The 64,419-nt window shown below is 38.6% G+C and overlaps 10 protein-coding genes across 10 annotated transcripts; 4 read left to right on the top strand and 6 right to left on the bottom strand.

Moving 5' to 3' along the window:
* Positions 1–16,779: 16,779 nt before the first annotated feature.
* On the top strand, positions 16,780–18,339 carry K441DRAFT_606117 (uncharacterized protein; the record flags this gene model as incomplete). Its single annotated transcript, XM_067645391.1, has 1 exon — positions 16,780–18,339. A coding segment is annotated over exon 1 (1,539 nt), but the record flags the coding sequence as incomplete, so codon positions are not given.
* Positions 18,340–19,937: 1,598 nt separating this feature from the next.
* K441DRAFT_15445 (uncharacterized protein) lies at positions 19,938–20,846 on the bottom strand. Its single transcript, XM_067640216.1, has 3 exons — positions 20,567–20,846; positions 20,157–20,515; positions 19,938–20,105 (listed from the first exon to the last, which is right to left on the bottom strand). The coding sequence occupies exons 1-3, from the start codon at positions 20,715–20,717 to the stop codon at positions 20,052–20,054; spliced, it is 564 nt and encodes a 187-aa protein (XP_067506708.1). The 5' UTR covers positions 20,718–20,846; the 3' UTR covers positions 19,938–20,051.
* Positions 20,847–22,716: 1,870 nt separating this feature from the next.
* On the top strand, positions 22,717–25,404 carry K441DRAFT_704005 (dynamin family protein; the record flags this gene model as incomplete). The annotated part of the gene is made up of 3 exons (XM_067653509.1): positions 22,717–24,573; positions 24,649–24,889; positions 24,944–25,404. The coding sequence occupies 3 exons, from the start codon at positions 22,717–22,719 to the stop codon at positions 25,222–25,224; spliced, it is 2,379 nt and encodes a 792-aa protein (XP_067506707.1). The 3' UTR covers positions 25,225–25,404.
* A 1,054-nt stretch (positions 25,405–26,458) lies between these two features.
* K441DRAFT_675274 (uncharacterized protein) lies at positions 26,459–26,785 on the top strand (the record flags this gene model as incomplete). The annotated part of the gene is made up of 1 exon (XM_067650839.1): positions 26,459–26,785. One exon carries the CDS (start codon positions 26,459–26,461, stop codon positions 26,783–26,785), a length of 327 nt encoding a protein of 108 aa, XP_067506706.1.
* Positions 26,786–27,571: 786 nt separating this feature from the next.
* K441DRAFT_548896 (uncharacterized protein) lies at positions 27,572–30,665 on the bottom strand (the record flags this gene model as incomplete). Its single annotated transcript, XM_067642978.1, has 7 exons — positions 27,572–28,741; positions 28,798–28,908; positions 28,960–29,231; positions 29,279–29,309; positions 29,369–29,767; positions 29,820–29,910; positions 29,974–30,665. The coding sequence occupies 7 exons, from the start codon at positions 30,663–30,665 to the stop codon at positions 27,572–27,574; spliced, it is 2,766 nt and encodes a 921-aa protein (XP_067506705.1).
* A 572-nt stretch (positions 30,666–31,237) lies between these two features.
* On the bottom strand, positions 31,238–31,874 carry K441DRAFT_655890 (uncharacterized protein). Its single transcript, XM_067647930.1, has one exon. It carries the CDS (start codon positions 31,569–31,571, stop codon positions 31,365–31,367), a length of 207 nt encoding a protein of 68 aa, XP_067506704.1. The 5' UTR covers positions 31,572–31,874; the 3' UTR covers positions 31,238–31,364.
* A 357-nt stretch (positions 31,875–32,231) lies between these two features.
* K441DRAFT_15363 (uncharacterized protein) lies at positions 32,232–33,142 on the bottom strand. The gene is made up of 3 exons (XM_067640209.1): positions 32,838–33,142; positions 32,460–32,725; positions 32,232–32,400 (listed from the first exon to the last, which is right to left on the bottom strand). The coding sequence occupies exons 1-3, from the start codon at positions 32,929–32,931 to the stop codon at positions 32,371–32,373; spliced, it is 390 nt and encodes a 129-aa protein (XP_067506703.1). The 5' UTR covers positions 32,932–33,142; the 3' UTR covers positions 32,232–32,370.
* A 305-nt stretch (positions 33,143–33,447) lies between these two features.
* K441DRAFT_15306 (uncharacterized protein) lies at positions 33,448–35,275 on the bottom strand. The gene is made up of 4 exons (XM_067640207.1): positions 34,666–35,275; positions 34,145–34,560; positions 34,012–34,091; positions 33,448–33,913 (listed from the first exon to the last, which is right to left on the bottom strand). Exons 1-4 carry the CDS (start codon positions 34,953–34,955, stop codon positions 33,590–33,592), a joined length of 1,110 nt encoding a protein of 369 aa, XP_067506702.1. The 5' UTR covers positions 34,956–35,275; the 3' UTR covers positions 33,448–33,589.
* Positions 35,276–35,475: 200 nt separating this feature from the next.
* On the top strand, positions 35,476–43,002 carry K441DRAFT_685500 (acyl-CoA dehydrogenase NM domain-like protein; the record flags this gene model as incomplete). Its single annotated transcript, XM_067651890.1, has 5 exons — positions 35,476–35,544; positions 35,609–36,028; positions 36,142–36,219; positions 42,479–42,859; positions 42,913–43,002. 5 exons carry the CDS (start codon positions 35,476–35,478, stop codon positions 43,000–43,002), a joined length of 1,038 nt encoding a protein of 345 aa, XP_067506701.1.
* A 353-nt stretch (positions 43,003–43,355) lies between these two features.
* On the bottom strand, positions 43,356–44,156 carry K441DRAFT_548729 (mannitol dehydrogenase; the record flags this gene model as incomplete). The annotated part of the gene is made up of 1 exon (XM_067642971.1): positions 43,356–44,156. The coding sequence occupies one exon, from the start codon at positions 44,154–44,156 to the stop codon at positions 43,356–43,358; it is 801 nt and encodes a 266-aa protein (XP_067506700.1).
* Positions 44,157–64,419: the final 20,263 nt, after the last annotated feature.

Genomic DNA, 64,419 nt, shown 5'->3' with positions numbered 1-64,419 from the left:
AGAATAAGAAGAGGATCTAGGGATTTTTACTAGGTTTAAGGAACGATATACTAAAGGCTATTACGACATAGTAATAAAGAGATATTTTCTTACAGATAAGCCGTATATACTTAAGCAGCTATACTAAAAGTAGTATAGGCAACGACATAATAATAAATAGGAGGATTTCTATATATAGTTAGACGAAAAAGTTATTTAAGACCACCTAATTATAGAGAAGGCTATAACTTATATTAAGGGAGCCTTAATTATAATATTAAAGGATCTAGAGGAGTAATTAAAGGACTAGAGAAGCGAAAGGCGAATCTTAGTACCCGCGAGTAAAGTTACAACGCTTAGATTAATATAAGAAAGGTTTAAACTTAGGGATAAAGATAAACTGAGAGTTAACCTAAGACATTAAGCATATTATATACTATCGTAGATAGTATATATAGATAATGCGTATAACATATATAGAGCACTAAAGGACAAAAATTAAAAGTATTTAATAAGGATGTATTAGATAACGGATAAGGCGAAGTATTAAAACGCTAAGTATATACATAGTTGGCACCTAGTAGAAGTTTAAGAATAAGGGGACTTAATACTTTAACTAGGAAAATTCCTTATGGAAGAATGCCTAGATAAATAACAATGGTGGAAATATCTAGAGAATACCTATTTATAGTATATTAAAGATAAAAAACGAACTAAGTATTGGCCTAAGTTAGACTAAGTATAAATAGGATCTAGTAGCTAGTAGTTAGGAAAAGTAGAGGCCCATAAGACTAGAGGGAGCTAGTAGTAGAGCCTTAGACCCTTAAAGGAATTTAAAAATAACACCTAAATTTATAAGTTAAATGGCAAGATTAACAGTTTAAGGTATTGGTAGATAGTGGAGTAATAAGAAACTATATCTTACTAGCAGTAGTTAAAAGAATAGGGTTACTATATAGGTAGAAGGAACGTCCTTACCTATTAATAACAATTTTAGGAGATCTAATAGCCTATAAAGGAGGCATTATCAATCTTAAAATAGGACCTATTTAGTTAACTATTAAAGGAAGATAAATTAAGATGTCTTTTAATATATTACTATTAGGGAATAATAAGGCAGTATTAAGAATGCCTTAGTTACAAGAATATAATCTAAAGATTAATTAGGTTATAGGTTAGGTTAATATTAGGGATACTTAATACTATAAGATGTGATAATAAGCCAAATTAGTATAGTACTAAGTAGGAGCGACCTATAAAGAAATAGAAAAAGGGCTAAGCTATATACCAAAAAGATACTATAAGTATAGTAAGAAACTATAGTTACCTAAGAGTAAAAAGCTATTAAAGTATATAGTATGGGATTATAAAATAGAATTAAAACCAGGAATAAGTTTAAGGTTTTTTCCAATCTATAAGCTTACTAAAGAAGAAAGTAGAGTATTAAAAGAGTTTATCTAAGAAAACTTATAAAAGGGATATATTAGACCATCGCAGTTATTAGCGGGTTATCTAGTACTATTTGTACTAAAAAAGAATGGTAAACTAAGGCTATATATTAACTACAGATAGTTAAACAGTATTACTAGAAAGGATAGGTATCCTTTACCCTTAATTAGTGAAATCTAAGATAGGATTAGTAATGCGTAAATCTTTACAAAAATAGATCTAAGATAGGCGTACTATTAGATTAGGATTAAGGAAGGCAATAAATAGAAGGCAGCCTTTAGGTTAAAGGAAGGACTATATAAACTATTAGTTATATAATTCAGGCTTATAAACGCACTAGCAACGTTTTAAAAGCGTATTAATAATATATTAGAAGAACATTTAGATAAATTTATTATAGTATACCTTAACAATATTATTATCTACTTAATAAATAAGGAAGAATATAGAGAANACGTTAAATAGGTCTTAAAGAGACTATAGNAANAANANATACTAGTAGCAATTAAGAAATGCAAGTTCTTCACTAGAAAGACCAATTTCGTTAGATTTATTATTAAACTAGGCCAACTTAGTATAGATTTAAAGAAGATTAAGGCTATAATAAATTAGTAGGAACTAGAGAACGTTATACAGTTAAGATTATTTCTAGGGTTTTGCAATTACTACAGAAGGTTTATAGCGCAATAGTTAAAGGATATTAAACTATTTACGCAATTAACGAAAAAAGAAGAACTATAGGTATAGGGAGAGGAACAGTAAAAACTTTTTAAGAAAGTTAAAGAGTTATTTACCTAGGAGCTAGTTCTTAAAATCTATTAACTAGGACTAAAGACGGTTATAGAAATAGATACATTAGACTTTATACTAGGAGTATACTTTATATAAAAGCATCTAGATAGATGGCATTTAGTAGTATACTATAGTCGGAAGATAATACTATTAGAGTTAAACTATAGCATCTATAATAAGGAGTTGTTAGGTATAGTTACAGCACTAAAGAAATAAAGAGCATTCTTATAAGGTATAAAAAAAACTATTTATAGTTAAAACGGATTATAAGAACCTAACAGGATTTTTAATAATAAAGGAACTTAACTAAAGGCAGGTTAGATGGGTAGAGATGCTTATAAAGTACTATTTTAAGATTTAGTATATTAAGGGTATAGATAATACGCGAGCCGATGCGTTAAGTTAAAAGGCTAAACTATAAAATAATAATAAGCCATTAGGGGCTTTACTACAAAAAGATATAGATAGACTAATTAGGTATAATTATCTAAAAATTATAGTAACTTAAGAGAATAAATTAGAAAAGGTCTATAAGATACTAAAAAGCTTTTAGATATAAAGAATTCTAGAAGTATAGCTAGAAGATTTATAGTTAGATATATACGAAAATTAAAAAGTAAAGTATATCCTAAGAAGTATAGCAGAGTAGTTTATAGAGGACTTCTATAAGGGACTAACTTAAGGACATAATAGAGCTACAGGCTTAGTATTAAGACTTTAGGAGGAGTATATTATTAACGGAATCTAAAGAATAGCTAAAAGGGTTACTGTTGGTTACACAAGGGGGATATCACGTAGCTACGGTTCGTAGATAGTATAATAATTGTTCTATTTTCTTCTTTAAGAAAGGGGTAAGGAACTTAAGGTTCTTTACTACGCTAGTGCCGCGGCGGCACGTAATAGCAACTTACTATACGTAATAGCAACTTGCTATATGTGATAGCAATATACCTTATATAGTGACCATTTACCTTTATTCCCAACACTAGCAACTCTTCTTTTATAGTTGCCATCTATATATATATACCGGTAATAGAAGGCAAGGGGGCGAGCAGCAGGTGCCCCCTAGTAACTCTACAGTAGTAGAGTAAAAGTTTGTGATACTAGCGCGTCCGTAGGCTTGTTACGGCAGCAGTGGTTCCCAAGGAGGTCAAACAGTAAGGTAGTAGAGCACCACAGGCGACTCGCAGGCGCTAAAAACAGGCGAGTCCCAAAAGGCGGGGAGATGGATCACGGGGTTTTCTCATTTTTCTTAAATAGAGTTTTCTCCCCACATGTAAATAAGGAGTAGTCCGCGTGGGCCCAGTAGGGATCCGAATCGGACGTTAAGCAATGAATTATTATTATATATATATACCGCTTAACTAGCGGAATAAAAATTAATCCTCCTTACTTACTATTGCCATTATAATATAAGTCTTGCTGTCCTAAAATTTACCTCTTAACACGTAGTGCTTTTTTGCTTATAAGTTATAGGTAAATATCTTATTAGTAGGGCCGCTAAGGCGCTAGCGGTAAGCGAGCTAATAGCGATTTTTTATCCTGGGGATAGAAAATCCTAATTAGCTAGTTTAAGTTAGGGTCTATAGAATCTAACTAATTAAACAACTTTAACCGCCGGTTAAAGTTCCTGGACATCTTAAGACCTTATATGACTAAGAAATTTATAAGGACTCCCTTTTAACCCAACCTTTAACTTATATACGTAGAGTATTTATATTAATAAACGTCTCTAGTGCCTTATTTAGGTTCGCCTTTATTATCGCATTTACTGGGTTATCTTAGCCATTAATCTATTAAATCTTAAAGAGTTCTTAACGCTTATAGAATTACTAAAGTGCCATAATATTAATTATAAGGCGCTTCTCCTTTATAGTACCGAGCTTAACTAAATACTTATAGAGGGAAAATAAATCGGTGTATACGATTATAGGGATAATAGAAAGTTTAAGTCGATCTATAATTATCTTTAGGGTAGTTCCAATTGTAATTACCATATTAACTCCACTAACTATTCTATATATCTCTAATGCTAAAACACTTTAGGTAACGCGCTTGCTCTTAGTTAAGCTTTAATAAATAAGATTGCTATAGATTATAAAGTTATTCTCTCTAGTAAATTTATTTATAATAATAATCTTATATCCCAACTAGGAGCTAAAATCTTTATTATTTATAAATAATCTATTAATAAATACAAAGAGCTTAGTGGTAGGAAGATTAATAGGTATATAGAGTAGTCCCCAATCAAGATGGTTCATTTGCTAGAAAAAATATTTATTTAGGGCAAGAACGTCGTCCTTAGTTGGTTTTTAGTATTAGGCGGTAACAAAGAGATTAAATAAAGCCTTAGGTTAATAGATAGAAGTAATATAAGCTCCGCGAGCGCGTTGCTCCACATATCCTTACTTTAGGGAATTAACATTAATAACGTTAATCTTCTTACCTTAACCCTTCTAGCGTAAAGTAATGGAATCCTTATTTAGGGAGAGGATATATCCATTAAAGAGTAATAGTATTATTAAGTTAAGCTTTTCCTTTAGCTTTGCTATAAGATTTACCTTTACTAGCTTATCCTCTTTAAGAGCTAAGAATTAGTCGTCTCCTAAGATAATTATATCATTAGTTTATATACCGACAATTCTAAATAGGGTTCCCGTGGTTATAATAAGGAAGCAGGGATCAAATATAGAAGTAGTTATTAAAAGCTTCTCTTTATAGTGCTTACTATAGGTAGCCCACTAGTAAGTTCCTNCCTNTGNNATTCTATATAATAGCTTAAGCANAACTATAATTATATCTTTAGGATACTGGTAGCGAATTTACTCCGGAAGGTATGCTAATATTAAGCGCTAAAAGTGCGTCTTTAATTAGGTGTAGGCTTAAGTAATATCTTATAAATAAACTACTATTCTATTCTTTATTAAGGAGGGAGCTAATGTAATAATAACTCGCTAACTAGCTTGTTAAATTATAGGAGATTATATAAGAATTATCTCTTTACTATTATTATTATAACCTTAGATAATAAGCCTTAATTTCTTAAATAGGGCGTTAGTAGCTTTGCCCTTAATCTTGTTAACTATTCTTAACTTAAAGATATAAACTCTATCGAACTTAGTAGGGTTATATTTCTTAAATTTAAAGACTCCTCTTATAATAAGACTGTCGATCTCCTATTTATCGGATACTTAGAAAGGAGTTCCTAAGGTTATAATACGACCTTCCTTTTAGAGCTATTTTGCGAGCTTAAAGTTAGCCTTCTCTTTAGCTGTTATAAAGGCCATTAATAACTTAACTTTATTCTTAATGGCAGTAACAAATTGTTCTTTAAAATTAATAAGGTGTTAGCGATTTTATAATCCCTTTAGGCGACCTCTACCGCGTCATAGTTGTAGCGTATCTACTACAATTATATTAGGATTATAGTCGCCTTCTAGAGTATATTAATCGTGGTTCTCTTCTAGGGCATCTTCTAGGGCATCCTGTAAAGGCTTAGAATTATTATCTTTATAGTAAGGCTTAATAACAGTTAAACGGAATTAGGTGGGTCTATAAGGCATCTAAATAGTATAAGTTTAACCATTAATTATAATAAGTTAATATAGGCCTAACCATCCTCCCCTTTTATACTATACGCGTACTTTAAACTAGAGTGGCAGATTAAGCGCAGTTAAGGTATTTAGGCTATTTCTTATTCCTAGTACGTTATTAACCTGGCGTATAGCATAGAGGTATTATACCTCCTTTATTACCTTATAAATCGCCTTAGCTTATTACACAATAGAGGGAGATAGTGGAGAATTATTAGTTATTTATAGGTAGGCGCTAAAGACTAGTAACGTAGGTATAAGTCTATCTAGGCCAGCGGAATTGTTAATAGCTTTAACAGCTATTTATAAGGTAAGTTCTTCGCTAGTGTCCTTTAGTTTTAAAGAGATAATCTTATATACGCGGCGTAATGGCGCGTAATATTGCTCCACTTTTTTAATACTATTATGTGCCTTAATAGGGACTTCCTTAACCTCAATTGCTATTGCCTTTATTTGTTATTGGAACTCTATAGATAAGAAGTTCTTTTTTATATTATAAACGATTTAATTAGGGGGTCCTAGGTAAATATTAATCTAGTATAACTAAAGGGTATCCTATGCATTCCTAGCTAATATATCCTTTAAGAATCGTGCGGCTTAGAAGGAGGTTAAGAAGTTAATAACTTAGAGTACTAGCTTGCCGCTAAGGTATATAACGTTAACGATAATATAGAAGTTAAAGTCGTAATTATCTTTAAGGGTGAACTTAAATCGGCTAGGGGACCTCTAGTTTATTTAGTAGTGGTAGTAGTATTTTATAAGATACTTAATTGCCTTAACCTTAACTTCATAGCCTGCTTACTAAAGAACCCTAAGCAATTAGTAAACTAATAGGTAACCAAAATAATAGTATAGTTGGCGTAACTCTAACTTAGTTAAATAGCTCTAAGCAATACTCTTTTCTAGTTATTAAAGGAGCAGCTAAGGATAACCCTATTTGCGTATAATAGGCACCCAATTATCTCCCTACACGAGTATATTCTTAAGGTTATTAAGCTTAACGCCTAGTTTATCTATATCTTTAATACAAAATAGAAACGGGGTATTCGTGGGAATAACGTAAAAAGTAATATACCCTAAGGGGGTTTAAACCCTAATTGTGCCGAGAGAGATTATAGTACCTTTACCAAAATAAATCGTATATTAGCCTACCGTTGAATAGTTAATCTAAATAAAGCTATTAAGCTACTAAAGGGCTTGAACTTAAGGTTCTCCTACTATAGATACTCCTACGGCTCTAGTATCCGGCATAATACTATAGAAGACGTTCGCTAAGTATCTGTTATTAAAGGAAAACGCGGAGCTCTCCTTTAGCTTATTAAAGATATCTAACTTTATAATAAAATGGAGTATAGATTGGTTATTAAGAACAGCAACGGTTTATATGCTATTTACCTTACCATACTTAGTAAAGTATTGGTTAGGTAAGTAGTCCTTAATTTCTATATCTATAAGGAGCTATTTAGTCTTATTAATCTTACCCTTAAGGTTTTCTACGCCTTCGTATTAAACTAAAAAGCTTTAAAAGTAGGCCGTAGTAACCTTATAATTTCTAACGTTTCTTATACTCTAACGGAACTTATTATATACCTCTTTTTACTTATTAAGGGAGTATCTAGTTAACTAGCAATTTGGCTTCTTATAAATATAGTACTTCTTTTAGTAATTACTTTAAAATAAACCTCCATAAGGACCTCCATAATTACCTTATAGTCGACATTAATTATACCCTTTACTGTATTCCCTACTACGGCCGCCATATATTTAATTAGTCTAGTTATAATTATATTGGTTAGGAACGCTTGGTTAGGTAGGGCTTTTGGTATAGAGCTATTAAGATTCTTATATTTATATTATAGTACTTACGGCAAAGCGTAGCTTGGTATATACTCCTTTAAATATATCTATAGGTTTATATAGCGCCAAGTTACACTTAGGAACGCTACAGTATACTAAGATAACCTAGTCCCTTAGGCTATTCTTATTTTAGTAAGTTTCGGTAAGTCCGCGTTAGATTTTCTAGAGTTTATTAAAGAGTAGTTAAAGGCACTCTAGGCGAGTTATTGTTAGGTTAGAAGCAATAACTCTCTAAAATATAGTCTCCCGCCATTTAGATATATAGAGTTAGCGGTTCTTATTGGTTTTAAAGTAGGCTCTAGTAAGCTAAAGCATTATATTAAAGCTATAGTTTTTACCTATAATATAGTCGTAATAGAACGTTGCCGCTTGTCCCTTTAATATAATAGAGAAAGCATAATAGAACTAGTGGCGTTAAATTCTAATCTTATTGCAGCAGTTATAAAAGACCTATAGTTTTACTCCGAGTATATTATATAATTCTCCTCTAAACTTCTTCTCTTTATTTAAATATACCTTTATTAGATTCGTAACTTCTTAAGATAAAGGCTTATCGGTTGGCTGGGATAGAGGAGTTAAAGGTAGTAAAGGTAGAGGAAGAGCATCTCTAGGTAGGAGAGCACCTTTAGGTAGAAGAGTAGCGTTCTAGGGGTTTTATTCTAAATTAAAGTTGCCTTCTAAAGAATATAGGTTAGTTTTAGGTTTCCGTAGTTAATATATAATCTTAGCTTCCGTCTATACTAGTTCTTCTATACTAGTAAAAACGGCATAAATATTACTAGTAATTAGGTTACTATCCTTAGTAATATACACCCTATTCCTTTAGAGGGAGTCTTAAAAATCCTAAATAATATTAACATTGCTAAGTGCCTAGGTGTCAGCGGTCCATTCTATAAAATCCTCCCTAAAGTATTTCTATAACTATAAATCGGTATAGTAGCTATTTTAGTAGAATAGAATATAGTATAAGAAAAAGCCGTTAACTTATTTTACGGTATAGGTTATTATATTAAAGGTAAATACGTCCTAATCTTTATTGATGAGTTTCGCGTATATAGCTACCCCTAGTAGTAAGGAGTCTCTTCAGTTGTTTAGAGTGGCCATAGTTATATCTTTGGAGAAAGGGAATATTAGTAGTATAGGGATTATCGTTTGGTACGTATTCGTAACGTATATTTGTAATTATAGAGCTTAGGACCAGTTCTAGCCTTAAATCGCGAAAACTCGTAAAGCGTGTTATTCTATATAATAAACGCAAAAATCTATAATCTAGGGAAGGCTTAGGACTAGTTCTGGCCTTTAAATCCTTAGATTCGTAGAAGAGTTCTATTTAAGGTTTAGGACCAGTCCTAACCTTAAAAGACAGCTTCCCTTAGCACGAGTAGCACTAATACAGTAGCTTATCTCTTTTTGGTAAATACCTAGCTGTTCTATAGCATAACTGTAAAGTTAACCACTAATCAGTGTTAGTTACATAAGGGGGATATCACGTAGCTACGGTTCGTAGATAGTATAATAATTATTCTATTTTCTTCTTTAAGAAAGGGGTAAGGAACTTAAGGTTCCTTACCACGCTAGTGCCGCGGCGGCACGTGATGGCAACTTGCCGCACGTAACGGCAACTTGCTACACGTGACGGCAATATGCCTTATATGGTGACCATTTACCTTTATTCCCAATAGTTACTAAAGAGTGTCTAAATTACTAAAGGAATAAACTAACAAGGCATAAGCTGTATGGAGGGCTACAACCTATTAAAATACCAGAAAGACTATAGGAGGTCATATTATAGGACTTTATTATTAAGTTACTAAAGTTAAGAGATTCTATTACCGGACAAGATTATAATATAATTTTAGTAATAGTAGACAAGCTTACAAAGTAGGAATACTTTATAGCCTATACGGAAGAAATCTTAGCGGAAGATATCGCTAGAATCTATATTAAGGAAGTATTCGTAAGATATAGAGCACTAAGTAAAATTATATCGGATAGAGATCTAAGATTTATAGTAGCATTTTAGGAGGTATTCTTAGCGGAATAAAGAGTTTAAGCAGCAACTTCTACCGCATATTATCCGCAGATAGACGGTTAAATAGAAAGATTAAACTAGATACTAAAACAGTATCTAAAATATTATATTAATTACGTATAGAATAATTGGGTATTACTATTACCAGTTATATAGTTTATATATAATATAACACTATAAGAAGGAATAGGTACGTCACTATTTAAGGCAAATTATGGATATAAGCTAAGAACATTATTATTATTACATTAAGTAAAGAAAACAAGTAGTAAAGCTAAGCAAAAAATAGAGACTTTAATAAATCTTTATATAAACCTTATAGAAATAGCTAAGGCAGTATAGCAAAGAATAAAAAAGTACTACGATGCTAAGAGATTTAAGGGACTAGATCTTAAGGAGGGAGATAAAGTATAGCTACTACACAAAACTTTTAAAAGTTAACAACTAAGTAAGAAGTTGGACTACATTAGACTAGGACCTTTTAAAGTTATATAAAGGATTTCACCAATTACGTTTAAGTTAAACCTACCAGCTAAAATAAAGATCTACCCTATAGAGTATATCGCGATGCTAAAACTAGTATATAGGAATATTAAACTACTAGTTTACAAGGTAGATATATATAGAGATTAGGAAGAAGATAAATAGCAAGTTTTAAAGATTATTAGTTATAAGGACATTAATAACAAAATATAGTATAAGGTTAAGTAGATAAGCTACACTAAGACTACCTAGAAGCTACTAGAGAATTTAAAGAATACTATAAGAAAGGTATAGGAGTATCAGAAGAAAATAGGTTAGGTAATATTAATAAAGAAGGATTATTAAAGAATAAGTCACCTAAAAGGGACCTAAAAAGAGCGACTGCTAAACTACTTAGAGTTATTCCCCTTACTATAGGAGGAGAGTTAGTTCTCTTATTACCTAGTTCCTAAAGACCTTGTTAAATAAGTTTCTACTCCTTTAAATAAACTTTCTTACGGACATATTCTAAACGCTAAAGACGAGTATAAGCTAGACGCTAAGCTTTAAGAATATATATAGATTCTTCTAAGGTATGCTAAACCTTAGGCAGCGCAGAGGCTAGCTTACCGTTAAGCTTTATAGCGGTAGATTAAATATAAGACCCTATAACAAATTACTTAGGGAACTTAAAAACTATTAAGAATAATAGGACGCGTATACTTAATATTAGATATAGAATAAACATTATATAATAAACGCATATTAGCGCAAGTGCATTTAAAATAAGAGGAAGGTTAGTAACTGGAGGGACTCGCAATTATAATATAACTTAACCCCTCTTTTACATAACAAAAGTAAGGAATCGCTATTACTTCACCTAGCGATAGTATTAAGGAGACGGTATAAAGGCAACACTTAACCCAGAAGAGAGAAGAAATTACTTTAGGTATAATAAGCAATAATATTAATTAAATTAATTAGACGAATATTATACCTCTAGTAAACAACCTAGAGATACTAGGTATCTTTAAGGATAAAGATAAAAAGGAGGGAGATAGTATTACAAATACTTTAAGTACAATGTTATAACTCCTTAGAGAAGAGTTAGAAGAAGCTAGTTAGTTAATATAGGCACGGACTAGGATAGAACCCGTAGAACTATATAATAAGGAATAGTAAGCGAGTTATATAATGGTTAAACGTGTTAGCTGTATTAAACGTAAGGGACGTTACGTTTAATACAGATAAGACGTATATTACGTATAAGAAGGATTTTATAGGAGTATAGTTATGTATTTAAGAACCCTTAGTCCCTACCTAAATAGTTTCTTCCTTATAATAATTCTTAGAATATAATTAGAGTTAATCTATTAGGCAACCACTCCACCAGTTATTATTACGTTGTTAACTACTATCTTTACATTTTCTATACACCTAGCCTATTAATAGAACCCATTATAGTTCCTGCTATAAGGTTCCATTATAGGCCCAGTTTTAAAATCAAGTAGTACTCTTCTAGCCTATTTTTAATTGCTGCCTAGATCCTTTCTAGTCTTTAGTTAATTTCCTTAGGGGTAGCCAATAAGCCTTACTTGTTTAGTATTAGGTGGATTTCTTTTAGGTCTTAAAGTTATTGTTTAACTATATTAAGGAAACTATCTGTCTTAAGCTTCCTTATTACATATCTTTTTCTATTTAATTGCGCTTTAATATTTAGGTCTAGCTATATCTAGATAGGGATATAGTCTAGGATAAGTACCTATTCTTCTTTAGGGTTATACCTTTTAAGTCTTTAGTATAGGCCTTTATCTATAAATATAAGGTTAATTATACTTCTAGCAGTACCTTATTACTATATAATTGCTCCTAGGGGGGTAGCTAGCTTAAGGCCCTAGATATCTATAGCTCTTAGTAGGCACTTTAACTGTTAATCTACAGCAATATAGATACCCCTTTACCGCGGGTAGTGGAGGTTTATATCTTCTAGTAGGATAAACTCTATACCTTTGGTTTCTAGTAAGCTTATTACTAATATAATATTCTCTATTTATAGGACCCCTTTAACCCTAGGGTTATATACATTAATAATTTGTACCGGTCCCCTATATATTTAGATTATTATAACTACAGTATTTAGGTTAACTGCCTATTATAACTATAAGGACAGGCTAATAGCCTTACTAATTATAAAGTATATATATATAGCTGCTTTTAGTTTATATAGGAGCTAGAATTCTTAGGGGCAGTATGTTAATTATATAAAGGTATTATAATACGGTTCTTATATAGTAAGGATATAATGTTTCTCTAGGTCTAGACTGTCTAGTAGGGGCCTTATAAGGCGGTAGTTTGTATTGCCGCAGTTATACTATATAATAGATAGGTGGCGGACCCCTAGTAAGGGTCCTTTAACTTTCCTTTATTCCTCGCTTCTTCTATTTCTACTTTCTCTAGAATATTTAGAGCTTTTATCTCTTATATCTACACCCTAGTTACTACTTATTTTATATAAAGCTTTCTATTTCCATGTCTTATGTTCCTATTAGCGCTTCTATATCTAAATCTATTATTATTACTAGTTCTTCCCCTATTCTTACTAGTCAGCTATATACCCTTTATAGGTCGGCTATAAATATTATATTTGCCGCATTAAGTCTAATTTTTAATTATCCTAGTTTTAAGCCTACTATTACTATCTATAGGGGTCTTTCTATAGGGCGTCCTCTCCCTTATATCCCTTATAACCCTTATATCCCTAATTAATCTAATAATATTATACGGCGTCGCTTCTAGCCTATTAAGGCTTGGGATGGCTAGCCTAGCCCTCTAGTATTAAAGGTAGAAAATGCTAGGAAGGCGCCTACGTCCCCCTAGCTTATTGCCTGTTATTTCCATTTATACAACCTAGCGTATAGTTATTCCCGCAGCTATTAAGCCCTTGCCTTCCGTCTCCTATATTTAATACAGTCTTTTCTCTCCTACGCCTTATATATACTTTAGTAGCAGTTTACGCATTTTATTTAGTCTTAATTTAAGCAATGTCTTATATTATAGGGGCCTATATAGTAACTGTAGTATACCTATACTGCGTATATAGATTAGGTATGTCCCTATTATATACAGCAATAGTATTATTTTAGGCGTAGTTTATAGTTATAGAGCCTTATGTTATATATAAGGCTATTTATAATTATTCCTTTTTAGATAAGGAGTTTTTATATTCCTGGTGTATATATACTAATAATAAGGGAGCTATACGTTTATCCGGCGTCTTCTTAGTAAGTCTTTAGCAACCCTTATATCCTCTTATTGTTTTTATTATATACTTAGTTTATATTTTCCTATTAAAGCCATTAAATTTAGGTGATTTTAAGTCCTAGTATAAGGCGTTCCGTTTATCTTACTATCTCCTATATAATTGCTATGTTGTCCGCCTAGCGTCCCTTTTTTACCCTAAGGTTTATAGGAACCGCTAGGACTTTAACTAGGTAATCCTTACGAAGTACTTTTATACTAATACGTTCTCCTAGCCTATCCCCTACCCTTACGGCTTATTCCTTTACCTATTAGTCCTTTAGGGTAACTCTAATGTCTTCGCTCTTAAGGTATTAGACTATAATAGTGTTATAAACCTCTTTATATATCTCTATAAGGACTTCTATTTCTAATTATCCCCTAAGCCCCTTTACTTATTCTATATTTGGTTATATTATAATTATATACCCGGTTATTAACTTAAGGGGGGTAGGTTCTCTATGCTGTAAAAGCGTAGCTATAGCGGCTTAGGTGCGGTTCGCCGGTAAGGGGGGGTTATACTTATTTTTAATTTTGCTTAGCCATTAGAGGATTTAATTAAGGGTTTACTAAAGGGGTGCCTAAGGTTTACTAGACTGGCGGAGCCATTCTACTAGCTATATTAGTTTATTATAGCTAACGGTTACTTCCCTATAATTTTAGATACTAGACGTGTCTAATAGGCTTTATATTTTATTAAATGCCTTCTTAATAGAGGTATTTCCGCTTTATAGTGTAGTATTCGCCCGTCTTTATTATAGAGGGCCATTGCTAGGCGTAGTTTTAGCGGTCGCGCGCGAGTGCGAGCCACCGTCGTTTGACGTGTGCCTCCCCTGCGATGCATGCATCTCAGGGGGATTCTCTGGGTGTTTTTTAGGGTTCTTTTGGTTGGTTTTGGTCTTTTTGGGCCAGGTGCAGCAAGAGCTCCTTTTTCCCTAGTTATTTATGATTCTGTATAGGTATAAGATAATAAAAAGTTACGCTATTAAGATAGATACTATTAAAAGCTTTGTACGAAAAATAGGTTAAATAACCTTAAGTAAGAGCTCAGTTTGCTGCCACTGTTTTAAATATTCTACTCTTTTAAGACTCTTAACACCTATTTGTATCTTCTTTTATAAGATTATATAACGCGCTCCTAAAAAGGATCGTTCTGGTTTATTACTTATTACTAGAATTAATAAAATAGTAATAGCTAGTAGCGATAGTCGTGGCCATTATATACGCTGTTGCTCTTAGCACTACTATTTAAAGGCAGAAAGCTTGCTAATCTAATTTAGAGGATTGGTAATATAGTTATTATACTTGTCTTAGCTTTAAGGTCGAGTAAACTTATTAAGATCCTTAATAATTAGATTATATAAATCTAATTCTTGTTTAGTAGAGGCTTGCCCATATGGTAAAACTAATGGCTAGGTAGAAAGAGTCTTAGGCCTAAAAGCTTGCGATTAGTAATCCTCCTAAAGTCTTTTAACCTTTTTAAGTACAGCTTTCTGCTACTTCTTTTCCTAATTTGCTCGGATATACCTTATATAACGTTTAGGATAAAGAATAATTGCCGCAGCATATAACGGGGATTTATTAGACTTTAGGTAGTATTTATTAAATACCTTTTATCTAATTTAAATCCTTTTACTAAAGTAGCTATTATTCTTATAGTATTCCTATCGTACAATATTAGAAAAACTTTTAAAAGTAAAGAGAATTCTTATAAGACTCTACTTAAAATGCTTTATAAGAATATCCATTGAAAAAAGAACGCTTAAGATTGTTATATTATGCCCCTAAGTTTCTAATATTACCCTCTTAAAGATCTAAAGGAAGTTATATGTTATATAAAGCGAAGTCTAATCCTATAGAGTTAAGAAATCTTCGCCTAAGGTCTTAGTATGCTTCTTTATATAAAGATTAATTGCTAACTTATACTCTAAGGCAACCTAAAATATCTAATGCTAGCTATTCTACCTTATACGATTATCTAATAGAATTCTTCTTTAAGTAAGAGTAAGGAAGTCGTTTATACGGCTAGGTAAGCTTTAAGTATATATAATAATATTATAGAGTTTACCTAGTGTACTAAGAGCTTAAAATCGGCTACTCTTAGAGTTTAGGTCAACTTAAAGTCCTCTCTTATCCTTAACATTATATAATATAAGCTTATCTTCTTAAATTAAGTCTTAGAAGAGGAAGGCCTTAATAGTAAGGTAGATAATATAGCTATTATACCGGATTCGTTAGTATATAGATTTCCACTCTATATTATATTCTTTTTAAAGATACTTCTGGATTGTATAATATAAAACGTTATTTATAGATATATTATTAGCAATAATAGCACTAAGTCGCTGTATAATATTATAGTCCTAAAGTATTAGAAGCAGCGTTTAGAATTAATCCTCTCCGCTATATAATGGAGTCGTATAAAGCATAAGAAGGCCTCTTTTTAATCTTTTATTTTAATCCATAAAGTATGCGCAAACCTTAAGTAAAAGATATTGATTTAGGGACGTCTAGATATCTAGTAAAAGATAAACCTTAGATATTACTAATTAAAGCTTCTTTTATATAATATCCTTCTGCACTATAAATATATTCTAGATTATATTATTAACTATAGAGTAAGCTATTATAATATAACCCTTAACCTCTAGATTAAGGACCCTATAAAATACGTAAAACTCTAGCTATTTAACTATTTTAAATAGGAGTCTCTATACGGTTATTAAGGAAACAAGCGCTGCAGTAATAGCTTCCTAATTTAGGGTATTTTAAAGGGCAAGTATATTAATATTGTTTAACTACTTTATATCGCGGAGCTGTATATAAAGATGTTGAAGTTAATTGCGAGTATTTATATAAATAGGGCCCTCTTGCTTTTCTAAGTGGATATTATACTTAGTTCTTAGGTAATTTCGAAAGTTTATAGTAGATTTTAAGTAATATACTATTATTATACAATATTTGCAGTACATAAGCCTTATTCTCTTATAGTGTGTATCCTTATCTTCGTCCAGAGCCCGAGTATATGTCCATAGGTTGGAAGTCTTCTTTTACTAGCGGTTTAACAACTCCTCTGTATTAAAGGAGTCTAATATAGGTGGAAAAAGTAATAAGTCTGCTTTAGAAGCCATAATATTTGGATAATCTATCCGTACGATATTAAGGTTAAAAAATTTTAAGGGGTGCTAAGAAGATCTGCAAATATGGCCAATACTCGCCAATACTCGCCAATATTGATTAGTAACAATATTGATTAATCTGATTGGCAGTATTTATATTGAAAACCACGCTGTCATCAACACTCCACAATTCAAACGTCGCGATACAGCTCGTTAACATGGGAAATACCATAAGCGCCCTGCATAGCTGGCTCTTTTCGAGAAAACGACTGGCATACGAGCCCTTGCTAAGTGCACAAGCTATCAGGGTTGTTCAAGTTCAGTCAGCGGATGCATCAAATGGAATTGTCTGCTCGCTCAAGGCCCTGGACTCCCTCCATCTACAACCGTATCATTGTCTTTCATATACCTGGGGCGACCCCTTTACTTCCAATAAGGCACTAGTACCACCGACCTTCGGGATCAAAGTCGATGATGGACATGTCACCATCACGAAGAACCTCTACGACGCTCTGACCCAGCTCTTCAAGGATCCAGATTTCCGCCTAAATCAACTTCAGGCGATTTGGATTGACCAAATATGCATTAACCAAGCCGATACGGATGAAAAGAATGTGCAAGTGGCGATGATGCATGATATTTTCCACTTCGCAGCCTCCGTACTTGCTTGGTTAGGCCCCACAGATGTCTATGCCCGTGCAGCAATAGAGGCTTACTCTATATTGAATGAGCACGAGCAGAAGGAGCCCGGCTTTTTCAAACGCCTGCGAGACACTACTGAGGCCACACAAGTAGAGGAGCCTGCCGGTATGCAGTTCGATCATTGGATTGGATGTTCCAAGTTTTTCAGCCGTTCGTACTTCGAGCGCATGTGGATTTTCCAGGAGATTGTCGTGGCCAAAGAGATCACTGCTGTATGCGGAGCGTTTAAGATACCATGGGAAGATTTGACGGACCTGGCATGGACGACAAACACATTCGCCGCCTCAGCGTACATCCGATCCACCCTTAGGATCAGGCATACCCCAAAGCATATAAATGCCCACTTAATCTCGGCGTGGAGAGCACGGTATCAGGAAGAAAAAACAGAAAAGCTCCATCCAAACCGGTTTATAGCATTAACGCTACTGCACAATCGTAGTGGGTTAGTCTGCAAGGATCCTCGAGACAGAATTTATGCCAATAGGGGAGTTTGCGAGACCGAAACTCTCTCCGAAGGATTCCCCGAGGGATTTTCCTTCCCAAAAGTTGACTACGGAAAAACAACACGAGAGGTATATACGGAATTTTGCTGGTCTTTCATTCAATTCCGCCAAGATCTCCGACCACTCAACTACGTTGAAGACGCAAGTGTTTCATCACTTCGCAATGATCTGCCCTCTTGGGTGCCAGACTTCAGCTCAGAATTGGAGCCGCGGAGTTTGACATGCTGCTACCCTACGAGCTTCCAAGCTAACAAGGGGTTGGACGAAATTCACACGGAGTTTGACGTAAGCATGGAATCTGGCGTTCTCAAACTGTCCGGCTATATGATTGACACCATTGCCGACGTTGGTGAATCCGGCGAAGAGATTAACGAGCATTGCAATATGCGAAAAATGCTACAGTTAGTGGCGAAACTTCCCAAAGAGTATGCTCCACACGAAGGGTGCCACGAAACAAAAAGCGAAGCATTTTGGAGAACTGTATCAGTCTGCACAAGACTCACAGACGGCTATCCAACTCCCGTGCACCGACGGGAGTGGTTGAAGAAATGGCTGCTATACCACCTAGCATGGGCTAAGGCAAGGGCAGCTGTAGCAAAGTTGGGCGTCGCTCCTACTGAAGTTCGACCCGAAGTCAAAGAAGTATCTCACGAAGCTGAGCTGAAAATGTTGCGTCCAGATCCGTCCAATTTCATACCCTCGATCGAGATGGTGAATCAGTCGTCTAGAAAGTTGGTTGAGTTCTGGAGTCAGTATGGGAAACCAGGTGGGACATCAATGCCCGTTAAGCCAACCGAAGACCATCCAGGTATGGAGGTTGTCGCCTACGGAAATGTCGGTCTAGAGAAGATGCGCCTTTTCCGGACCGCGGCAAATTACATTGGAAAAGGTGCGCAGTCACTGAAAGAAGGAGACACGATATGGATTTTTCCTACGGGAGAGGTTCCCTACATTCTCAGGGAAGTTGAGATGGGGTTTTGGAGGTTCGTTGGGGCAGCGTATGTTCATGGAATTATGGAGGGCAAGGCTAATCTCTCACTAAACGAGGCGAGAAACATTAGCATAGTGTAGCCATGGAGTCGTACCAGCTATGAGTATCAGTATTATTCTTACGACTTTGACCGCGCTAGTACTCGTTTCCAGATACCTCCGCAGTGGTTTCCGATTGAAGTCCTTACCATATTTTTCCTCCTATCATGTCTGGAGACCTTCCGATTGCTAGAGAGACTGGAGCGACAGGTTCTTCTCTATCGTAATGTGATTGCCGCCATCCGCATGACTGCAACCAACCGCAATTCCTCCGACTGCTGCGAAACATGACTGCCTCTTGGATATAGACGTGAACCTGAAGACGAACTTATGGGGAGAAAAAGCCAGTGTCACCGGACAATCCCTGACCCGCACTGTGGTACCAAGCGTTGATTGATTGATCTATCTGGGGGCTCGGTTGTTATCAAATTTTGGTGTGCTAAGAATACACTATATACAATTAGGAAATTACGTGAAAAGAACTACATCCTCCTCTACTAAGTCCGGCTTTCCCCTGAAAGCCAATTATAAGGAGTTGGTGATACTTAGTATAGTATTATAAAGTATCCCTAAACTTCCTCCCATTACTCGGCTACGGCAATTTGTTTAACCCTTAATGACTCTTACTACTCGGGCCCAATTGCTCTCTATCGTTCCCCTTTGGTATATACAAGGCCCTGAAGTAGCTCTAGTGGCGTTCTTGGCGGAGTTAGAGGCATTTCTAGGGGCAACTTAGTTGCTCGTTGTCTTCCGGGATAAATGCTCGTGGCCGAATTGTAGACATTGAAGCCGAAGATGTAGTCATCACACTCTTAGATGGAGCTGATGATGTCCAGTGAGCAGCTGGTAGTAAGACACTCTCGTTCGGATGTTCGTAATGCTTCTTCTCCTTCTTTCCCTCTGATTGCCTCTGGATTCCACCCTTCAGGATTGTTTTCAAGCGGGTCGAAATAACACCAAGACTCTCGTGACACTCCGCAGGTATATCTAGCCAATCCGGGATGGTCCATTTCTCGCACAGCCTGCCATGTGCCCGCGGCACGTGGAAGCCACCGTGGAGTTGGAAGAAGAGGTTGCACAGGTAACAAGCACTCTTAATAGAGCGTATAATCCTCGGTCATGGACGATCTGGGTGAATCTCATAAAAAGGAGCTGCATCTCTGCATGAACCTTCGCGTCCTGAACAGAGGCAGGAATTGAGACCTGAAACCGCTCCACCTGGATGTTCTGAAATAGACTACACTTCCTGTCCCTTGCGGCGCAGACAGGTTTGCAGGCAGCAGAGTAATATCTGCCAAGCTTGTCAATGACCCTGGTAAATGCCTTTTGAGGTTTAGATTACCCGAAAAAGTCCGGAGGGCTGCACTGAGATCGGTTGCCATAGAATATTCGTGGACCTTCTCCACAATCTCTCCCAGACCGCCTGTAGTTCTATTTCTTCAACGGCTAGGTTCGGGATGTTTTCAAGCCTGGCGAACATAACTTGCTGAGCTCGCGCCCCGTCGCAGACTGACCTGTCGTCGACAACTTGGTTCAGCTGACTGATGAGCGCCGGGTTTCCAGCAGTCTTTCTGGTCCTTTTAGCATGTCGTGATCGTAGTCGTGATCGTAGTCGTGATCGTAGTCGTGATAAAATCCAATAGAGGTCCAACGCAACAATCTGTCGAAGAACTGCCTTCCGGTCTTCTTGCTTTGGGTTCTCTGCAAGATGGGATTAGCTGGGTATCGGATCCCGGCCTAATGCCTACTGACCTCGCCGTGCAACTTGCTCCAAAGTCTTGGCAAGCCTCCCCAGTCCGCCTGTCACTGCTGAGAGATCTCCCGTGTTTGATGCTATTCGCATGGTGATTTTTTCTCCATTGCGATGTTCTTCGAGACAGAGCCATCGCCTTGAGGCTGTCATCCGAAGTGGCGGACAGGAACGCTAAGTTGCTAGCGATCTCATTCTCTCGCGAAATACTCAAACGACGGGTTGAGTCTGTTCCAGAGATCAAAGTTTTCTCTTTTGGCAATTCTGGGACCTCGTTCAGCGTCTGGAGGCGGCTGATGTTTGCTGCAATCACTGACGGGTCGTCGCGCCTCCCCACATCGTCGTTTCGAAACTACCGAACGAGATGAGTAATATGAGCGGGATATTTCCAGCAGACCATGTTCTAGGAACTCATCGGTGATGATGATGTAAATCGTCTCCATGTTGTAAACCAGCATGATTGTTCGTGATCGAGGTGACAAAATAAGTCGTCGCATTCGGGCCAGTCCTTTCTGCGGCTTTCCATTTGTTGATTTGTTGAAAGCGACATATCCAAAAGGGTGCGGGAGTACAAGAAGGTACTTTTCTAGGGTCTTTGTCCGGCTGCAAACAGAGACCCATCGTTCGTGAACCGCCGGGGCAGCTGCAGGAATCCATATGGCTTCGTTAGAGAAGACTGGCATATCGTTTTGTGGATGCCCCGGTCTACGTGGCAGTCTGCGCTTAGCCTAGCAAGGCAACGCATGTTGCTTTGAGAGTCGGGTGGGTTGTGCTGATGATGTCGGCAGAGTCGTTTCGCCATGGTGATTTGCACGGACCGGGGAGTTCGTGATGGTGGTTTTACGATTGCCCAGGGCTTGAGGAATGGTGGCAAATAAGCTGTACATTATCCCATACAACGGTAGCGTCCTACCATCAAGTGATCCGTGCACTAACAAAATAACAATTAGGCATCCCAACTTAATCCGATTGGTTCTATTGAGCTAGGTCTTATCGATAACCGTAGGACGAATTGCACCGTTGCAAGGGATAGAGTATGACGAGTTCGTTGATGTAGGCTAGGTCAAAATCCTTAGGTTCGGTTGCCTCAGATTCAGTTGATCTGGAGCTCCAATCTGATTCTGAGGCGACCGTTCGGTTGAATTCCAGTTCAACTTAACTTCGACCACGAATTTTTGACGTTCCTCCGACCGCCTAAAAAACACGCTAAAACCGGGCGCACTTTATATATTAGGTAGAATCTGAACTGAGGTCTTGGCGTCAGTTCAAATCTGAAGGTTTTAGATTGCACACGTCCGTGCAACCCGTAGAGCCACAGACGCGTATCAAATCGGGGGGGGGGGGAACACGTTCTTGCAGACTTTCAGTTCAGATTCAATCTGACGCTTTTGCAACCAAACATTCCCTTAACCGAATCCCCACGACGCTGTGGGGTCCAAAGGCGCTAAAGCCGAGAACATGCCGGACAAGCCCAGGCGACACCTCGAAACCTTTACTTGTTATAACTCCCTCGAGCCTCTCAACCGACGAGATACGTTCGATTTACCTGCTAAGCACCACAATCGTATATGAAAGCAGCCTGTCCTGACTGCCCCTATCCCAATGTAGCTGCCACCGGCCGCTTCTTGACTCCAGGAAGTGTTTCGCCCTCCAGACCAACAGTCATGAGGCACCATAAGACAACACAAACAACTTCGATATGCACCCGACGCTGCATCTTCATCAGCCACATCACTGACCTCGACATGATGTATCGTTCTTGTGCATTCTTTTGATTTGGAGTCCATTGCCACACCTGTGCATGGCAGCACAAGATGGGGGGTCTGGACGCCCATGATGCATAATGGGGAAGTAGCTGGCTTCACCAAAGCTGCAGCACCAGCAGACAGCAGAGCCATGTGAGTTACACGGCATTAGCTGAGCAACAACAAAGGCCCCAAAAGACGAAAACGAGGCTACCAATCAATCCGCTGCTCGTCTTTAATTCCTCACATGTTAGCGATGTGATTTTGCTACGACCTGTATTTTATTGCTTTGCTTTTGTCTTCATTGTGCCAAGTTCCCATCACCTCACATCGTTTTTTATCTTCTTCTTCGCCTTCTCACCTTCTCGCATCCTCAATCAAGTCCAACTTCGGCGTCAACATTCAAGATGGTGTTGAAACCATTCCACACAGAAGCCCTAAACGGATTGTGTTCCAAGGATCAACTAGACCTACTAAACTCTATCGACTGTCTCCGTTCACAAGGCATCAGTCACTATGTCTCATTACCACAGATAATCGTGTGCGGGGACCAATCATCTGGAAAGAGCTCTGTGCTAGAAGCAATATCTGGTGTACCGTTTCCTACTAAAAGTAACCTGTGCACCAGATTTCCGATAGAATTAGTGCTCCGCAAGACGTCACATATCGGCGTAAGCGTTTCGATCGTCCCGCATGAATCTCGCAGCGAGTCTGAGCAGCTCTCCCTCGGTGGCTTTCACGAGAAGCTGGATGACTTCGATGGGCTTCCAACCCTGATTGAGAAAGCGAAAGCAGCCTTGGCAATCTCCACACATGGCAGAGCTTTCTCGAAAGATCTCCTTCGCATTGAGGTTTCGGGTCCCGATCGGCCTCACTTGACCATTGTGGACCTGCCTGGCCTTATCCACTCCGAAACGAAGCAGCAATCGGCTTCCGATGTCGAGCTAGTGCAAGACGTCGTCCAAGCCTATATGAAGGAACCAAGAAGCATCATCCTCGCGGTAGTCTCGGCGAAGAACGATTATGCGAACCAGATCGTGTTGAAGCTCGCCCGCGCTGCTGATAAAAGGGGCAATCGGACACTGGGCGTCATCACCAAGCCGGATACTTTGATTGCGAATTCCGAGAGTGAAGCCATGTACGTCTCCCTTGCAAGAAACCAGGACGTAGAGTTCCGGCTAGGCTGGCATGTCTTAAAAAACATGGACTCTGAAACGGGAGAGTGGTCGTTAGCGGATCGCGACGTTAAGGAGGAGGAATTCTTCTCTCAAGGGATATGGGAAGATCTGCCCCGCTCCCTCCTAGGCATCGACAAATTACGGAAGAGGCTGAGCAAGGTCCTTCTCATACAGATCGCTGCCGAGCTACCTAGCTTGATCGATGAAATCGAAATCAAATCCAATGCTTGCCGCAGTCGGCTGGATAAGCTTGGGGAGCCTCGAGCTACCTTGGACGAACAGCGACTCTATTTACTCCATATTAGTCAATCATTCCAGTCTCTTATTAAAGCGTCTGTGGATGGCACGTATAACGATACGTTCTTTGGGGATGCTCAGTCTGAACCCGGCTATCAAAAGCGCATACGGGCCGTGGTACAGAACCTCAACTTAGACTTTGCGGGGCATATCACCAGACGAGGTCATCGTCGTGAGATTACCGAGTCAACAGGCAACACCCATGTCTCCCGAAGCGTGATTTCAACCACGAGAGAAGAATTCATGGATCATATAGAGCACCTGATGCAGAGGACCAGGGGTCGGGAGTTACCGGGAACCTTTAATCCCATGATAGTGGCAGATTTGTTTCTGGAACAATCAACTCCCTGGGAAGCAATAACTCGGAGCCATATCGAAAAAGTCTGGAAAGCCGCTAAAGAGTTCCTCAGCTTTACAACCACCTACGTCGCTGATGCCGCAACCTCCAAAGCACTCTTCCAAAAGATCTTCGAGCCTGCTTTGAATCAGCTATTGGGAATTTTGAATGCAAAGACCACTGAGTTGCTCACGCCGCATCAGAAAAGTCATCCAATCACATACAACCATTATTTCACTGAAGCTCTCCAGAAGGTTCGCAGCGAACGAAGCATGGATGAATACACGACGATCATAAAAGATTTCTTCAGAGTCTCTTCCCTTGAGTCGGTATATATTGACGACCGCTATGATCTCCACCGGCTTGTGACAGCCCTCGTGCAACGTACGGAACCCGACACGAACCGTTTTGCGTGTTCCGAAGCTTTGGACTGCATGGAGGCTTACTACAAGGTCAACTATTTCTCCTGCGCATCCTGCCCCTACCTCTACAGAACCCTGGCTGATGCTTTCTTGTGTACTTGACAGGTTGCTTTGAAACGTTTCGTCGATGACATTGCTATCGAAGTTATCGAAGCCAAGCTCATCTCCCGGCTCCATGATATCTTCTCTCCCATCACTGTCACTTCCATGCCCGCGGACCTCGTGACTAGCATCGCTGGTGAGTCTGAGGAGAACCGCGCCCAGCGCGAACAATTGAACAAACAACTGGAAGTTCTCATGAAAGGCACTGAGACCTGCAAGCGCTTCATCGGCGTCAGAATCCTTGGTAAGACCGCACCCGGCTTGTCCATTTCCGAACTATCACTCATATGCTAGGTAGATGCGGACGATAGCACGACCCAATCAGGGACCACGTCCAGCTCCGCAAACTACGATCCTAGCGACTCCAATGAGACGTTCGATGATTCAATTTCAGATGTTACCAATAGGTCTCGCACCCGCACGAGCCCACCCCCCGCGGAACCCTCTCCCGCTCCCTCAGAGGAGCCAGGAGCAGCGGATGAATCACAGGAAGAAAGTTCGTTCTCCCCTTCGGCCCCCATGAAAGGTAAGAGGAAGTCGAAATTTGCTGCGCGACGGGCTGTGTTTGAATCTGATTGATTGTTATTCAATTATTAGCCGAACGGCGGGTTCTAGTACTAGAAGAAACACAAATATATGGACATGAAGTGATTGCTGGTGTTACCGTCGGTTGATTCTCAACCTAGTGAATGGCTTGATAAATGTTCACTATTGTGTAAATAGCCACCCTTTGGTGAATGGTCAACTAGATCAGAAAGGAAAAAGCCGTTTTTAATTCACTCGTACTACACGTAACCCTACCCAACACCTCTCACATTGAGGCACGAGGATTGCGGGCCGTGGATGGTGCTTACCCCATCATCTGAAGCTACTTAGCTTTTCACATAGAGGCCTTGGGATGGAAGAGGGAGATCCTATCTTGTGGCCCTGAGATACCATCGCGGTCTGGGCGCCCAGAGAAACATCTTGCTTGCTCATCTCAGCCAAATTCCTAGTCAGACGACATCATAATACGAAATAAGATCTCATGAAGATACCTGTACTCGAATTGAGATAACGAGAAGCTTCCACCCTATTTAAGCCGATCGAGAACCTAGATAGATTAAGAGCAAAAAAAACGTACCTCACTTAATCTTGGTGATCATTCTGCAATTGAAATGCTGAGGTGTCCCATTTAAGTTGACCGAGACGACGTCATTTTCCAACTCAATTCGGCTAGGGATCTTGGACACAAAACGGGAACGGTGATCTATTTTGGTGCAGATCACGGTTCGATGTTCTGTCGACCGCAGACTCGACCACAAACTCCTCAACCACAAATACCCTGATACGAAAAAAAAGCCAAGGATGGAGAAATCTTAATCGACCGAAGTTGGGATGCGCGACATTGCTCTGATCCTCTCCGACTAATCCTTTTGGTTAAAACTTCGGCTGGTCGTCCTCGAAAATGGGTAATGATGACTTCCACCACATATACATCTAGATGTAGATGTGAGATTAACTCATTTCAATCAACGTATGACTATGCACATACTGATATAAACATTCGACTTTCTTGTGACATAACTACCAGGACAATCCTGATAGATAACATGGAAGCGATTCCATTCACTCACCCCGGCTTTCCACCACGGTTACCGGTAGAAGGGACAGGGATCCTCGTGCCAAAGGCGTCACCGTCCTTGGCCTTGTCGATGTAATCCTATATATCCTTGAGATATTCCGCAATCCGTTGTCGCGGCTTGGGAGGAGAGATGTTGACCCTTTCGTCGTGGTTGCCTGATATAGCCAACGCTGTACGAACATCTCTGCAATGCCAGCGTTTCAAATCACACGTGGCAGTAAAATCGCATATCACATGATATTGACAGGTTCCATCTTGATGGAGTTCGCGACACCCATAGTAGCAGGTGTCCTTCGGAAGAAGACTCTTGAAAATCTGACCCATCGCTGTCGTCGGAAGAAGAGCTTGGTGCCGGTTGACGACGGCGCATACGGACCAGATCTGGCAAAAAAGACGACGACGATGGCGATTAAAGCGGACGAGAAAGGCAGAAGATGTTGGGAAGAGCCTGCCTGCCCAAGCAACTGCATTAGCAGGGACAAGAGGGAAAATGAAGTGAGAGAGGGAGGTGGCTGAGAATGAGAGGTTTGAAGGAAAGAGGATAGAGAAGGGAGGGTGGACGACGAAATATAAGGACCGCCATCTTGAGTCACAAGGGGACGGAGAGCATCCATTTTCTGCTCCCCAAATGGGTTCCGCAGAAAGTGAGAGCGAGAATCAGAAGCGATTCTTGAAATGACAACTTGACGTCTCACTTGCTCTTTTTTGGTGTTCCCGCAGCAGTCGGCCAGGGTCCCAGGTATAGTAATACGCGAGTGTTGGAGCAGCGCGAGATTTTGGCAAGTCGGCTGCGGAAAACCGAAAACAGCAGCCAGTTTGCCGTCTGCTCCTTAAGTAGAGTAATTTTTGAATATAAAAAGATCAGAAAGTGTGCACGAGGTGGCCTGAACTTCTAATCGGCAGCGATGGAAAGAGGAGTTTGCGTATAATATGATTTACTGAGCAGACATCTATATAAGTAAAGCAGGTACGCCAAAAACTGTGATGTAACCAAAATTACCCCGGAAACAATTCAATATGCGGTCATGGCTGTATCTCGCTCGCCTCCTTATTTGGTAAGGTTTTCGCTAGCTGCGTAACTCAAAGGCGAGGTTTAACGGTGGAAATACGCATCCTGTCACAGCGTAGTCACAAGGCAGCTGAACGGCCAGAAATGAAGATTTGGAATCGACCGTCTAGCGTTCGATTGGAAGGGGCCACTGGCCATTTTTAGGTTTCGGTTTTCTATCCTACTAGCGTTTAAAGCATAACTGGCTGATAAGAAAATGCAGGGAAAGCACATGGTAATACTCTAGAGCCTCCCTAATAGACCGGTGCAGACTGGCAAACATCTTCGTCTTCGAGATCGGGGCGGAGCGTCCTTTCATCACTTGCCTGTCTTCTTAGATGGACAAGAGCAATGTCTGGGGTTGGTGATGATGCCGACATGGCATGGCCCGACTGGTATGGCCGTAAACTGCTCCCGGGAAGTCCGGCCCATTGCGTAGCAGCCATACCTGATGATGGCGTTCCTGGCGTATCACGAGGGGTTGTTGCTCGGCAGGTAAAAAGTGCCGCAACCCGGGCAACTCCTGATATAGCACGTGTATCGTCGCGGCTAAGACCGGTAGATGGACGATCTATGCGGACGAGGGCATCCAGCCCCATAGCCTCCCAAGCTTGGACCCAGATAGGCTTGCGGGCTGGCTGGGACAACTTCGCAAGAGTAGCAAGGGGATTGGTATCAGACGGTTTACCTCTAGGTTTGAATGCAAGGAATGCAATGAGGAAAGCGTACTCCAATATGAGAAGTGATATCCAAAGTGGTATGAAGAGACCACGGACAACCCCAAAAACTACCTTCAGTATCTTCTTCACTCTTTCCAACATCCTGCGCCGGGTTTTGATAAAGACGGCAATCACCGGCCCTCGCTCGTTGTCTTTCTCTTGTTGCTGTCTTTGTTTCTCTTCCTCGAGAGACTGATAGATCCGCTCCTTGATCCTCTCAGCTCTTCTCCGCCGAATTGTACTTTCCGAGTTATCGGCCTCACTTCCATGCTCAATCATGACTGATGGACTGCTTCGGTGTCTCGCTCCGAAGCGTACGGTCACTTGACCTTCTTTGAGTAGGCCTACATAACTCAGAGTGATAATAATTTCGCTAACAGGAAGAGACACGAAAAGGTGTTCCAGCATGAACAAGGCGTATGCCCACCCACTCGATTGACGGCGTGCTTTTCGTACGGGGGCACGTGTTACGGCTTCGTCCTCATGCAATGCAATAGCTCGGTCTTTCCAACCTTTCCTTCGATGATGCCGCATACGTTGACGGAGCCACGTAGTGCACTGCTCGGAGAAGGCGTTAAAGGTATCTAACATATTCTGGAGATTGAAAACAAGGAGAGCGGTTCCTAAGGTAATGGCCGGAAGGGTAATCGCGAAAGCAGTGGTGACTTTAGAACTGTTACCCATAATTTGCATCCCGAATATACTCTGCTCAGGCATGAGCGTCAGTTCACGGTATATACGTAAGACAGAATACTACGTACCGTGCCGAAAGAAAGTGGAAAGAATAGAATAGTGATGTATGTTAGAAGCCGAATATTTTCCCCCTGCCGGACCGTAGTGCGGCTATCGAATAGAGTAGATGCAGATATGAGCTTTAGCGCTTGTTAACATAGAATTCCGTGAATGAAGAACGCTGTGCTTACTCCAGTCCGAAGATCTTTGACTTCTTTCTGACGTTTTCGAATTCGAGTTACCTTTACCTCTAATTCCTTAATAGCGTCGTCAATGTCTTGAATGCTAGTTTGCCAATCGTCCAGCGCAACTCTCGGATCACGGAGTCTCGGTAATGACTCAGCCTTGAATTTTTTCCACGTAGCAACAGTCTCTAGCAGAGTTTCTTCGAACAGCTTGTATGCCTGCAATGCCCAAAAGTATGTTTTGGAAAGTGAAAACTGCGGATCGTCTGCCATAAGATCTGTCTAAGTTAGCAAAATTTTATCTTAATTGGCCAATCGCACATACCACTTCTATCCTTCATAAAAACAATTTGCGCCTACATTACAAGTGAGTGACGGTCCTAATATTCCAATAATTTTGCTCAGCTGGACTAACTGATGATTTGATTTCACTTTCCACCGCTTCAATGGCACTCTGCCAACGCCACAAAACGTGATGTAATCCCACTGAGATCCATGATAGAAGCATTAATGCAGGTGACTGTGACAAGTCGTAGTGGCGGAATGGATGCGATAGGGCTTTCTTTGCGTAAGGGTCAAACTTGAAATAAGACTCCGCAAGCTGTACGCAAGTCGTAACGTCCTTAAAATGCCCAACTAACAAGAAAGACAATGTCTCTTCGTGAACGTAGCGTGTTTTCGTTGCCATTTCTCTTCCGAAAGGCGCAGATCTGCGGCATTTTCTCGGATCAAATTTAATTGAATCTGTCTCAGAGTACTCTGGTGTAACGTAGTAAAAAGAAAAATGGTACTCGAAAGTGTATGAGCTCCAATCCTACGTTTTATGTCAGGGAAACCCTTTAGGTATTACCATTGTGGACTCTTACAATATCTCCGAACTTCAACAAGCTTACTTTTCCCCAGTTTGTCAATTTGAGATGTCGCTCGACAAAAGCCGCCATATAACTCAGATCAGACCTGGCTATGTTAGTACTATTGCCCAAGAAAATGGACTGATAGAGGCTCGATTGTAGCACTTACTGGGGCGTAGATCCTAATAATGCCGTGAGCACCAATGGTGAAAGATCAACAATCTTGAAAAGACGAGCAGAAACATATTCATCAGGTTCTGTGTTCGAGAGAGTGGAAGAGAACGCAAGGCGATTCTTGATTGTCTTCCAAAAAGCATCTATCTTGTTCTTAGATTCGCTATAGGACACTGAAACCCTTTGGCCATAAAGGCTGAACAAATCATCGATCTCAACCTGACAATGGCACCGGTGGTCTGGTGAAGTGCGCTTCAAGAACTTAGAAAGTTCCGGGAAAGCCGCTGCATAGCTCCAAGAGGTCCATGTCTGGCCGGCATTCAAGACTTCTTGCATTGTGGAAGGGCGCGTCCAATGATAGAAGGCCCGCATAAACTCACTGGAATCCTGGGCGCTGATGCTGAAAATACCTTCCCAGATCTTTGAGTTGGCCTGCTCCGCACTATTTTGAGTGTCGTTTATAAGAAGCCTGGATATTCTTGGCCCACTAACGTTTGCTTCGACCGCGAGAGAGGATCGCACCGTCGTTCTTGAGTTTGATGAAGAATTCACCCGGCTAAGAAGCTCCTGCAGAGCGTCACTCCGGGCGATCAGTGTCTGATTTGCCTGCAATACTGCTTCAAGTATCTGGCGGAAGTCGTTCAAGCCACTAGGCTGTACGTCATGTCGTTTTTCTGCATGTGCCATAGCGAGAGACTGGTTGATTGTATACAAAAAAGCAGCTGAAGGCAGATAGGGTTCTTTTTTTAAAAAATATTAGCAGGTAATCGAAAAAGACATAGTTGATAGCGGATTTTAAAAAAATTCCGAAAGGCTCTTCGAAGGAGCCTCGGCGCTAGGGGCCAGAACGGCTGCCCTATTATACACAAAGACGAGGTTAATTGGGAACATCCTTGTATCTGCTGTACACAAGGCGTTGTCTCCCGCATGTTGTTTCCGAGCCCCTGAGTTTTTAGCCCCGAGATGGCGTCGATGCCAAGAAATCCGTTCGTAAAGATGTTTCCAATTTTAAGTGTGCAGCCCGGTTTGGAACATCAAAACTGCGCACAGACTTGTTAGGAACCGTCATAACCCTATCGCTCACGTTATGGGGCCAAACTACACAAAATTTTATCGCATGATTTTCCTTCACTTCTCAACCGCAAAAATTGATTGTAATGACCGCAAGAGCAGCGCGTAACCCTAGAGTACGATCTCCCTTTTCCCTAAACAGTGGCAGCTTTGAGTAGAGCATCACCTGCAAAATTTATAAATTTTTTGTGACGCTTCTTTCGTATCCCTTAACCCGCTGAAATTCGTCCATTCGTTATCGATAAGAATTAGCCAATTAGATCAACGTAATCGACTATACGCGTTATTTGGATTCGGGTGTTCTGCACGGACCACTTACTCCATGGACGCCAGCTGGTTAAGGGATACAGTCATGACAAAAATGATCGAGATTCCCATCACAGGTACCAGCGTGCCATCTGCATTCATCATCGGCATGTACTCCCGCGTACCGTAATGTGCCGTAATCTCCAAACCATCCCCTACACCCAACACACCAACATTCTCGCATGCTGATATGGATGATATATGCATCATCTCCATTCCCGTGTTATCTTCCACATATCTGGGCGTCTCGCCATATCGAGCGGTGTAATTACATATACATTCACCATTCTTGAAGACGTCATGCAGATATCCAGCAAGGAATGTGATCGGGCCTGTGAGATTCGCTTTGAAGGCCGTTGAAGTACTCAAAGACAGAGCTCGCAATGGCGAGAACTTCGGGGCCGTTAACGCAGCCTGCCACACCAAGCCGTGGCGGAGTCAGCTTGCGAAACCCGGAAGTGTGAGGAGACGTATTCAAAAGTTATGGTAACAACGGCGGAGCGGGCGCCTACATCCGAGTTCATGAGCTCGACGAAGAGCAATATTAGCAGTGGACGAAAGATAGCAGCCAGCTTTGAAGGCCCTTATTAGTGTTATTAAAGCGTGAGCCGAGTACTTTAACATTTGAAAAGTTTACCCATTGCCAGTGAGGTCTTGTCGATCAGAAGACCAAAAGATAAAAAGAATGACGACCCTGTCTCATTGCAAGAGGCCCTAGAGTCTCACTATATACACTAAGTAGGTGGCAAAGACTGACGTCGATTTGAAACTGTTACCTCATAGCCACTTGATCGACATTGGGTAATAGGTAATAGAAAGGTAATAGAAATAGTATGAAGTCATAAGGCGGTAGGCAACTAGAACAGGAACAGGGTAATCACCAAAATCCGACCTGGATCGACAGGTCTACTACAGTTCTTTCATTCCCCAAGGCAAAGAAACACTCGACAGAATCGGGGCAAGTGGTGTCCTGCTTCCCAAGGCTGTATTAATACAGTATGATGTGGCCACATTCCTAAGATCCGTTAGGATACTTAAGGCCAGCCTAACAGCACCAGATATCAGTGTTGTAAAATATGCACGAAACTAAAAGGATTTTCTGACCTGAATAGACGTGATCAAGCATTCCGAACAAGGCTTAGTCGCACTCATTTGCAGAACGCTTTTCATGCCATGCCTGGTGTCGATCGAGGTGGCAATGACGTAACGGTCGTCATTGTCGACGTCAGCCTTCACTACCATTTTATGTATATATAGTCTCTTTTCTTCGTAGTTTAGTCTTGCGGGCGACACCTGGAAAGGCCCATATTTAATCGTAGTACGTTTAGAACCATGCCCGTCGAAGCGTTTCAGTTTATCGGAATTAATACCTGGAGACCAGAGAGTTTGAGTCAGTCGAAAACACAGCTGCTGAAGAAATTTGTACAGGGATATTTATTAGGTCGGGTATTAGCTACTCGTAATCGGACACGACAACCTTACCAGTCCCTGCAACTAACTCTAGAATAACAAGTAAACAAGTACCACTTGATACATCTTCACTAAAAATATGGAAGATAAAACGAGAGTGTGGCATATTTTACAAGTAGCAGGGCCCTATATAATAGATGGGGTTAATACAAAATCCACCACCAAAGTTTCGATATCCACCTCCTGCCGATTAAGGCTTAATAGTTTTATATAGCCTAATGCCAACCCAGCTTAGTATAATGCTAATCTATATAGGAACTAGACGTCATAATGGGCCGGGTAATACCCACTAGGGGTTCTTAGCGGGTGGGTCTAAACCCGTTAATAAATCTAACTTAGTTAGACTTAACCTATTAAAAACCCAACCTAACTTAGTAAAAATTGGGTTAACTCAATTTATTGTAGATGTAGATACAGTGCTCCGTGTAGAGCTTTGGTAGAGCTCCGTGTAGAGCTTTAAGGGAGCTTCGTAGAGAGCCTCTGGCAGAGCTTCGTGCAGAGTTTCTAGCAGAGATTCTAGCAGAGCCTTTGGTAGAGCCTCTGACTCAGTTTCTGACCCAGTTTTGGCGCGTGCTGTATTTAACCGAGAGTCTACTATAATAATTATAGCTCAAAGCTAGACTCCACAATTAATTTCCCTAGCTACTAAAGCTTTACTAGAGGATTGACAGTGTATCACGAAATTAATACATTTTGTGCAGCCATATATACATGTGCTGACATGGGATACACTCCATTGGTCGAGAAGGGTCTCAACATAAAGACTACTTGGCAATACCACCTGTTTTCAGTTCGCCACGACTCCAGATGACTTTATCTATATTACCATCTTTACCGCGTACGGCCTGTGCCTTGGAGCGTTCTCCTACCCATACTTCTTTTAGACTTGCACAACTAGAAAAGGCGACCCTTGCCACCATGTCTTCCATCTTGTGGCGAGCTTCTTTTACCTCCTGTAGTTCGGCTCCGTGTAGTCCCATGTAAGTATTTCCACACCAAAAAGGATCGAATTCAAGCCCCAGTTCAGATGCGTCTGCAATATCAAGACGCTCTAAGTTTTCGAATCGTGATAGAGCTGTTAGTTTTTCCTGTATTTATTCTAGTCGTCAGCCGGAATCCGAATGGTGTTGAACAATTTGATATTACTGAATTATGAGCGAGGAGAGCGGTTCTTGGGTAGACTAACCAAAGTAGAATCGTCTTCGTAAGCATGCGAGGTGCCTGTCATTCCAAGCCAACGTAGCTTAGGCGCTACTGTGGCGAGGGCTACAATACAGTTATTGACCTTGATCATCAGGAGGCTATTATGACAAGTATACCATGCAGATTGTCCACGCGCCACAGACCTTCAGCTTCAAAACGTCTCAATCTTTTCGCTAAGCTTAGAGCTTTAACTAAGGTGGCTTTGTGATTCTGAATTATGCCTAGTGAGTCTACATGTAGCCGCTGATGATGCCAATGATATGGTGGGTGGGTAGAGGCTGCCTCTAAATTCGGGCATTTTTTCACAACGAATACGCAAAGTGGGTTAACAACTAGCGTGTTCACAGACGGTAACAGAATGTCGGCAGCTTCGAAAGCGGATTCCAGTGTTGAGACATGTGGCAGAGGAACATACAGCACAAGCTTTCTCAGCTGAGGCATTCGGACAAGGAACTTTACGAGTTGCTCAAAATCCTGTTTTGTTGCTGGTTGAGTTGGACGTCTGGCTGCGTAGATATCAAACTTGAAGTTTCTGCACCTCAGTTAGCCCAGGCGTTTATGTCTGCATCTTTTTAACTTAAAGCAGGAACGGTACACTCAGGTTTGAAAGCATGAAATGAAACGTTATCGAACCCACCTGATATACCTCACAAGGGAATTCTGCAACACCGCTATTGCAGTCCGAGTAGCTATCCAGTCACCCTCGAGCATCATCCTACTTTTACCCGCTGGTCCTATCGTGCGTACATTTCGGAACAAGATCGGCGCGGATAATTCCCGAAAGTGTTTGTTGACTAGGGAGAGGTTCTTTAATGAGACTGGACCTAGACTACCGTCGAAGTCTGTAGTCAGAACGTTCACGAACGAACATACCTCATATAACACGTCGTCATTGAGGTCGTTCAAAGTTGAAGCTGCGCTGACCATTCTTGCCGCTAGTATGGGAGAAATGTCCAATAGTCAATTCAGCGACCTTCATAGCACGGAGCTTGTGTGCGAGATAAGGCTGAGCTTCGACGGCACAGATCGGAATTATTGTAACTGCTGCCTATCTAAACGGTAAGTGGTCGCTTGTGAATCGCGGGGCTTCGCGGGAGCGTTCGTTAGCGGCGTCGGCGCTCGACCTCGTGCTGTCCCTATCCCTTGCACAGATAATAACTCTCTATAAAATGCGGCCCGTACGCACCAACTAAAGAGGTACATGCATAGGCGGTAAGTCGTTCTGCCGCATCACCAAACCGAAACCTTAAGTTTTGATGTTCTCCGCGCACGGGCCACAAATATAGCACCCTATCTGTGTAAGGAGGAAATTATCATTCGGGCGCCAACTGCTGTACTACTTAACATCTTCTACCGGTTATACGGCAGTTAGAATGGCCTGTCCCCGGCCACCATTCACCCTGCCGCATTGGTCTTCCCGAAGAAAGGACCCCTAATACCGTCCATAATGCCTCCTCCAAAGAACCTTAGGAAATTTAACCCCCTGGAGCGAACCCGCCTGGCACAGCTCCCTAGCGTCGCCCTACTACAACGAGACGCACAAACGGCTCCGGGATGAGATATGAGCCTACATTGACAAGAACGCCCTTCCATACTCGCTAGAATGGGAAGAGAAGGGCGATGCGCCCCGTGTAGAGCGGCCGAAATATGCCGGGTCTGGTTTTGCGTTCGCCGACGTGCCAGCAAAGTATCGGCCTGCCGATGTCCCAGGGCCAGCAAGCATACTTGTAGCGGGCCTCGACATATTCCATTTACTTGTTCTGACAGACGAGACGTCGCGTGTGGAGGGTAGTGTGATGACCGCTCTGGCTGGAGCTTCTGCGATCGGATCTCCGCCCATTATCAACCACGGTACTGAAGAACAGAAGCAGAAGTGGCTGCCGGGTCTGTTCGATTTCGAAACGAGTTTTTGCTTGGGTATCACGGAGTCTAGTGGTGGGTCTGACGTGGCGAATACCCAAGCCACGGCGAAGAAGACTCCCGACGGAAAGTCCTACGTCGTGAACGGATATTAAAAGTGGATTACGGGCGCACTGTGGGCAACTCGTATGACGACTGTGGTCCGTACTGGTGGGGAAGGAATGAAAGGCATCTCCGTACTTGTGATCCCAAGGGTTTCTCGTGGCGCAGGATACCAAACAGTAGACAGAAAGCCGGCAGAGCTAGTCTCATTGAACTTGATCATGCGCTTGTCCCTGCAGAGAACCTGATCAGAAGGGAGAACAAGGGTTTCCGCAGTATCGGGGTGCAGCTGACCAAGGTCACGGAAAAGTTAAACAAGGTCACCGATGGGGTCGGCGAAAGTTAAACGGGGTCACCGATGGAACCACCGGCAAAAGGTCGGCGGGGTCACACTTTTACCCATACAGAACGCGCATCGGTAGCCACATTTAACTTAAGCGACCGCACAAACCAAATACCTAGGGCATATGCTACGCATACGCACACAGACACGNAGACACGCAGATACACGGATATATAAACATACATATACACACACACGTATATAGACGCGCATTTATATATGCCTTGCTATATTAATAATAACTGAAAATAATACTGAAGCAAACGAGAGTATAGCAGCATGGCTAAACGGCTTATTAGTAAGTTTGCACCACTATATGCCACGTATATGCTAAGTATACGCAGGTACTCCAGAGCGTACCTAACATCAAACACGAAGACGATAGTTCTTAAGATGATATAATTAACAGAGAGAGAATTGAAGATAAAGAAGCTGAGGAGGGCGAGGGTTAAGATAGTATGTAATAGCGGCTTCTATTTTATATGGGTCTCTCTAAGGTAAGACTATGTACGATACCATGCATAGGCTATACATATGCTTAGAATAGCTAGAGCACACTCCGAGACTATAGAGCACTTATTAGCTCCAACGGTAAGTATTAAGTTGTTGTCTAAGAGGCAATAGACTATATTATAATGCCAGAATATCCAGCGACTAGAAAAGAAGGAATTGCATACTTTATTTATAAAGCAATACCTTTACTATCTATAGATGCAGATAAAGAGATAGTACGTGATGTTATCAAGGAGTATATATTAAAGGTAAGCTATATATATGCTAGGCATATGCTATATTTATACCTCTAGTAGATTTAATTCTTATTCTATTAAACTAGTAACGCTAAGATTATATAACTAAAACTCCTTAGAGAAACTAATAATTGGGAGAGTGGAAAAGCATTCCACTAAGTATTTAAATGCAGCGGCATTAGACACTGCGAGTACGCCTATAAGGATATACTCCGCATATGCTCGGTATATAATTGGGTTAAGCTTAAATTAATTAACGACCTCTAAAAGCGTAGTAGTCGTCTATACTAGGCAGTAGAGATTAATAAAAAGCTTAAGCAAAGCATAGAGAAGTAAGCGTCGTCTATATATATTAGGCATATGCTTATAATATACAGCTACTACCACAGTATTCTATAATTATGGCGGTAGTATATCTACCCTAGTACACAAGAATGTGTATATAGTAAAAGCAGACTAATAATGTTTTTTCGGCATGGAGTACGTATATGGCCAGCGTATGTATAATATATGCTTATTATATACAGGTAGAGTTTATCGGTTGTTCTAGCAGTAGTAATACTAAAGCATAGCATACTGCCTGGCCTTTATTACCGACGACTACCTAGGTAGATATTTGATACCTTCGTCTACTTATTAAATATGGAGTTTAGGAAATTAAACGAGAATGTACCTATATTGGATATGTAATATTAAAGCGAAAATATTGCGGTATATAATGTATATATTTTGTATACACTATGCATATGCTAAGCATATATAGGATTTAACCACCCGCAAGGCTAAGGTAGGGTAGTAGGCCGCGCATACGGTGCATAGTTAGATTGTTATATTCCTGTTAATATAGCACGATATCCTTACATTTGCCTTATTATACGGAATTCTTATATATATCATCCACTGTACCTAATAAAGCTACTAATTGACCTTGCTAATGACGTAGTTAAGGTAATAAGGCAGGTGGAAGTCCTAAGCCTTACTACACATATGCCCTATATATGCATAGTATATGCGAATAAAACTACTTACTATTATATAGGTCGATTTATTCTATTACCGCAGTACTATATTTTATGTAGGAAGTATAGGGCGCAGACACTACGTGCAGTGTATAGTAGTCTTAATATTAAGGATCGAATTACTGCTCTAATTAGAAAGAAGAGGATGGTATAATTCCTAGAGGGGACGGCATATGTAGGTAAGTATAGGTTAGATATATGCTAAGCATATATAAAGACTAAGCAGAGCAGGTGTACTACGCGAGTTCTCTATTAATTAACATAAAGAGAATACCGAGCAATGGATTCGGGCAATTTATAACTTTAACGATGAGCATTTCCTTATTGTATGCTGTACGTACGCGTAAGCTAAGGCATTCTAACGCGTGACATGTATGGAAATGGACCTATTATTTAAGATAGTTTAAGGCAAAATGAATCTATTCTCAATTATAGGATAGGATAAGAATTCTAAACGTATGTATGCCCTATACTATACATATGCCATACATACGCTGATACCGATAATAGGAATTAAGGTATGGGTATACGCCTTTCTTAACCTAGAAATACGTGCTACGTATGTAAAGACGTTTAAGCTAGTATTTAAGGTTTTAGGTAATACTGCTCAATTATCTATATAATTTGCATATATTTACGGAACCGGACTTCGCATAGCTACCGTTAATATGTGTAAGAAATAAGCTAGCGGTAAGTATACGTTTAGTATACGCTTTATATACGCCTAGCATATGCTTATAACATATAGGCTTTAGGGACTACCTATATACACTTAACCTATCCCGTAAATGGGATGAACACCTTTAGTATATGCTTATATTCTGCCTAGTATATATTAAATGGAACTTTGCTAAGCGCTTTCTAACTTATAAAGTAAGATATATTATAGAGCAGATATAGGAAGCGGAGATAGAGTAGAAACTAATTACGCGTATATAAAGCATATGCATACTACATCCGGAGCTTACGTCTTAGATAAACAATAAGAAGAAAATATGGATACTAGCTGGGCTTGTAAAGGAAAAGTTAAAGGTCCCTTATAAGTGGTGGGTATATGCACGGAAGCATACTGGAATTAATAAAAGTAGTCACTTTTAAGATAATAACTTTACCGGTCGAAAGTTATGCGTGCTTGCCGTAGTGCTACGGTAAATATATACGCTCTATATATGCACCGCATATTCTAATATTTTAGTAAAGGCTTAAACTCTGTATATAAGAAATGTTTAATATATAAGAGCTATATAAAGAGGCGGGAATAGATAATATATAGAAAAATTATTACGACTTAAAGCGGATAGTGGTATAGCTACGGAAATAATATATGTATATGCGATGCAAATATAAAGTATATACTAAGCTTAGGCAGCGCAGAAATAGCGGAAAGCAGCCGAGCGGCGAGCTAGAAATCCTGGGCTAAATCTTCCCTAGAATCCTCGGAACCCATTTAATATCCCTAAACCTACTATATTTAGTAGACAGAATATATCGCAGATAAGTATAGTAGATAATAATATTGCATTAGTATCGGATATGTTGCGCATATCCACCGTATATGTAGCGTATATGCCACCACTATCTTAAAGTTAAACCCCCTGGACTGCAGGCAAGAGGTATAGGTCTTACCTATCTATAGAGGAGCTAGAAAAGGAGGCATATACGCTATGTATAGAAAATATAGAGCGACGAATTAACGAATTAAAATAGGCTAAAGACGTATATGATAAAGCAAAGGAACTAGCAGAGCTTAAGAAGTGGGCGTAGGAATATAGTGTTAGTATATAGGTGTATATGCAAGGTATATGTATAGCAAATGTTACATAGAGTTCTGTTACCATAAATAAAGAATTGATTAATGTGGGCCTATCGGCCGGTGCCCTATGTTAGGCATATGCCTAGCCTATCTACCGAACAAACTCCACCAAAACTCTAACTATGTGTACTGCGTACTGCGTATATAGTGTGTAGGCCCAGCGTATGCCAGGACTTAAAGATTAATACTAGCTTCCTGTATGGTGCGGGAGAAGCAGGATAACTGGTGGGTTCCGCCCGTGGCTTATATAAAGCATAAGCATAATATACGTAATAGAAGGAACTAGACTTACCAGAGCTCTTACTACCACTATAATGACGGCCGGCTGGTTTTCTGCCCCCTACTGCCAAATATTAGTAGTGTATATGTAGGGTATATGCAAGGAAAACTTGCCCCTTTGGCGGCGGGTAGATGGCGAGGGAGACTCCTTACGGTTGCCTGGGGGAGTCAGGCCATGCTGCGCACATAGTTAGCATATGCCGAATATATACAGGTAAAATACTAACCTTACGCTTTAAGCCGGTTAAAGAAGTAGACGGGCCAACACGCTGTTTCTCTTATATTAGCATACGCCTAGCATAAGCATGTGTTAATCTATAGTTAGTAGAAGATATTAGGGGTTTGTATATGCGTAGTGTATACGCGTATAAGCTAGCAATATAACTAAGTAGTAGTGTTGGTGACGCATATACAGGGCCTATGTAAAGTTGGACTTTGCTAGTGTCCTAAATATAGAGATAAGTATTCGTTTCCGAATCGGGCAGTAGTCCTAGTGGTAGCCGTGGTTGTCCCTTATATACGCTACCCTTAGGCCTACAAGTACCATTAGGTCTGAAATTAAACTTAGGGGGAATAAGTATATAGATATATAGATAGATAGACATATTGGGGTATAGTGCGCATATACAGAAGCAACACTAGTGCTCTTACCTCGCGATGGAATTGCCTGCTAAATTAGGCGGCAAACCCCTAGTCTTAGGCACTGTATCTAGTTAGTTTGGGCTAGGCATATACTAGGTATAGAGTAAGCATACGCAATTAAAGTGCAGGCGTCTACATACTCTGTAATCCTTAACCCCAAAGGGCCACGGCTATATTCAGTGTTAGTACTGCATATATATTATATATGCATAACCTACCTAGGCTTATACAGGTACCTAGTATCCCACTAGCCGCCGGACAAAACGAAACACTTTAGGGCGCTATGTTACATTAGCGTTGCATATGCGTAGCATATACTAGGCATATACTTCTCTCCCGCAATTAGCTCCGCGGCCAACGTATTAGTAGTAGGAGGGTTTATCACTGCATATAGTAAGCGTATACCTTAGCTGCTATTATACGGTAATACGTACAGGCACCGCTGTGCTCGTTACGGACATGGCGGCGGTACTGTAACTATATTAGTGGATAAAGCAGATACTATACGTATGCGGAATATACGCTTAGCTAGGCGGTAAAGACCTAGCCGCATATCTGCGTGCCATTTACTATAATATCGCAGCTATGTTTTTTGTTAGCATATGCTATGTAGAAGGTATGGATATATAACCTATACTATAGAGTTAACAGCAGACAACACGGACGTGGGATTAGGTAGGTTTAGTTTACGCTTAGTATATACACACTCTTTACGTCAAGCTCTTCTGGCACCTACTTGCGTTGTCCTGTACCGTTACAGCTAGGGCTGTATAAGGTTAGCATATGCTATGGATATGCGGCGCTTGGTTTACTTACGCCTTCCACTAGCTGCTAATGCTGCGGCGCGTACTTTGTCTATTGTGAGTATATACCTTATATATGCGTTCTCTATAACTAACCTGGTGTTACCTAGTCGGGGTTAAGGTTAGGGATCGGGCCTATATACTTCTATTAGTATATGCTTCTTGTGGGTATATACAAAGCATATGCTTACCATAGTGGTAGCCGAAGGTGCTGGGGTTATTGGCGCCGGCCACCTGCGGATTATCAAAATCAACGATTGAGAGGCTTATGGTGAGCGTAAGTAGGGCGTATACAAGAATAAAGTTCAGTAGTTAAATTTAACTAGCACTATGTCAGCATATGCAACGCTTATATGTGGGTTATGCAGGACATACCCGTGGCGTGTGGTGTTGTAGAGAAGTTATGGTGTAACCGCTGTTGTTGTGGATATGCGACGCGTATGCACGGGCCATGTTTTAATAACTTAGCTCGCGTATTTTATACTGCAGCTAGGGGATGCATATGCCCTGCATATGCATATGAAGTGTTTTATTATATTCGTTATTTATTAAATACTTTAAATACTTTAAATTCTATATATTAATTTTTTTGGGTATATGCGCTGCATATGCACAAACTTGGCGGGGTCGGAAGCTGAGCAGGGTCAGAAGTTGAGCAAGGTCACAAAGTCAAACTTAAAGTTCTGACCCCGTTGAACTTTGTGACCTCGCCGAGCTTTTCCGTGACCTTGCCGAGCTGCGACCCCCCGCAGTATCATGACCAATTTCAACAAGGTAAATAGTTTCTAGCTGAATTGGAGCTGGATAAATTATAGCTTAGCTGACTAAAATGTTCACTAGGAGCGTTTCGTCATGTCAGTCGGTTGTAACCGTAAACCCGGAACCTGTCTTTCCACCTCTGTCGCGTTTGCCCATACTCGCCATACATTCGGCAAGCCTCTTATATCAAACCAGATTATCAGCCACAAGATTGCTACAATAGCTCGTTATGTCGAAAGCCACCAAGCGTGGCTTGAGCAACTAGCTTACCATATTCAGAAGTCTCCATTAGGGTGGCAGGACCCCGAAATTGCTGATCAAATCGCGTTATCCAAGGTTCACGGAGGACGCATCCTTGAAATGGCTAACCGCGAAGCCCAGCAGGCTCTCAGCGGTGCGGGATATCAAAGAGGAGGGCTGGGCGCCTCAATAGAGCAAATAAGTCGAGATTTGAGAATGATAGTGAGTCAAGCGGCTGAATCATGCTTGAGATCTTACATTGACGCGGCTTGCAGGTCGTTAGCGGCGGCAGTGAAGAAATTATAGCTGACCTAGCTGTAAGGCAGGAGACTGCTCTTGCAAAGAAACGGGGTTGGAATCTATAAGAGCTTTGGGATTGCTCCCATCGGAGTGTATCGGCCCCCCAAATTGAAGTCCATCACATCTTAGCCCGCAGCGCAAGTAGACCTCATGTTGCAAAACTACTACGAGTCTGCGGAAACCGCGCAAGAACATAAGCCTGCGCTTCAAAGAAAATTCCAAGGAGTGAGCTTTGGTATATAACTACAGTATGTATAAGAAGATGTACTTGGTCGATGCGGTATAGATACAGAAGCAAGATGGAAGAAACTCCAGCCGGCTGGACCACAGTTTCATACCTCGGAGACTTGCTTTTGATCTCGGAAAACCTCCAATCCACCATGTAGCACCATCAGAGATCTAAGTAAGCCAACTTCATCTAACGAGTGGTATATCCACCATCAATAACGATGTCGGTACCCGTGGTGTAGGAGCTAGCATCACTGGCAAGGTAGACGTAGGCACCCTTGAGTTCCTTGGCCTTGGCGTCACGACCCATTGGAATCATCGACTTCCATAGGTTCTGGATGTCTTGAGGAACGAAGTCAGAGAGACCAGTGTCGATGTAACCGGGAGAGATGCTGTTGACACGGGCAAAGTCCCTCCATTCGTTGGCAAGAGATTTGGCTAAGTGAATGCAGCCAGCCTTGGCGACGTTATAAGAAGTTTGCTCTTGCGGATAGTTGGCAATGTGTCCAGACATGGAGGCGGTGAGAATGAGGCTGCCGGTCTTGCGTTCTCTGAAGTGCAGCCCAACGGCCCTGGCGCAGTTGAAGGTACCTGTCAGATCGGTGTCGATGACCTCGTTCCACTGCTCGACGGTAGCATCCAGAATGCCATTGTCGGCAGTTTTGCCAGCGTTGGCGATGAAAACGTCGATCTTCCCGAAATCATTGATGACGTCCTTAACCAGCTGCTCGACGTTGGCGTAGTCGCCGACGAGGCACTTGTATGGTTTGCATTTGATGCCGTACTTCTCGCTCAGCTCCTTCGCGTTCTTCTCTGCTCCCTGAGGGCGAGAGGCATATGTGATTGCAACGTCTGCTCCCATCTCAGCACAACCCCGGGCGGCTTCGATACCAATGCCAGTTGGTCCGGACGCGCCAGTCACGACGACGACCTTGCCCTTCAGGCTGAACAAGTCCTTAAGGCTGTCGGCTTCCGGGACTGGGATAGGCATGATGAAAGATTTGTGAGGGTTTAGGAGTTCAATTGGTAAATTCGAGGTAGTTATGGATATTTGAGAGTATTTGAATGAGAGAAGAAATAGAAAATTTGAGGGATGGAGGGGTTAAAGGGAGCTCGGTCAGGTGAGGAGCTTAACTCTCTCTCTCTCTTTTTCTCAATGTGTTGCTTTTTGGTGGGGCAGCGTGACGTGAATTCACCCGGTCATGCACCCTAGCGTCATCGCACCACCCTTCTGGTTTTATTCCTTCTCTCCCATTGGGCAATTGCTCTTGGCGAATGAATCTAGCGATAAGTAAGCGTGCACGAGCCGTGACAAAGTTGGTGGGGTATAGCGGGGCACCACCAAATTCACCACTGGGAAACTTTCCTGCCTGCTTGGATGCGACAAGTGTCAACAATCCAGCGTCTTGTAATCATGACCAATACCGGTGCATGCCCGTATTTCATTTACATCCCAGCTGCCCATGGTCGACGGCGGGGCTGAAAAACGTGTTAGGAAAAGTTAATCAGGGAGAAAAATAAAAGATGGTGAACGTGCAAGTGCAAGTACAATTGCAAATACAAAAGGAAATAGCCTTCGTTCCCCACCATTCTGTCATTGAGATCAACAATCTGCAACATAAAAGCCGTTGTCGGAGATTTTCCAGCCCACGGCTGTTTCTGTTAAAAGAAAAGAAGAAGCACTTATGCACCATCTCTTCGCCATCCTCTTGGCTTTGAGTTTTTACTTTTCCGCCACACATCCCAAGCCCCATTTTTGCCTCTGATATTACCGCTACCAATGGAAATCGAGAAATTTTGGTACTAAGCTCCAGGACTGTTCTTAGGCCATTTTGATCCTTCATTCTCTTGTGGCAACCAGAAAGCGAGCAGCCATGGTAATAAAATTATGTATCGAAAAGTCACTCCATTGAACAATATCTAAGCATATGATAAGCTGTGGCTAAACTTTTTGCAGCAGCAGCAGCAGTAGGTGTAAAGCATCTAATTACGACTGCCTGTCAAGCTCAGCCCTGAGGTGATGGAATATAACTAAGTGGTGACATCTATCACTTCTCATGCCACGTGGGTTATCAGAAGGCTACCCCACGCATCGTTGATAAAGCCGTACATGTGATGAGCTATTTGTTCATTTATCGCCACTTTGCGTGAATTCTAGAAGAGGCATTTGAGTTATTTTAGAGATGGCATACAAAGGATCTCTTAGTCTTCTTTTTTATTTTGAGGCATTACGAGGGCACAACTACGACAGCAAAAACCGAGTTTACTGCCCAGCGGCGCGCGGGACAACCCAACAATCACTCTCCTATCCATTTGAGAATTCCCTAAATTATCGTATCAGAGTAACTCTCACAGCCTCTTCATTTCTTTAATTAAAATATGAACACTAAAGAATCTGTCTCCTAGATTTCCTTTTCCATCTCACGAGCAATCCCCGTTAGTTGCCAAATTAGCCTTTGAAGATTCTAATACAGGTCCGCTTTCATTTCTTTCTCAATATCCCTTACGTAGCTATTAGTTAGAAGCCTTACTTTATAAGCGATGCTTTAGAAGCAAAGCATGAGTTTATTTCATCTTTGTAGCGCTCTCTGAGCTGTAATACCTCTTTTTTTTTTTTTTTTTGAAATCATACACCGTTTTAGCTGCCTTAAGGGCGCCATGCCGGATCTTCTATTTTACGGAGGTAGGTCTTAGGTAATCACCCGTCTTACCTGCAGCAGCGATTCCGTGAGGCCCTCGTCCGCCTGTCTACTACGTGCTGTAGGTATACGGTGCCTAGGAGAGAAGCAAACGTCTAAAAGCAAGGGACCTAGAAAAGAACGTCATCGTGATGTAATTATAAAGACATATGCAAGCAGGGTAAGTTCCTGTGCAAAGGAGAAGATCAAAATCAAATAATTAAAAAGTAGTAAATATATAAAATACCTCCGTTCTGTACTATATATCGAAGCCGGGCCTTTTTTACGGGTCTGTTTTCTTACCATAATGCTATCTGTTTTCCGCCAATATTGTATATAACGTGTTTGCCGTTAAGAGAAACTTAAGTAGTTACTTTTAGCCTGTTCCTAGACTCCATAAACTGCCCTAGGAGGCCTATTTATACTATATAGATTACTACCTTCTTTACTAACTATGTCTCGTTTAAGATCTTCTAAATGCTCTGGGGTTAGCTATTATATGGCTATATTGTAATACCTTATAGACTAAGATAGTCTCCGGATAGTCTTGGCAAAAAACCCTAATATACTTGCACTTATAATGCACCCCCCAATATTAAATAAATAAATATTCTATTGGTATAGATTTATAGAGCTTATAAAGCGCTTTAAAATAGTACTACTTTTATCTAAATATCCTAAGGATAAGTAATATTATATATAGGTATAAAGCTTATAAGAGCTCTGCGGAATAAGGCTTAAGGGGAGCCCGCACGGAGCTCTACTAAAGCTTAATAATAAAGCTCTGCGGAGGCTCCACACAAAGCTCTACGTACAAAGGCTCTGCACTAAGCTTTATATATAGAGGCTCTATATATAGAGGCTCTGCGCGAAGCTCTGCAGAGGCTCTACACGAAGCTCTATACAAAGCTCTATATAAAGCTCTATACGAAGCTCTACATAAAGCTTTTATATAGAGCCTCCGTAGTAGAGCCGTCGTACGCAGAGCTATTGTGCAGAGCCTCTGTATACAGAGCTTTATACGGAGCCTTAGTAAATACCTTTAGCTTTCCTACTAATTAGATATCTCCTTTCTACGTTTTTATTTATACTTCTCTTTATATAGAATACTATAAAATTATAACGGAACCTTGTAGTAGGAACTACAATGGGTTCTATTAATAGGCTAGGTATATAGGAAATGCAAAGATAGTAGTTAACAACGTAATAATAACTGGTGGAGTGGTTGCCTAATAGATTAACTCTAATTGTATTCTAAGAATCACTATAAGGAAGGAACTATCTAGGTAGGGACTAAGGGTCCTTAAATATACAACTATACTCCTAAGAAATCCTTCTTATATATAATATACGTCTTATCTATATTAAACGTAACGTTCCTTATATTTAATATAGATAACACGTCTAACTATTATATAACTTGCTTACTATTCTTTATTATATAGTTCCACAGGTTCCATCCTAGTCCGTACCTATATTAACCAACTAGCTTCTTCTAACTCTTTTCTAAGTAGTTATAATATTGTGCTTAAAGCGTCCGTAATACCATCTCCCTTCTTTTTATCTTCGTCCTTAAAGATACCTAGTACCTCTAGGTTATTTATTAGAGGTATAATATCCGTTTAATTAATCTAGTTAATATTATTACTTATTATACCTAAAGCAATTTCTTCTCTCTCTTAGGTTAAGCGTCGCCTTCGTACCGTTTCTTTAATACTATTGCTAGGTAAAGTAATAGCAATTCCTTGCTCTTGTTATATAAAAGAGGGGTTAAGTTACGTTATAATTACGAGTCCCTCTAGTTGCTAACCTTCCTCTTATTCCAAATACACTCGCGCCAATATACATTCGTCGTGTAACGTTTATTCTATATCCGATATTAAGTATATACGTCCTATTACTCTTAATAGTTTTTAAGTTCCCTAAGTAATTTATTATAGGGTCTCGTATTTAATCTGCTGCTATAAGGCTTAATAGTAAGCTGGCCTCTACGCTGCTTAAGGTTTAGCGTACCTTAGAAGAGTCCGTATATATCCTTAAAGCTTAATATCTAGCTTATACTCGTCTTTAGCGTTTAAAACGTGTCCGTAAAAAAGTTCGTTTAAAGAAGTAGAAACTTGTTTAATAAGATCTATAAGAACTAAGTAATAAGAGAGCTGGCTCTCCTTCTATAGTAAAGGGAATAACTCTAAGTAGTTTAGCAGTCGCTCTTTCTAGGTCCCCCTTAGGTAATTTATTCTTTAACGATCCTTCTTTATTAATATTGCCTAACCTATTTTCTTCTAATACTCCTATACCTTTTTTATAGCGTTCTTTAAATTTTTTAGTGGCTTTTAGGTAGTCTTAGTGTAGCCTATCTACTTAACCTTATACCATATTTTATTATCGACGTCCTTATAACTAATAATCTTTAAAACTTGCTATTTATCTTCTTTCTAACCTCTATATGTGTCTGCCTTGTAAACTAGTAGCTCTATATTCCTATACGCTGGCTCTAGCATTGCGATATACTATATAGAGTAGATCTTTATTTTAGCTAGTAGGTTTAACTTAAATATAACTGGTAAAATCCTTTATATAATTTTAAAAGGTCCTAGTCTAATATAGTCCAACTTCTTGCTTAGTCGTCGACTTTTAAAAATTTTGTATAGTAGCCATACTTTATCTCCCTCCTTAAGATCTGGTCCCTTAGATCTCTTAGTATTATAGTACCTTTTTATTTTTTCTTATACCTTCTTTACTAATTCTATAAGGTCTACATAAAGATTTATTAACGTCTTTATTTTTTCTTTAGCTGTGCTACTTGTTTTCTTCACTTATCTTAGTAATAATAATATTCTTAGCTTATATCTATAATTTGCCTTAAATAGTAATATACCTATTCCTTCTTAAGGTGTTATATTATATACAAACTGTATAATGAGTAATAGCAATACCTAATTATTCTGTACGTAATTAATATAATGCCTTAGATACTGTTCTAGTATCTAGTTTAATCTTTCCATTTAACCGTCTGTCTATAAATAATATGCGGTAAAAGTTACTGCTTAAACTCCTTATTCCGCTAAGAATACCTCCTAAAATACTGCTATAAATCTTAGATCTCTATCTAATATAATTTTACTTAGTACTCTATATCTTATAAATACTTTTTTAATATAGATTCTAGCGACATCTTCCGCTAAGATTTCTTCTATATAGGCTATAAAGTATCCCTACTTTGTAAGCTTATCTACTATTACTAAGATCACGTTGTAATCTTATCCGGTAATAGGATCTTTTAACTTTAGTAACTTAATAATAAAGTCCCATAATATAACCTCCTATAGTCTCTTTAGTGTTTTAATAGGTTATAGCCCTCCATACGGCTTATGCCTTATTAGTTTATTCCTTTAGCAATCTAGATACTCCCTAGTAATCCTTTTAGCTATCCTTTAGATTCCGTTAATAATGTACTCCTTTTAGAGTCTTAATACTAAGCCCGTAGCTTTATTATGTCCTTAAGTTAGTCCCTTATAAAAGTCCTCTATAAACTACTCTACTATACTTCTTAGGATATACTTTACTTCTTAATTTTTATATATATCCAACTATAGATCTTCTAGCTATGCCTTTAGAATTCTTTATACCTAAAAGCTTTCTAGTATCTCGTAGACCCTTTCTAACTTACTCTCTTAAGTTACTATAATTTTTGGATAATTATACCTAATTAGTCTATCTGTATCTTTTTATAGTAAAGCCCCTAATAGCTTATTATTATTTTATAGTTCAGCCTTTTAACTTAACGTATTAGCTCGCGTGTTGTCTGTACCCTTAGTATACTAAATCTTAAAATAGTATTCTATAAGTATCTCTGCCCATCTAACCTATCTTTAGTTAAGTTCCTTTATTATTAGGAATCCTATTAGGTTTTTATAATCCGTTTTAACTATAAATAGTTTTTCTGTGCCTTATAAGAATGCTCTCTATTTTTTTAGTACTATAACTATACCTAACAACTCCTTATTATAGATGTTATAGTTTAACTCTAGTAGTATTATCTTCCAACTATAGTATACTACTAGATGCCATCTATCTAGATACCTTTATATAAAATATACTCCTAGTATAAAGTCTAATACATCTATTTCTACAACCGTCTTTAGTCCTAGTTAATAGATTTTAAAAACTAGCTCCTAGGTAAACAACTTTTTAACTTTCTTAAAGAGTTCTTACTATTCCTCTCCCTACGCCTATAGTTCTTCTTTCTTTGTTAATTATATAAATAGTTTAATGTCCTTTAACCATTACGCTATAAACCTTCTATAGTAATTGTAAAACCCTAGAAACAATCTTAACTGCGTAACATTCTCTAGTTTTTGCTAATTCACTATAGCCTTAATCTTCTTTAGATCTATGCTGAGTTGGCCTAGTTTAATAATAAATCTGATAAAATTGGTCTTCCTGGTAAAGAACTCGCATTTCTTAATTGCTACTGGCATTTATTCTTTCTATAGTCTCTTTAAAACCCATTTAACGTGTTCTCTATGCTCTTCTTCGTTTATTAAGTAGATAATAATATCGTTAAGGTATACTATAATAAATTCATCTAAATATTCTCTTAATATATTGTTAATACGCTTCTAAAACGTTGCTAGTATATTTATAAGCCTAAATTGTATAACTAATAGTTTGTATAGTCCTTCCTTTAACCTAAAGGCTGCCTTTTATTTATCGCCTTTCTTAATCCTAATCTAATAGTACGCCTATCTTAGATCTATTTTCGTAAAGATTTACGCATTGCCTATCCTGTCTTAGATTTTGCTAATTAAGGGTAAAGGATACCTATCCTTCCTAGTAATGCTATTTAACTGTCTATAGTTAATACACAGCCTTAGTTTGCTATTCTTCTTTAGTATAAACAGTACTGGATAACCCGCTAATAACTGTAATGGTTTAATATATCCCTTTTATAAGTTCTCCTAGATAAACTCTTTTAGTGCCCTACCTTCTTCTTCGGTAAGCTTATAGATTAGAAAAAACCTTAGACTTATTTCTAGTTCTAATTCTATTTTATAGTCCTACGCTATATATTCTAACAGCTTTTTACTCTTAGGTAACTATAGTTTCTTACCATACTTATAGTATCTCTTTAGTATATAGCTTAGTCCTTTTTCCGTTTCTTTATAGGTCGCTTCTACTTAGTACTATACTAACTTAGCTTATTATTGCATCTTATATTGTTATATATCTCTAATATTAACCTAACCTATAACCTAATTAATCTTTAGATTATATTCCTGTAACTAAGGCATTCCTAATACTACCTTATTATTCCCTAATGGTAATATATTAAAAGACATCTTGACTTATCTTCCTTTAATAGTTAGCTAAATAGGTCCTATTTTAAGATTAATAATACCTCCTCTATAGGCTATTGGATCTCCTAAAATTATCACTAATAGGTAAAGACGTTCCTTCTATTTATATAGTAACCCTATTCTTTTAACTGCTATTAATAAGATGTGGTTCCTTATTACTCCACTATCTATTAATACCTTAAACTTTTAATCTTACTATTTAACTTGTAAATTTAGGTGTCGTCCTTAAATTCCTTTAAGGGTCTAAGGCTCTACTACTAGCTCCCTCTAGTCCCGTAGGCCTCTACTTTTCCTAACTACTAGCTGCTAGATCCTATTTATACTTAGTCTAACTTAGGCTAATACTTAGTTCGCTTTTTATCTTTAATATACCATAAATAGGTATTCTCTGGACATTCCTACTATTGTCGTCCTTTTAGGCATTCTTCCGTAAGGAATCTTCCTGGTTAAAGTATTAAGTCCCCTTATTCTTAAACTTCTACTAGGTGCCAACTATGTATATACTTAGCATTTTAATACTTCGCCTTATCCGTTATCTAATACATCCTTATTAAATACTTTTAATTTTTATCTTTTAGTGCTCTATGTATATTACACGTATTATCCACGCATACTATCCACAATAGTGTATAATGTGCTTAGTGTCTTAGGTTAACTCTTAGTTTGTCTTTATTCTAAAGTTTAAACCTTTCTTGTATTAATCTAAGCGTTATAACTTTGTTTGTGGGTACTAAGATTTACCTTTCGCTTCTCTAGTCCTCTAATTACTCCTTTAGATCCTTTAATATTATAATTAAGGCTCCCTTAATATAAGTTATAGCCTTCTCTGTAATTGGGTAGTCTTAGATAACTTTTTCGTCCAGCCATATATAGAAATCCTCCTACTCATTATTGTGCCGTTGCCTATACCACTTTTAGTATAGCTGCTTAAGTGTATACGGCTCGTCCGTAAGGAAATATCTCTTTATTGCTATGTTGTAATAGCCTTTAGTATATCGTTCCTTAAACCTAGTAGGAATCCCTAGATCCTCTTCTTATTCCAGTTTAGTAAGCCACTTAGCTCTTAGTATGCCTACTCTAGGCCTATTAGTAATCCTTTGTACTAGTGCTTTATCCCTTATACGTCCTAATATGCTAGATCTCTTATCTAGTTTCTGTTCTTACCATAAGGTAATTCTTACCCTAAATTCCTTTATGGTTTCTTTTATGTCGCGTCTTACGAGTAGATTTTTAAAGTCTTTATACTTCTTAATCTTTAGGCTAAACACCGTGTTTCCCTAGTAAGTCTTCTAGGTCTATATATCTGTCTCCTAGTCTAATTACTATTTGCGCTACAGATTCTCTAATCTGTAAAGAAGCTCCTTACCTCTTACTTATAGGTGTTTTAATTCGCGCTCTAAATTCTTAACCCTTTGGATTCTTTAATCCTAAGCTTACTTCTAACTTAAGCTTAGCTCTAGCCTTAGTCCAACTAGGCTTTACTAGTGTCCTTGTCTCGTCTTAAGAGTCCTAGATCTCACTTATCTCGTCTTAAGAATCTTATGCTGTTAGGAATTCTTATCCCGAGCTCATTCGTATATCTTTAAACTAAGCTACTACTCTACTTTATCGGTTTTTGTCCGTTATGGGTCTTTAAGCTTACCTTATCTCGTCTTAAGAATCTTAGTTATCTCTTATCTCATTATAAGAATCTTAAGCCTTTGGCCTTTTGCCTTTATTAAGTGGTAAGCTAGCACTAGCAGTTATTTGCTTACTTAATTGTCCTTAGATATTACTCCTTCCGTCTTATAAAGTAATAAACGCCGTATCCAACGGTGTTATAATACCTATTACTGAACCTTACTCTATAGCGGTCTTAGTCTCTACTTCTATTACGTCCTTAAGGTTTAGATACCCCTAGTTAGTTCCTTTACTGTCCTTAGCGCTATTAATTAATAAGTACTCTAACTCCATTATTATTATTGCTGATCGTTATCCGTATATTACTGTAATATCTTAATCTAGCTTATAGAGTCGATCTTATTCTTTATTTAACTCTTTAGTTCCTTTAAGTCCTTTTAACTCTGGCTCTTATAGCTAATAGCTTACACCGTACTTAGCGTCTTTATAAATTTAATATGCGTTGTTATAACAAAACGCAAAACTTTTAATTAAACATTCTTTTGTTCCTTATAGTACACTATTATTCCTCTATATATATGTGTTATATACTATTAGTCTAGTTCCCTTTATTATATAGTAACTCTAACTATCTTTATAATCCCTTGTAAAGTAACCCTTTTTTCCGCAATTTATATAAGCTCCGTTTCTAAACCACTAACTTTATTATAGAGTCTACCTAAATGTCTTCTACTATTAAGATCCTTAGTTTAGCCTCTGCTCCTTAGTCCTATAATCACTAGATCCTTAACCTCTAGGTTTTTATAGTTTCTTGCTCCATCTCTTATAGGCTTCTTTAGTACTACTTAGGTCTATTAGCTTTACGCCATACTATAGTTTCTAACTTAGCTTTAGTCGTTACGTACTCTACGTCTTATATAACTATAAAACTCTATCTTAGCCTCTCTTAGCCTGTTCCCTTTGGAAGATCCTATTATTAATCTTAATCGCTTAATCTATTAATTCCCTTAGGGTGTCCGCATCTTCTATTAGAATAATTACATTCTAGACTTTAGCCTTAAGTTCTTGTTTATACTATACTATAAGCGCCTTATTATTCCATTTAACTTGTATTGTAAGTATTTAAAACTATATCGTGTACTTAATTACTAAAGTTCACTATATTAGGTCCTAAAGCTTTCTCTTTACTATAGTCGTTGCTTCCGGGTCCCTAAATATCTATATTAATTATTCCGCGAATCCTACCCAGCTAAAAAATATAAATTATACCTCTTAATTTACAGTAGTCATTCCATTAGTCTATATTTCCGTTAAGTAGGGTTTAAACTATTTAAGTGCCCAACCTATTAGGAATAGTCCTGCGTAGGCTATCTGGTCTATTATTATGGCTAACTTAGCCCCTTCTTGTATAACTTTAAAATGCATTTACATTAGAAATCCCTTAAGCTTTAATCTTTCCCCTAAGAATTATTTAATCGATAGTAACTTAACCTTTACTACTCCGATTCTATTAAGTCTGTTCTTAAGTACTATATTATTTTCTATTAATTAATCTACTATTTCTTATAATTATCCTACCGTTACAGGTTGCTGTAAGTTAGTATCCGCTATATTAGTATTACCCCCTAACCTTAAAGTAGTTGCCGCCGTCAATGGCGTTATAGTAGCTGCTTTTAGTAGCATATTATTCAACTTTCTGTATTTAATACCGTAACTAGGTAGTAATTATATAACGGAACCTTGTAGTAGGAACTACAATAGGTTCTGTTAATGGGCTAGGTATATAGGAAATGCAAAGATAGTAGTTAACAATATAATAATAACTAGTGGAGTGGTTGCCCAACAGATTAACTCCAATTATATTCTAAGAATCACTATAAGAAAGGAACTATCTAGGTAGGGACTAAGGGTCCTTAAATACACAACTGTACTCCTAAGAAATCCTTCTTATACGTAATATACGTCTTATCTATATTAAACGTGACGTTCCTTACATTTAACGCAGATAACACGTCCAACTATTATGTAACTCACTTACTATTCTTCGTTATATAGTTCTATAGGTTCCATCCTGGTCTATACCTATATTAACTAACTAGCTTCTTTTGACTCTTTTCCAAGTAGTCGTAACATCGTGCTTAAAGCGTCTGTAACAAAAATACTATAAAATAAAATAAAAATAGGAAAAAAGAGAGGAGAACCAGCAGTTTAAATTTAGTAACTTTTATCTACTCCTTATTATTATCCAGTTCCACAATCCAATCCTTACCCCTTAGTACTCCCACTGCCGCCACTATAGGCTAAGAATTTATATCGTATAACGAATATTAAGCTCTATAATCCCGCCATTTGCAATTTCTATAGCACTTATTATAGAACCCTAGGAGACTCTAATATTTAGTAAAGGGGTAAAGGCTTACTACGTCAGGAAAAAATTTACTAGCATTTTTACAGCATTTGGCAGCATTTGGCGGCTAAATGCGCATTCCGCGTACTATCCGCCGACATCCACCGAGTACTATAGTTTTCTTATCTTCTGCAAATTTTTCGATAAGCTGGCTCCCACACAAAATTTTTTACAATATAAACCTATCTTTATAACCACACCCTATATAGATTTATAATATATATAAAAGTTATAAAGAATCTTCTTAAGAAAATCTTTTATATATAAATTTTTATAAAATAGCTTGTAATTAGGGTAGCATTAGTATAGTAGTGTCTTCCCTCGTTGTGCGCGTGTGTGCACGTACCATAAGCTAGTTTCTTGGCAGTAACCCCATCAAAAAACTCCCAAAATCTCTTAACTTACACGGGTTATATATCTACAACAACAATAGATATTAAGACGTCTACTACTGCAAAAGAATCGCATTAGTAAACTTTATAACTTTATAACTTAGTATTTTTAAAAATATTAAGCCGTTATATAGTTATACTTGTAGAACTTTTGTATATGGGAGCCGTCTTATCGAAAAATTTGCAGAAGATAAGAAAACCCCAGTATATGGTCCGTGCGGAACACCAGAATGAGAAGTACGCGTATAGCCTAAGTAGATTTATTCCATATAATACTATTAAATATGCCTTCTAATCGTACTTCTAATGATATAGACCTTGTTTAGCCGACTCAATATAACGTTTAACCAAATTATATCGCTAAAAGTCTACTATTAGAACCGTGGCCGCTGCCCAATTTTGCAACGGCTTTATATTTCTAATCACGACGGTTTAATTGCATTGATCTTATTGGTTGGTTCTTATCGATACCGAGTGGACGAATTCCGGCGGGTTAAGGGTTAACGTATAGCGTATAGTATCGACTAAGGTATGGCATACTGCTATATTTAACAATACAGTGCAGCTAATTACGCATTTTACACTTAATGCGCAATTAATATATAATGCCCTCCTTGTCGGGAATGAGGCAAGCGGTTGTCACGTGACGCCGCGGCACTAGCGAGGCGAGGAGTCTTAAGCTCCTCGCCCCTCCTCATTTCAATAAATAAGCTTTATTAACCAACATCACTATAACCTACTCGAGTAGTCGTTATTGGTGAGTCACCCTGTGTGACCAATACTTCTCGCGCATTCTGTATATAATGCCCTCCTTATACATTTTATATATAATGCCCTTTTTACGCATTCTATATATCTTACTTACTTTAAGCAATAAATAAGTATTACTCTTCCTACGTCGTTAGTGTAAAATAAATTATATTATTTTAGATAATTTAATATAATATAGCGACAGTTCTCTTTTACCTACTTACCTACTAACCTACCTACTTACCTGCCTACCTACCTACCTACCTACCTACCTACCTACCTACCTATCTACCTACCTACCTACCTACCTATCTACCTACCTACCTACTTACCTACCTATCCGCCCGTCTATCTGTCTATCTATTTATCTATTTATCTATTTATCTATTTATCTATCTATCTATTTATCTATCTATCTATTTATACCTACCTATTTATACCTACTTATCTATACCTACCCGTCTATATTACCTTAATTTAATTAATTAATTAAATTGTTTATAGTGTTCGCTAGCTAGTTATTTAAACGGTTATCTAGCTCTAGCGACGATTATTTAGCTCTAGCGACGGTTATATAGCTTTAGCGACGGTCGTTTAGCTTTAATAACAGTTATTTAGCTCTAGCGACAGTTATCTAGCTTTAGTGACAATTATCTAGCTCTAGTAACGATTATCTAGCTCTAATAACGGTCGTGCGGCTCTAATAACGGTTATTTAGCTCTAGCGATAGTCGTCTAGCTTTAGCAACGGTTGTTTAGCTCTAGTAACGGTTATCTACTAGCTATCGTTTTAGTATCCCCCTAGGTAGGGAGGATATAAAAAAGGAAGAGTAAAAAATAAAATGGCTACCTAGGTGTATATAGGGGGTATACTTAGCAGAGATATATATAAAGGCTATTAGGAATATAGCGGGGACCTAATACAAAGCTTTATATAGAGCCTCTATACGTAAAGCTTTATATAAAGCCTCTATACGCAAAGCTTCGCGTAGAGCCTTATATAAAGCCTTTATATATAGAGCTTTATATAGAGCCTTATATAGAGCCTTATACAGAGCTTTATATAAGAGCTTTATATAGAGCTTTATATAAAGCTTTATATAGAACTTTATATAAAACTTTATATAGAGCTTTATACAGAGCTTTATACAAAACTTTATATAGAACTTCGTATAGAGCTTTATATAGAGCTTTATATAAAACTTTATATAGAACTTTATACAGAGCTTTGTATAAAGCTTTATATAGAGCTTTATATAGAGCTTTATATAGAACTTTATATAGAGCTTTATATAGAGCTTTGTATAAAACTTTATATAAAGCTTTATATAGAGCTTTATATAGAACTTTAAACTTTATATAGAACTTTATACAGAACTTCTATATTAGAAATTTTTTTACTAGTATCTAATTTTACTTTTTTGCTATTTTAGCATTTTCTAGCATTTAGCAGCTAAATGCTAATACTTAATTATAAATGCGGCATTTAGCCGCTAAATGCTAGTACTTAGTAATAAATACCGCATTTAGCTGCTGTATAATTATAGCACCTATTATACTAACCGCGTACTTACGCGTTTAGTACACCAGGTACGCGTTTACGCGTTTAGTGCACTAACTACTCGCTTACGCGTCTAGTGCACTTATAAAGCACTAACTAATTAGGGGGGAGGTGCATTAGTATATAGACCACGTAGTCTGCTTTATATAATCGACAATTACCATTATCTAAAAGAGCATATAATACTATACGTATTTCATGCCCCTAGATCTAACTCACTCGTACTATTAAATTAGTATAAACACTAATTAGTAAGCGCGCACAGATCAGCAATTACTTAATACCTCCCCTAAGCGATACTCAATAGCAACTACCCGTTTAGACTCCTAGTACGACCTACTAAAAGGTTAGAAGTCAGGGATTACAGACTATCGCCAACTCTGTATACTTATTTAAGTCTTAGTACAGTTTACTAAAAGTTTATAAACGCGAATATAGACCTTTATAGAACCCCCTACCCTCCCACAAACCACTATAGACCTACTAATTACCTTTATGGACCGTTACAAGACCTTACGGAAACCCCTTACCCTTCTATAAACCGTTACGGACCTATTAATCGCCTTTACAGACCACTATAAGACCTCTTCCACCCGCTATATACTATATAGTATAGCAGACATTAGCAAGCAAGTTAGTAAAGGTTAAAAAAAGTAGAGATAAGGAGTTAACGTTACGTCTATAAACAACATTAACGACTATATTAGTTTTAAAATCCTTAAATATAAACACTTTAAGCTTATAAATAACAACCTATAGAAGTAATACTAGAAAGACTTTACGGACTTTACGGAAGCTATTTTTAAGGCCTACAACCCTATTACTATCCGTAAACTATAAACCCTTTTACGTAACTAAGGTATATAGGTTAAAAGGGATAAACAAGTCACTATTATATAGTCTTTATATAATATAATACATAAAAAAGACTAAACAGAATAGACTAAAGAGGAAATCCTAGACTAGGTCAAAACTATTAAAGAACTCTTTACTTCTTCCAAACTTAATAGGATCACTAGCCTTATACCTAACCCACTTAACCAAATTCGTCCTACAAACCCAAGCAGTCTTAAAATTAATCTTACTGGCTAAAGTATACCTAGTACTTAAGTTACAGACTATAATACCCCTATAAACCAAAATACGGACTAAACCCCTTCTGTTATTTAAGTTACAGATCTGTAAGCCATATATCTATAAGTTACAGATCCGTAACTTACCTAAGTAAAAACCTATAATAAGGAGCTAGCTAACCTAGCTAAGCTCTATACCGATAAATCTAAGTACAGCGGTAAAAATAATAACTTTAACTTTAAACTAACTATCTTTACGGACCTTTACTAGAAGGCTAATATTCCTAAATAGGAATTTAGCTAAGTCTACTCTACTATACTACGCGGCTTAGCACTTAACCACTACTACACCAACCTTAAGAGTAACCCCCTTAGTATTTCCTTTAATAAGCTATATAAAGCTACCTATAACTACTTTAAAGGACCGGAATATAAGCGTAATATCCTTACCTAATAGAATGCGACCAAGCTACGGACCGTAATTAATAAGAATACTAAAAAATCGACTATAGAGTGCCTGCAAATTCTTATTAAAGACCTCTGGCACCTACAGCACGGCCTTAACGCTAAGCTTTAAATAAACGACTTTTTATATAATAAACTTATTACAGCCTACTAGGAAGTAGAGCCCTATAAATACGCCTACTATAAGCCTATAGATACCTTAGCTGGCCTTATTAATAATCTACGCTCCTCTATTATAACGTATAAAGTCTTAAACCCACTAGGTAGTACTTAAGCCTTTATTATAGATATTTAATATCTATAAATAGACTTAGACGTCTACTTTACGGACCACCGCTACTACTAACAGTACCTATACCGACTAAGTCCTACCCGCAACCCCTATAGCAACCCCTATACAAAAACATACCCCCGTAGATAAACTAGCCTAAAGTACTTTATATACGGTAAGGAAGGATATTAGTCTATAAGGTATACCTAGGAAGAATATAATAAGTCTAAAAAGAGACTTAATAGCTATATTAACTAGTTTATTTTAGAATATAAAGGAAAGAAAGTAGAAGAGCCCCCTAATAAGTTAATAGAAGCCCTTATAATTAACTTTAACTTAGATACTTAAAAATAAGAGACCTTAGAGATATTCCTAATTACTTTTAGACCTTTTACGGACAGCTAAGCCTTTAATATTACAACTGTATTAGCCAACCGTTCCTTTATACACTTAGTTATACCTAAAAACCATTCTATAAGCACCCCCGTTATAGACGTTATAAATTATAAGTAGGACCTATTTGCATATATTACCATAAAGCGCTATACCCCTAAGGAATTCTACGGTGTTATAATTAATATAGGTACCTCTAAGAAGTCTACTATAGGCTATAGATAATACCTCGTATATAGGACCACCATAAATAACAATACGGATATTAATATTATGTAAACTAGGGCTATAAACGTCCAATTCGGCATCGGCTTAACTATATTAATTAGATTAGTTAAAGTTAAGACTCTAATTAGCCTAGTTAACTTCCACGTAGTAAAAGCGGACACCCCCTTCCTACTATATCTTATAGATATAGATAAGTTACAGGTATACTATAACAATATTACAAACACCCTAATTGGCCCTATAACTACCCTAGGAAGCAAGTATATTACCTTACTAATTACACAATAATTCGGACACCCGTTCCTTATATAGGGAGAGACTATATAAACCTATATTTAGGAATCTTTTAACTATAACCCGTGCTACCTTACCAGTACGGAAATCTACCGCCTATACCGCTGTTTTAGCTATCTATTAGCCGAAAAGCTATATAAAGTCCTTAAACGCTCTAGACATAACAATATTAATAGAAAGGCAGTTAACCACCTAACTAAATACTACCCCTTCTACTAGAAATACGGACGTTCCCTAGGCTAATTTAAGTTTACCCTCTATAAGGACCTTAACTTTAACCACTTAGTATATATAGACATTATATATATTAATGGCAGCCTAGTATTATATATAATTAATAAGGCAACCCGCTATTAAGCCACCCGTTAGTTGCAAAATATATCTATAAAACACACTTAGGACATTTTATAGACTTACTAGATTAACATATACGTTGGACCCCCTAAGTATATCACCCACAACGCTAGTAGGAACTTTATTAGCAAAGAATTCTAATAGTACGCTACAGCCATAGCTATTTCAATAAAAGCCATTCTAGTTAAGGCGTACTAGTCTATTAGGCTTATTAAATAAGCTTACTTAGCTCTATAAAGAGCTTATTAGATTATTATAGATAAGTATAAGGATATTTAAAAGGAACTGGCTTTATAGATAGCCGTAAAAGCTATTAATAATACCACTGGCCCTAATAGACTAGTACCTACCTTCTTAGTTTATAGAGCCTACCTAAGGATAAGTAACCTAGGCCCTTCTACCCCATCTATTACGGAATAAGCAGCTGCAATACAGAAGGCAATAGCTAAAATAGTCAAATTACGGGCTAAACAAACTATTAATAACGCCTTATACCACCGCAACGGACCTAATATAACCTTAGTATACAACCTCCCGCTTAATTCTAAAGTCCTTATATGGCGTAAAAGCGGTAATTAGACTAGACCTTACCGTCTACTAGCCGTAGAAGACGAGACCTACTATATATAGCTCCCTAGCGGACCAATAAGCTTTAGAAGCACGTCCGTAAAACCCTATTTTCGGTCTAAAAACACCTATAATATTAAGCCAGATAAACTAGAAGTACCTACCAAGCTAAACAAACTAGAAGCACCCACTAAATTAGGTAAACTAGAAATACCTACCGAATTAAACAAACTAGAAGCACCCTTACCTACCCTAGAGGTCCCCTAGAAACCTACTAAACCTACTAAACCTACTATAAAGTGTGGCCGAGGACGCCCCCGTAAGAACCCTATAATAGAGAATTACTTAACCTCTACAGGTATATCTATAAGGCAATCTCCGCCTATAGATATATTAGTTCTAGTATAGGAAACCCCTTTTACGGACTTATAACGCAAAGAGACCAACGGACTACTTAAAAAGGGCGTCTTTGCGGTTATAACAGAAAGAGACGTTCCGTAAGGCATCCGTATATTTAACTTACGCTTTATTAACAAAATTAAGCACCCTAGTACTAATAAAGCCTTTAAAAAATCAAGGCTTATTATATAAGCTTATAACGACTAGGGAAAGGGCCTAATCCTTACGCAATTGCCTATAATTTAATGAGTTGGTTAATAGATTATACTTACACTTATACCTAGACTACAGCAAACTAAACCCGTAGCCCTCTACTTACGGGATATCTCGCAAGCCTATATATAGTCTAATACCTACCTAAGTAGGGATATCTTTATACGGCTACCCTATAAGCTTAACCTATAACTAGGAACAATTTTATAGGTTATAAAACCTCTTTACGGAGTACTAGAAGCTAGAAACCATTGGTTTAAAATATACTATTAGCACTATATTAGTAAACTCAAAATAGAACAATCGACCTACAACCCCTACCTCCTATATAGCCCATTAAACGGCCTTAGTATTATTAGACTCTAAATAAACAATACCCTCTTCTTAGCAGATTAGACCTTTGCGGATACTAAAGAAACTAAACTATAAAAGGTAAAGTTCTTAGCAAAGCCGTAAGAGCAGTTAACTAAGTAAACTCTAATTAAGTTTAATAGAGGCTTAATTACATAAAAGGGCAACCTAATTAAGCTAACTTAGAAACGCTAAGCTTAATACCTAAAGCCCGTTATAGTAAAGCCTATAAACCTTACTAGTTCCCACGGAGAGACCTATAAGACCATAAATATAAAGGACTAATATGCTGCATAGCGTGCAAGAGGCGCCTATATTGCCATAGTCTGCCAACCTAAATCTGCTTATAACTTATCCTTTACGGCCTAAGTAATAGACCTATAAAAAAAAAATTAAGCAGCTTAATAAGCGCACTTAGTGGCAAATTAACAATGTAGTAAGGGGACTTACCTTTATACCACTAGACCTAAAATCCCTTAGCCTACTAGTATTTACGGACACATCCTTTACTAATAATAAAGACCTATCATCACAAATCGGCTTTGTAATTATACTTACGGACCGTAATTAAGACGCAAATATACTATACTAGTCTTTAATTAAGTATAAACGAGTAACCCGTAGTATACTAGCTTCTAAACTATATATACTAGCTTATAGCTTTAATATAGCAGCCGCAATTAAATTAACGGTCTAAAAGATTCTATAACTGGAGCAGTTACCCCTAGTCTTATACACCGATTTAAAGTCCCTCTATAACTACCTAGTTAAACTAGGTACGATATAAAAAAAAAGGCTTATAGTCGACCTAATATGCTTATATTAGGCCTATAAATAACATAAAATTATAGAGGTTAAATAGATCAGCGGCGGAAATAATCTAGTAGACGCCATAACTAAGGCAAAGCCGTGTTAAGCCCTTAAAACCCTAATTAACACAAATAAGCTTAACCTAAAAGTTATAAAATAGGTAGAATAAGACTAACGGAGCACTTACAGTTCGTTTATAACCTATTAGAAGGCCGTATAGCTTATTATACGGCCTATTCTACGGACTATAAGCTATTAGGTGGAGAACGGTGGAAAGCTATAGTGAAACTTAGTGGACTTACGTAACCTGCTAAATTCTGCTATATTTTACCAGGGTAGTTAAATTAACTAATTACGATTTTCCATCCCCAGGATAGAAAATCGCTATTAGCTTACTTAGTACTAGCGCCTTAGCGGCCCTTAAGATCTAACTTATGGCTTATCTACTGCCCGTTAAAAGGCCGTATAGTTCATTTTACAGACCGTAAGTAGAACTTACGGCCAGCTTAGGGTACCGTTTAGAAGGCAGCCTAGACGGCACCTTAGGGGAGATTTCCTATATATTTTCCTTTATGTTTTATAATTTTATTAAAGCAATTACAGAGGCTATATATAGGTGGTTTCATTTTTCAAGTACCGCTAGTATATAATTATAGCACCTGTTGTACTAACCGCGTGCTTATACATTTAGTACACTAGGTACGCGTTTACGCGTTTAGTGCACTAACCACTCGCTTACGCGTCTAGTACACTTATAAAGCACTAACTAATTAGGGGGGAGGTGCATTAGTATATAGACTATATAGTCTGCTTTATATAATTAACAGTTACCATTATCTAAAAGAGTATATAATACTATATGTATTTTATGCCCCTAGATCTAACTCACTTATGCTATTAAATTAGTACAAACAGCTGCTAAATGCTAGAAAATGCTAGAAATGCTAGAAAATACTAAAATGGCAGAAAAGTAAAATTAGATACTAGTAAATTTTTTCCTAACGTAGATAACGTAAAGTCGCCGTATAAGCCTTATAAGGCTAGTATTAATTAGCTCTCTACCTTATAT

This window comes from Cenococcum geophilum (assembly GCF_001692895.1).
Source record: "Cenococcum geophilum 1.58 unplaced genomic scaffold K441scaffold_10, whole genome shotgun sequence".
Classification (NCBI taxonomy): Eukaryota; Fungi; Ascomycota; class Dothideomycetes; order Gloniales; family Gloniaceae; genus Cenococcum; species Cenococcum geophilum.
The sequence above is the reverse complement of the archived record's forward strand: the minus strand, read 5'-3'. Positions and strand labels throughout refer to the sequence as shown.

Bases quoted from the DNA above. Each gene is read 5' to 3' on its own strand.
- K441DRAFT_15445 (XM_067640216.1), bottom strand. From the start codon at position 20,717: ATGACAGCCTCAAGGCGATGGCTCTGTCTCGAAGAACATCGCAATGGA. The intron at 20,516-20,566 runs GTCAGTAGGCAT...CCCATCTTGCAG, and splicing joins GGAGCAAGTTGCACGGCGAG to AGAACCCAAAGCAAGAAGAC. The intron at 20,106-20,156 runs GTAATCTAAACC...CAAGCTTGGCAG, and splicing joins AGCCCTCCGGACTTTTTCGG to ATATTACTCTGCTGCCTGCA.
- K441DRAFT_655890 (XM_067647930.1), bottom strand. From the start codon at position 31,571: ATGGAGATGATGCATATATCATCCATATCAGCATGCGAGAATGTTGGT.
- K441DRAFT_15363 (XM_067640209.1), bottom strand. From the start codon at position 32,931: ATGCCACACTCTCGTTTTATCTTCCATATTTTTAGTGAAGATGTATCA. The intron at 32,726-32,837 runs GTAAGGTTGTCG...TCTGGTCTCCAG, and splicing joins AGAGTTAGTTGCAGGGACTG to GTATTAATTCCGATAAACTG. The intron at 32,401-32,459 runs GTCAGAAAATCC...TGGTGCTGTTAG, and splicing joins GCTTGATCACGTCTATTCAG to GCTGGCCTTAAGTATCCTAA.
- K441DRAFT_15306 (XM_067640207.1), bottom strand. From the start codon at position 34,955: ATGGTCAGCGCAGCTTCAACTTTGAACGACCTCAATGACGACGTGTTA. The intron at 34,092-34,144 runs GTATACTTGTCA...ACTGTATTGTAG, and splicing joins GCGCGTGGACAATCTGCATG to CCCTCGCCACAGTAGCGCCT. The intron at 33,914-34,011 runs GTTAGTCTACCC...GAATAAATACAG, and splicing joins ACGAAGACGATTCTACTTTG to GAAAAACTAACAGCTCTATC.